Genomic DNA, 53,491 nt, shown 5'->3' with positions numbered 1-53,491 from the left:
AATAGACTGATTGACAAAATAAAAATTACTAATGATAAATTTTTAATGATATTATCCGTGATTTTATTGGTATATGTTTTTTTAATAAAATTAGTGTCTAAATTCTGACATGATAATCTATCGGTTTTATGTAAAATTCTGGTTGTGCTCGGATATTCATGTTGGGATATTACCATTAATGGGTAACAACATGTGCACCTACTCTAAGAAGTAGGGTTGTCATTATCAAAAGACTATAATGAAAGTTGCACCAACCATTTGACAAAAATAGTGCAACTCATATGCCATTCATGCATATAAATAGAGTCATTATTTGAGAGCAAAATGAGAGAGAGAAAGTGAGGACAAGAGAGAAGAAGAGAGAAGGGCTGCAATGGCTTGCTGCCATTGCAACAGCTGCAAGTATAGCAATGAGAGCTGGGAGTTGAGTTCAAGTGAAGTGATTCTTATTATGTCCCAAAATATGATTTATATTATTCTCTAACACACCCCCTCAAGTGAAATCCTTTTGGGCTTGAAACTTGCACAGGTTCACTTTACCTCGTGCTTGATTTTTATCAAATAAATGGGGATGGTGAGATTCGAACTCGTGACCGTTTGGTCATCAAGGCTCTGATACCATGTCAAAGAACCATCTCAACCCAATAGCTTAAGCTGTTAGATGAGGTCTCAAGATATAATTTATATTATTCTCTAACATACATCACCGGTCAGATTCCCTAACAGTTCACACCTTCAAGTTTCTGCTCAAGGTTTTGATAGATTCTCCCAACCAATGAAGATGTATCTAAATCTGGAATTCTGAGGATTATAGACTTGCATTCATTGTTTTCCTGTGATCGAGCATATGAACTTTTTGGATCTACTTATTTTTAAAGAAAATTTACCTAGCTCAGATTAGGGAAAAAAGCTTGACGTTATAGGTGACCTGCTAACTCAATATCGAACTGGTCTGTTGCATATGAGCTGATCTTATCAATGCTGGACATGGGTGGGGAAGCTCACTGGCGACTGCATTTTTTTTTATTTGTTTTATTTGGCATTCTATCTGTTTTTGCAAAATATATGACCTCGTTACTTTCATAAAAATTCTCCATGCTCAAGAACCAATAAGCTGATAGCAGGATCTTTGGACTTCTCTGAGACTGTATGATATTTCATAATGATGGATTGAAACATAGTCTCAACTCTCAAGTCTCTAACCCAGGTTGGAATCAAGCTGGGTAAGGTTTTGTGGCTTCAACGTTTACAATATAGCTTATAGCAGTTAATATAGCATATCTGTTACATGGGGCAGGACGTCCACCCCTTAAATCACAGGAGTAAAACTACAGAAACTTTTGCTGATCTAGTACTTGAAAGTTTTCCGGGAAATGTTCTTGTTAGTAAGTTGTTTTTTGAGTTTTCCCGCTTAATATTTTTTGTTTCGCTTCGATTCGGCTAACTGTTGCTCTGGCAACCCAGTACAAAGTCATTGCATGCAAGTAACACTACAGAACAGCTTTCTTTGCGAGTAATTGAACAAGCTTAATTCAAAGGTGCCAAATAACGAAGGCATTCCTTGGAAAAGTAGAGTCCAAGAAAAAATCTTGAGAACATGAATAAAGAATTGATACAATACCCGGAACTTCATTTGACAGTATTGTCCATGATCTTGAGAACCTATGAAGCTTTCATGTATTTTCCTGACTTGAAATTATAGAAACTTGCAAGAAGTGCAATCTTGTGCTACTTACAATTAACCTCATGTGCGTGCTTATGAAGTTTGCTGTGTTCATTATTTGCAATAGCAGCTGAGCATTCATAAGCTCCAGCTAAGCACGAACTTGCTGATACTAAGAGAGAGTTCTTCCATTGCCTTCCTGATGCTAGAATGGTCACTGCAGTCAATGCAAGAGAAATTGCAGAGAGGGATTTTTTCCAAGCCTAGAAACTTTTGACTACATTAGTGCATCCCTTGCGATGAATTACGTGTCTGAAATATCGGTTAGTCACATAGGGTGCATGCACTGTTCCAAGTTGTCCCACCTTTCGCCTGTGAAGAAGCTAGAGCTCCAGCAACAAGACCAGCTAGTGAATGTTCTACAACAGCAGGTACTTGGGGCAAAGAAATCATGCTGTGTCCGAAATGACAAGGCATTTGATGCAGGATGAAGCTCAAAGATAGTAAAACAATCACAGAAACTATAGATTTGGTGAGCGAAAAGGGATGCAAGCTTGCATCCTAAATTAGCAATTTATTGTTCTGAAATAAAGTCTAAGTGATGTCTCCTCTTAAAAAGGTTTATAATGTCTTTTATAGCCTAGAAAAACCAACCTCTAGGTAACAGTATCAGAATTCTAAAACATGAAGGATAATAATATAAAATCCAAAATAACATAAGAAATATAAAGAAATCAAGGAAATTTGACAAAACAAGATATTCAGAGTTTAATTTTGAGAAATCTGTATAGTGAATTAGCTGCTAAAAGGCTACTTTTTAGAACTGGATTTCAAAACTCTCCTATAAGAATTTAAATCAAATTTAATGATCAAATAAAAAAGTTATGATCTATATATCTTAAGAATACGAACACGAATACCAATATATGCACAGTTCTTGTTTACATTCTCCAGTACTCTCAGCCTTTAAGAGCAAGGCAAACCTCTTTTCAGTGGAATCCACAGAAAAGGAGAAAGCAGAGTACTGTCAAGTCAACAAACGAAGGAGTAGCGAAATCGGAGTGTGACCAGTAATATCTAGTAAGCTGGAAACAAATCAGAGAACATAGTATAATGGTTGCTGCTTTGAAACAACTTGTATATATGTATATATACCTCTTACAGAACTCCAAAGGGTATGCTAAATGGAATGCCAAGACTACCAAAAAAAATATTATTTTATGTCTTTCTTGCTTGTTTGCCGACTGGAATGCTAAATAAAATGTTAAAATATTTTTTCTCTTTCATAAAAATTATTCCTATATATCTTTTAAAAAGATAAAATCAATAAAATGAGGCCAACAAAAAAATAAATCAATTAAATACAGTTATATAAAAAAATAACATCAAACTCATTAAAAAAAATACTTATTTTTTTCACTCTAATACAATTGGCTTTTCAAATAGGTTTTTTTCCATTAAAATATATACATAATAATAATAATAATAATAATAATAATAATAATAATATTCAAAATATTATTTTATTGGTTTATAGTAATCACTGGGTCTGGCAGGCTGAAAATCAATTTGCTTTGTGACAGTTCAATGGGCACATTGTTACGTTGAGTTATGAGTTTTGTTTAAATTTAATGAAATGTTACGTAAATTATTGTGTTCAATTATAAATTATAAATAGTTAATTTTGATAAATTATGAAGTGTGTAGATTTTTTAATTGTGTTGGAGAGATCACCGTAAATCAAGGTTGTCAATTCCGTTCCGTTCCATCCGGAATGGCCGAAACATTCTATACCAATTCAAAAAACGGAACAAAACGGAACAAATTTCATCTCATTTTAAATCTCGGTCCGTTCCGGATTTTTCGGCTAAATTCCGCCCGAAACTTTCCGGTTCCATTCCACATGTTCCGTTCCGCTCTTGAAAAGCCATTGAATCAAATTGAACCTTATTCAATTTAATTAATTAAACCACCCAATTATAAAAAGCTCTTTTTTATTACTATTTTCTATAACAATGATATTAATTTTTTAAAATTAAATTTATCACTAATATATATGGTTTATATTCATGTTGTTTTTTTCATGTTTATACTTTGTAGGAATTTGAGCAAAACAAGGGATGCTTTAGATTTCATTAGCCTTAATAACATTGACCTAACTTTATATTTAAAATATTTGTGTTAAAACATTTTACTTTCATAATATTTTGATATTTTGTTTAAGTTGAATTACTTTAAGTTAAAGATCTATTTAATCTTAACTATTTAGAAATATTTTAAATTTTGAAATTATATTTGTTTGGCATTGTGTTTGTATTGCATAATTTATAATTAATTTATCTTGAATTTGAATTATGTTTGTTGAATATATATATATATATATATATATATATATATATATATATATATGAACAGTACAACCCCGAAACGGCACGCCGAAACACTCTGAAACTGAAACATTTCGTTTCAATTGAAAAAACAAAACACCTACCGAAACAGAATTGACAACCTTGCCGCAAATTATATTTGAATAGTGAAGTTGGGTTGCTTGAGGCTGAAAAAACTGCGCTCTAACGTGGATCATATATTTTGAGTCGACCAATTAAATTAAATTATTTTTTAAAATAATTTTTAATTTTTAGTTTTAAAAAAATTATGTGAATTTTAATATAGAAAGAGAAAGTTATTTGTTTACATCGATTTAAACTATTAAAAAATTAATTTTTATATCAATAAGTTTTATTTAATAAAAAAAGCTCTAAAAAGATATCATTTCACTTTTATATTACCTAAGAAAGTATATCTAATTTCAGAAAGTTTTTCGATTTTGAGTTGTCTTTTTATTTTTGAATTATTTTTTAAAATATTTGAAGGCGTGAATGTGTTTATTTAAATTTATATGATGTTTTTTTAAAGTAGTATTAGTTACTATTTGGGGAAAACAAAGATAAAAACAGAGGAAATAAGATTTTTTTAAAAAAAGAAATGAAAATAGAATTGTAATTAGTAATAGTATAAAAGACAAAATAACCTTTTCTGCTAAACCGCCGAGTATGACAGTAGTACTTTACCATCTGAGGTGATCTGACAAAACTTGCACGTAACCATTTGAATTAGCCATTTTTATCAAATAGCGCTGTTAAATAATTAAGAGCAGGATTGCTTTTGATCCCTGAATTTCTAAGTAATTTCCTTGGCATTGCCAAGCAGAAGCAAAACCGCGTGCTTATTTATTTTCATGTCACCAGGCTTTCTTACTCCCAGTTCAGTTGCTCCACGAAGCGGTTCTTTGGCTATAGAAATTTGGTTTTCTTTCTCTCTTAAACCCTGGACGGAGGCTGATTAATGAAGTGAAGATCACGGGTAACTATCATCTCCCTCCCTCTCTTTGCACTGCAGGACAGTCTCCACTCTCCAGGCTGCGCTAACATCGTCTCTCTCGAAGCACGCACCGATCGAGGTATCATCGTAATGCTCTATGATCCTTTTTTTCTTCTTATTTCTTGCATTTATATGGTGTTTTCTTCGTTTCCAGTCATCTATATGTGCCTTCTGCATTTTTCGGTGTCAGTTATTTTCTTTCGTGAACTGTTTATCTTTTCATGTATATCGTCTTCTTTCTTGTATGTCTCCCTTCAACGTTTTTCAGGCAGAACTTCATATATTTAATGGAGTTCTGTAATCATCAATAAAATTTGATTATTATATATAAAAAAATCATCTGGATTTGTTCTTCAAGCATTAAAGAGGGGGGTGGGGTGTTTTTCTGGGTTGAGTCGTCATTAGATGTTGCGAGATGAGTTAGTCTCGCCTGAATTATTTGAGGGAATATATATTTCTGCATGATGCCAATAATTTGTCTCTGTCAATCAATTCGTGGGGTATTGGACAAAGATTGTTTACGAGGTATTTCTGCATGTTTACGCATATAGTGTTTAGTCATTATCGCGCGAACCTCCACAAATAAGGGCGTATGTTTGCTTGCCGTCTTTGTTTCTTTTAAGTGTCTGAACCTTCACAAACAAGGGCATAATGTTTACTCATGTGTGTGTTTATTGTTTAATGTATGGCTTTCATTCTCCTTTCTACGGCTTAAGTGCTTGCTGCATCACCATGTTTTCTGTCAGTTTGACGTTCTGTTTCTATTACATATGGTTATGTGGTTTTCAAATAGGCCTAGCATTGGAGCTTGAGATATGGAATAAATGTTATTGCATGAGCACGTGACTTCTTGTCCACAGATTTTGGGCATTCAAATTTCAAGATGACTAAGACTTGATGCTGTAATATTTGCGTAGAAGTTTTAAACTGATATCAAATAGAAGAACAATTTCATGTTTTCCTAGCAGAACCCCTAGTTGAATGGTTTTTTCAAGCAGAAAACTCGTCGGATATTGCTAGAGATCTAAATATTCTATCCTCTAAATGTTCCTTTGTTACCATCTCTTTTTACGTTTTCAGTTCTTCCTCTGATTTCTAATTGTAAGCTGCATGCCTGATCTGGCAGCAACCCCTTATTTTTTCGGGCCATAGGCTGACAGATTTTAAACCTCAGATCCCGGACACAAGCTATCAGGTAGATATCCCGGTCACAAGCTAGAGGAATGGATAATCAGACAAAACCCAATAGTGGCGGAAGTATAATGATCTCCGCCTCCGAACTTCGCAGACGTGCAGTTCGGAGAAACGTATTGGTGAAGAGTTTGTTACCCCAAACTCCTCGTGTGCCACACGATGAAATTGCATTAGAGGACCAATCTGAAGTGAAAATTGAGCCAAAATCAGGGCGATATAAATATAATACGGTTAGACTCTACAACTCCCATTTACTCCTTGTTTCATCACCATCTCAGTTGTGTTTATGGATTAAATTTTTGCAATTCTAAGTTTCAAACAATATGTTGTTTTGGGTCCTTACAGAGGGGGACACCATCCAGGGACACCTCGGACCACAGGGCTCCTCATGTGCCATCTGATAAAATTTGCTTGGAGACTCAAAACCGATCTGAAGTGAAAGTTGAGCCAAAGTCGAGGCGATATAAATATAGTGATGTTGGATTCTACAACTCTCATTTACTCCTTGTTTCATCACCATCCTAATTATGTTTATGAATCAAATTTTTGCAATTTTAAGTTTAAAACAACATGTTGTTTTGGGTCCTTGCAGAGGGGGGCACCACCCAAGCTCACCGCGAACCACAAGGTTCCTCATGTGCTACCAAATGAAATTGGCTTGGAGGCTCAGAACCGATTTGAAGTGAAAGTTGAGCTAAAGTCGGGGCGATATCAACATTATGATGTTGGATTCTACAACTCTCATTTACTCCTTGTTTCATCACCATCTCATTTGTGTTTATGGATCAAATTTTTGCAATTCCAATTTTCAAACGTTGTTTTGGGTCCTTGCAGAGGGGGGCACCACCCGGGCTCGGCACGAACCACAAGTCTCCTTATGTGCCACCCGATAAAATTGGCTTGGAGGCTCAGAACCGAGTGAAAGTTCAACCAAAATCAGGACGATATAAATATAGTGTGGTTGGATTCTACAACTCCCATTTACTCCTTGTTTCATCATCATCTCAATTGTGTTTATGGATCAAATTTGTGCAATTTTAATTTTCAAACAACATGTTGTTTTGGGTCCTCCTTGCAGAGGGGGGCACCACCCAAGGACACCTTGGATCACAAGCCTCCTCATGTGTCACCCGATGAAATTGACTTGGAGGCTCAGAACCAATCTGAAGTAAAAGTTGAGCCACAAAGGAAAATTGCATTGCAGGTTCAAAACAAATCTGAAGTGAAGGTTGAGCCAAAGCCGAGACCATATAAATCTAGTGCGGTTGGATTCCACAACTCCCATCTACTCCTTGTTTCATCACCATCTCAATTGTATTTTTGGATCAAATTTTTGCAATTCTAATTTCCAAATAACATGTTTTGGGTCCTTGCAGAGCTGGCCACTCAGGCACACCTCGGACCATAAGACTCCTCATGTGCCACACAATGAAATTGCATTAGAGCCTCAAAACCGATCTCAAGTGAAGGTTGAGCCACCAAAGCAAGTTCAGAACCTATCTAAAGTGAAAGCTGTGTCAAAGTTGCGGTTATCTGCTCAAGATCAAATCAATGAGGTTGAATTCTACAACTCCCACTTACTCCTTGTTCCCTTCTTTAAAATGCAGAGCTAATGACCTTGGGTAATGTGATGCTACATTGCTCCATTCTTCTAATTTTAAAAAAAAATGCATCTAAAATTTTATAATTATATTGGTTTTAACTTTTTTGGTGCAGAAAACAACAGAGTGGGCTTTGTTAATCACCAGCGTACTTCTAGAGGCCATGTCTGCAGTTTTTGATCAGGTGGGGCAGGCGTTGACGGGTATGGTGATAGCATTCCTCGCTTTGTTTTTTTCCAGCCTTGATCTCATTTGCAAGGCTCGAAAGGAAGGAGTTAAGAGGACCCAACCCTTTGGTGGTCTCCTGGAGTATTTTGGACTAGCTGCTGCTGTCTGGCAATGCTTTTACTCCACCATGGAGTATCTTTATACTCGGAAGAATCAACAGAATCCAATAAAGATGTGTTTGTTACCTTTTATATTTGCGTTGTGCGTGCTGATTTTTAGGTTAATCAAGTGCCGCACATGAACCATTGTGTAGTAGAGTAATTGTACAAAGATTTTCTCTGTTTTTAAATGGATTGATTAACATTATTTGTGTGCTGACTGATATTGAGAAGTTACTGGACTGTGAAATGCGCCCTGCCTGCTGTTGCTGATGATAGCGATGCCTCTAAGCTGGGATCAAAGCAGATTTTTATTGTTAAGTTATTGTATGCCGATGTTCGTAAACCTATTATATTATGTAAAAGCCATCATGATTCTCTTGATTTCAGTCTGGATTTGTATTTCCTAAGCGAAACCGCTGGGTATGAAATCACTGATTGTGCCAATAACTGAAAGGCTTGTCGAGTGTTCTTTTGTTTAACATCCATCCCATCAATATCCCATCATTTGGTTTTTTCTGGTTTTCTTGTTTTAATCAGTTTTTCCTGACCACACATCTTCCTCTCACGTAGCTTTACATTTTATTTCACAGAGACTGTTCAGGTTAAGAGTCTTCTGGATGTTTTGGAGTTGAGAAATCTGATAGCAACTCTCATTTTGTTCTTCATTTTTGTTTCTTGTGAGAATTTATATGCACTGAATGTACTTGAGTTTTCGAAAAACAAGCAAAAAAGGTGAAAATACAGTAACTTAATGACCAGAAAACAGGGCGAAACACCTATAATTTACTTGATAGAACTATACAAGGTTGTAAATGTAGTTCTATAATCTTCCTGTGCTAAAACTACAGAAACATACTAGATGTTTACGGTTTGCTGGCTCAGAATCTCCTATGTGTTCTTATGAAGTTTGTTGTGCTCATTTGGATAAGAGTTGAGCATGCGTAAACTCCGGCCAAGCATAAGCTTGTTGAAACTAAGAGGGCAGCTTTCCACTGCCTTCCAGACACTAGAATAGCTAATGCAGTCAATGCAAGAGAAATGGCAGAAAGAGCTTTTTTCCAAGTATTGAAAGCTTTGAGAGCACCACTGCATCCTTTGCAATGAATTACATGGCGAAAGTATCGATTGGCCAAATTGGGAGCATGCATCGTCCCAGTGCCACCCTTAGCTGGGAAAGAAGCTGAAACTCCTGCAACAAGACCAGCTGGTGCATGTTCTACAACAGCTGGTAATCCAGGTAAAGAAATGGTGTTGTGCCCAAAATGGTAAGGCATTCCATGTCCAGTTTTGTCCATCCATTTCCTGTATTCCGCTACCCATGTATCTGAAGACCTTAAATTGAGATACAATTTCTTTGTTGGGACCTTTTCTTTCATTAAAACTTCATTCTGAGATGACAAAAATCCCATATCTTGTTCGAAGACTGTGCATCCCCTCTGATGAAAGAACCATTCGGGGATCCAATTTGCTATTTGAGGCATCGCTGTTCCTCCAAATCTCACAATAAGCATGGATTTTCCTTGTCCAGTAGGTCTGCATAGGAAGAGGCCAGAGAAGTACTGTTTCACCCCCTTCTCATCAATGAATTCTCGGTTATTGGATAGGACACAAGGGGCTTCAAACCGTAAGAAGTTTGGTAATGTTTGAGCATCTCCCCCACCCCACCAGCCTGCAAATCCCCGGTCAGTACGTTCAGTCACCTCAAAACGTAGTGGCTGGGCATTTTCCCTTTTTGCTGACAGGTCTGTCCTATCGTGTGAGATTGGAATATGTGCTGGATCCATCAGGTTTTCAAGAAGTATGGAGTGATCGTAGGGAAGCTCATGGACGGCGGAAGAATCTTTGAAACCTGGCCTGGCAAAGTTCTCGAACCAGGGTAGTTTATTTATGTTTGGTTGTGATCTCGAGGACATCCACACCCACACAACTCCTTGGGATTCCCTCACCTCATAGGTTTTGACACAAGCTGACTGAGGAATTTTAGCATTTGCAGGAAGCTGTAGCGAAGAAATTCACTGCCATCATTAGCTAGGACATGAGGAAAGACAAGGTGGGCATATCATGCAATTGAAACTCCGCACATTTAATGAAAACAGACCTGAGGTATCTTGACACAGTTGCCCTCCCCCTCAAATTGCCAACCATGATATAGGCATTCGAGTCTTCCATCTATCAACTGACCTTCTGATAGTTTAGCTAACCTAAATCAAGTAGAGCCAAGTTCAAGGTTTTGTCACTTATACAGTCCACATCTTAAGATCTCTATCATTTCGCCAGTGTTTCCCACAGAAATTTTGAGTACGACTAACGCCATAGAGCAGAGAAATCTTTGCCATCAAATGCAGATGATCCATCAAAGTTCAAGAATTTCTGTTCATTACCATTAGCAATACAGCATCCCCGTATATTCAATTTCAATAGACCATACACGCAACACTTAGTTCACGGTTTATACATATTCAAATGTGCAGCAGTTATTTAATTAATCAAAATTTTCTTTTAATCGTGCAAACAATCTAATCCCAAACCTAAACCACTGCTAATTTCACTATATATCCAGCAAAATCCTAAAACCAAACAAGAGAAATCACAACAAGAACATCAAAACAAGAGACTAAGAAAAGAACCCTAATGCCCTTTTCTTGGATGGGAAATCAAAGCAAGATCCAACTTCTAGTACTCAACACAAGACAAGAAAACTTGAAACATACATGTGATAAGATTTATTACCTGTGGGGACATCTATCTTCAAAACAGCGAAGTTCACCCTGTCCATCTTTATACAACACTACCTGCTTATCAAACACAGTTAGGCCTAAAGGAGCATCATCTGGTACATCCTTGGTAAGATAAAGTGGGTACCACTCTTCTGTCCAATCATAGTCTGCCACCTCTCTTTCTCCCCTCCTTTCCTCCTCACTAGAAGGACCCACAAGCACTAAGTGATCATCATTATCCTCTCCTTTACTCTGATCCTCAATTGATGAAGGTACAGTATTACTACTTGTAAGATCTGTAACTGCATGGCACTTAATAGACCCTTGCTGCTGCTGCTGCTTTACATGTATTGGCCTCGAGGTTTTTCTTGGTTTAGGAGTGAGGGAGAGGGGATAAAAGGCGAGAGGCTTCGAGAGGGAAGTAGTGTGAGAGAGAAATGGGAATTTAAGGATTGGTGAAGCCATGATGCATGCAGGTGGTTCTGTTACTCTAGGGGAAGAGACAGTGAGAGAGGTGTAGAACAGAGTAGAGAAAATGGAGTCATGCGGAGAAGGGAGAAGAAGAATTGATGAGTGTCAAACTGAAAGACAGGAAGTTGCTTGCGAGATGCTTGCACCAATCCTTACCACACAATGTTATCAGACAGTACTCAACGGTAGGCATCATAGCGACAGTTAAACTGAGCAGTTTCTTTGGAAAAACTATAACTCAGATTGAGTCTACAAAGAATTTTTTTTTATTTCAATTGGATCCTCCAAGTGTTTATAGAAATTCTCAATTGAATTCTCCATCTAAACTCCTCACAAATTTTTAATAGGAAACTATGGATTTCCTATGCACAAATTTAAAGCCTCTTATACCATGAACTTCCGTAAAGGGGAGCTCATTGAGAATTTTCTCACTTTTGTATCTTGAGGATTCAATTGAGATAAAAAAAAACATTATTTGGAGACTAGAGAAAACATTCTTGATATGATTAGAGGACTGTTAGAGGTTTTCCCTTTTGATGGGGTGCAAAATCTAAAAAGATTTATTTTTTAGGAATAGATTAAAGTGATACACCTGAGACCCTAATCAAGCCCACCAAGAAAGGTGCTGGGCAGACGCCAAGCATCCTGGCTCGAGCATCAGCCCAAGACCACCCTAATATCCAGACTCAGATGTTCTATCTAAGCTCATCAAACGTGTATGGAAATAGGCCCATAACTATTACATGTTTTGTGCTAAAAGCAATATATCTTGATCCGTCACCTTTTAAATTCAAGTGTCATGTAGATACAGGTCATGGGGCATATTTAAACAATATAATTTTTAAATAAGAAAAAAAATTCAATTATATATATATATATATAATCTCTTGAATTGAATGAAAATATTTTTTTAAAAAAAGAAGTAAATTAAAATATGTTATGCATATGTACTTTGATCCATCCTTGACATGTAGATTCCACCATAACAATGAGAGGGCTGGCATGAAGCTTGCCAGCAAAATCCTCCTTCTTCATCCATTCGTCATTGAACAAGATTGTCGAATTTCCCCTTCCTCACCTGTTTTTACTCCAATGCTGGTTAGCTTAAGAAATGACCGGCCCCAACTCTCAAAAAACCTTCCTTGATCATTTGCTAAATCTTCTACTAGATTCCTTGTCCTGTTGTCATCTAAAAGAACAGAATCTGATTGGAAAAGGCCTTTGTGGGCTACAAGGTTTCTGTAGTACTGGTTATCAAATGATGAGGATGTTTCAGGATCATTAACAACTGTTATTGAATCGCTTGCATCCACTGGACATCTTTGCGTTAGCTCATTCGCATAATTCTTGTCGAGAGATGAGTCGATGAGTGTCAGCTTCCCCTTGGAGTTCTCTTGGAACCTATCTCTGAACGCGCTGCAATGAGCTGATCCTATAGTGTGAGCTCCTGCAAAGCAAAAGCATTATGCTTGATAGATCAGCCATTTATTATAGTTTTTTTCATCAACAGGTCTTCTGGATGTGACAACAAACAGTCAATATCCATGGTTCATGAACTCGGTACAGCACGTTTTCAAACGCCTTCTCCGATCATCCTCTACTCAGTTAGTTGTTAGGTTGATGTCAGAAACTACCATTCTAGCAATGGAGTGTTCTAACAAAGTTTTGGACTCGTTGTCACATACCTGATAGCACAACAAGGTCTTCAAGGGATAATCCTTTAGATGTGAAGATGTTAATCATCTCATTCATTGTAAAAGTTGTGTCTATGATATTAGGTCTCACATTTGCAGCTGCAGATACCCTCCCATCCCTCCTACCAGTTGGAATCTGAAGCTGAGGTCCACCACTCTGTTTTCATATTCTTCATTAATCAGTAACCAATCACAAGAAGCATAGAAATGGACAAGGAATAATAGTTCCAATAAGGCAATAAGAGATATTACAATTGCAACAGCATCTCTAGCAGCTAAAGCAACAACATCAGCACAAGAAACAGTTCCTGGACAGAAGATTTCAAGATTTCTTTTAGCTGAATCAATAACTTGAAACCCTCCTAGAGACCTGTTCCCTGGATCGCTTCTCTCCGTCCCATTTCCTTGCAGCAGCACAGATGCATCACAACCCTGTAAACATAACAAAAACTAACTAGAATTGAGGAGTAGCCACCAATTACATGGTATAAGAATATGATTCCAGTTATTCTGGGGTGCTGATAAATCAATTAATACTATCAGATCGCAAAAGGAGAATCCTATGAAGGAGCCCTTGATGATTTAAAACAAGCAGCTAAAGCATACAAATCACAAAACACTCAACGAGTGCGGTGGTGAGACTATTAGGCCTCTTCACAGGAAGCTGATGTTCACATGACAGATGTATACTGCAATAGCTCAATCTCCATAACTACTCTAAAACAAGTTTTTTTTTTTTTTCTTTAAATCATCAAGCAGTGTCAGTTTTCAATCATATATTCTTTCCCATGCGGGGATATATTAGTGAAATGCCTTATCCAAAATGCTGTTTTCTGGCACACATGAAGCAAATTCAGATAACACACTAAGCACCCATCAGGTGAGAAAGACTCACCTCTACAAAGCAGTCATGGAAAACCAAACGAACTAGCTTCCCTGGTATAGTAGGGTCAGAAGAGGAAGCTGATCTCACTTTGTTTGAAACAATAAGTTCAGCAGCTGGGCATGAAGCTCCATAAAAGTTGAAAAAGAGACTAGCAGAACAAGGAGAAGAAACAACATATAAGAGAACAAGAGCCAGAAAGCTATAGAAATGAGGTCTTGCAGAAAAGGGCAAAGAGGTTGTCTCCATGAGGAGATTTTTTAGTGCTTTTTTAGGCAAACTGCACACACACACAGCCATCACTCATCGGTTATGCTTATGTTTTGCTCTTGATAATGATACTTCCATGAGAGATTGATATTGTATCCTGCATTTAATGCTGCATTTACTTTGTTGGGTGATGCCAGGAGGTAGATGGGACATTAGACTTTAAGGCACTCTTACAGCATTAGAGTAAGTGCAGTGGAAGATAACTTTCAACTTCCCTGTCTATTTAAGTTCTCACATGCCCTCATGCTTATTGGTGTCTGTGTCTATGCAGATCTTTAAGAGCAATCTCCCTATTACATTTTAGCTCACTTCCTACTCAAGAATTTATTGGAATCATCTACCCTATCACACAGCTATGGAAACCTTCCACGCCATACTTGCTAGTGACTGACCGGAGTCTTCTTGTTGGCGAACCTCGTGATAGTCCCCGACCTTTAAGAGCAATCTCCCAAAATTACAAAACCTGGCTTGTTTTGATAATATAGAATTTATTATCATATGTTAGAAGTTAGAAATATAATTGAGATCTCTTATAAGTTGGTTTTTTTTTTTTTTTTTTTGAGGTTTGCCCTTTTTTCTCTTCCGAACCAGGTCAATGAAAAAAATCCAATTTTTAAGAAAAAAGTTTGAGATAATCCATGATTAACCCGCTCAACAGTCAACCCTTGTGTTAGGTTTTATATCTATAATCCTAACCAGCAATTTTCCATGTTTGCTAGTTCGGTTAAATATGGGCTCTGTTTCTGCTCGTTTTTCCCTTTTAAGCACCTAATTGTGGTCCATAAACAATTATAAACCAGCATCGGTGAAGCAGGACAAAGCATAACTCACACTAGGGGCAGTTTTTTCATCTTTTATTAAACAAAGATCGAGATTCATTTAGAGTGCAAATAGCCATAACTAACAAGCATTGCACAAGTAGTATTGGTATTGCCCCTGACAAGGGCTGCGGGCTACTAGGCTACTTGTGTAATTCTCCTCTTCGCCCAGCCATAAACTCTGCGCTGGACATGGACCCTTGCTCGGGCGGCTCCTTCCATCATGACTAGCTTACAGTGGAAGGCTGGCTGTCTGTAAACCGCCACCCTCTTGCAAGGGGGACACGATGGGGGCTATCTATATTCTCCCTCTCCCCCATGCAGTATCGAATTACGAAACAACAAAACTATTGCCTTTGTCCTTTATGGATCAATTACAAGTTAACCTGATTCACTCTGGCAGTTGACTTCATGACTGACTTCTTGATAACAGCTGGCCATTGTTTCCAGTGATGGCTGACATGCCAACTCTCTGCGGCCAAAACTTGGGTTTACAGGCAATGGGAGGCCACATTTTTGCTCTCTGCACAATTCCAGTCCAAGCCTAGCCACCAAGAAGAGCGAAAGCCTTTTAGAAAAGGTTTAGCCACAGTTCTATAGATCATTTCATAGCATTTTCCATCATCATGAGGTAAAAGATTGAGTCACGTTCTTTGGATGCTTCATCAGTGAAGAACAATAGCTGTACCTACCTCATATTCATAAAAAGGGATCAATGAATGGACCGGAGTAAATCAAGTAGATGCATCACCGGAAAAAGCCACCATGGGCATGGATAAGGCATGATTCATCCAAGCAAATATATATCATAAAGCTTTGGTGAAGAAAAGATGAATGAATGGTAATACAAGACATTACCAATGTGTGACTTTCTGAATTACACTCATTTCCAGCATCCCATCATGAGCTTCTTCAAGTTCTTCTGATTCATCCACATCATCAATACGAATTTCTTCACTATTACCAACAAAAGAACCTGCAGATCTGAAACATTGGTGTCAGGATCAGGAGATATGAAACACCTTTCGGCTGCCAGACTACAGTGAATTGAACAGTATACATAAAAAGAAAAAAGAATGCAGTTCTGAAATTATATAGGCACGTAGAAGCCAGTATATCAGTTGATCAACGCAAATAAAGGCATATCAGTGAATCTTATTTTGCGTTTACGTCCTTTCTACTTTCATGTGGGATTTATTTACCATTAAGGTTATGTAATATGTATTTCCTAGACCTATATAACTTTCATCTTCATTTCTGTCTTATCTCTCAGTTGTTCTTATTGTTTCTGTTTTTTTTTTTTTTTTTTATCTCGAGATACTAGTCAAACAATATCTAAAAATCAACTTATTAACAAAAATAAATACGTGATTTAATCAAGCAATTAAATTAACTTATAAGTTAATTCACAAACCTATTTGAGTGACTTGTAGACTTAAATGAGGCTAAACTCAAGTTGAACTCGTTTGTAATTAAATTGAGTTTTGAGAAATAAGATTAGATTTGAATTAATTTGGTAATCTTCACAGTAAGCTTGAATAGAATTCATTTTTAATTAAAAAAAAACAAAAATGTAGTTTTTAAAATAAAATAGAGCATTCTTTTATATTTTATTAGCATGATTGATCATGCATATTTTTTATGATTCAAATCCTAATAAAATTAAAATCTTACTAAAATATTAGTAAAATTAATTTCCTATACTCTAAAAATTATGATATTTAGTAGCTCAATTTCAAGTTTGCAAGCATAAAAATAATTGAGTGAAAATAACATCTATGTTAGAAAATTCTTATCATATTTACACTGATATTTTTTCAAGAATTTAAAGAATTATATTCAAAATAAAAACAACAGTAAAAAAAATTATTTACCACCTGAGCCAAATACCTTAATTATCACTCCTATATTCCATAATATTTAAGAATCTCCATGATCAATTTAAGTAATTAAAAGATACCAAAACGACAAATATTTATGACCCAAAGGACTAAAACGACAGAATTGGTCAAGCTCAAGGTCGGTTTTGATACATTGCCTCCTCTCCCGCTTTCCCGCTCTCCTTCTCTTCCAATTCGGCCCAATCCATCTAGGCCCAATCACCAAAGCCCAACATAAATAAATCTCTAATGGCACATTCGTGATTCCACTCATTCATCACATCAAGCAAAAACCCTAAATTACAGACTGACTCGTATCTCACTCTTTTCCCCTTCTTCTCCAGCAAGCTGTGCAAACCTACCGTTTCTCTCCCTCCAAAACCTCCTCATTGTTTCTCTCTCTAGTTTCTAGAGAGAGAAAACTCGATAAACGATTTTTAGCTATGGGAGAAATATCATTGACTGAACTAGAAGAGAGAGCCGCTGCGGCTGGCATAGATCTCTCGCTAATCGATATTGATTCAATTAAACTTCCTCCTGGAGATGATTTTGGCGTTATTAGGTCAGTTTTTAAAGGATAAGTTATTTTACCTTTTTTTTGTGTCTTGTTAAGTTTTGTTTGGTTGCATAGAAAATATAGGGAAATTAGATTATTAATATTTTATGTAGCTTGTTTTTATATAATTTCTGAATTATTTGTGAGTGTTTTGTTTATTTATAATATTTTTTTGTTAAAATACAGTAATTATATGTATAATTGATCTTGTAAAATCTGTGTGCTGTGTTTTAATTTTTCTGGTTATATATTTGAAAGAGAAGGTTAAATTTATAATAAATTTATGGTTTAAGAGGCAAAACCAGAAAGAAATATTAATTATTAGTGAAATGAAACGCTGTTTGGGTAAATATTCAAAAATGCTTGCCACATTTGTTAGATTTATTAGAAATAATAATAAAGGAAAATAGATTATATATGTTTTTAAAGTAAATTACCGCTATGTACTTTTGCTTTGATTCTGACTCTTTAATTTACTTTTTTTTGGGCAGTGATGATGAGGATGTCTATCAAGAAGAACAGATGGATTTTGACTATGGGTTAGGAAACACTATTGTAGTTGATAATCTTCCGGTTGTTCCGAAAGAAAAGTTTGATAAGCTTGAAGGAGTTATCAACAAGATTTATAGTCAGATTGGTGTTATTAAGGAGGATGGCCTTTGGATGCCTGTTGATCCTGGGACTCAGAAAACTTTGGGTTACTGTTTCATCGAGTACAATACCCCTCAGGTAATCATTTTTCCTATGGTGTATATGTATTAATGCATACATTTGCTTTCATTTCTTTGAATTTTTGGATGATTTTTATAAACTCTACTTTTCTTGCATCCATATGGTTAAACGTGGCTTTGTGCATTGCCTTCCTTCCCCAAAATATCTAGTGATAATGTTGCAGTAGAAATGTGTAATATATAAGTAGTATAGGTGGCGAGTATTGTACCTGGCATATTATATAGAGCACACTTTGGGCATCTATGTTAATTGTAAGAGTTGGTTTTGGCCTGTGGCTGTTGAATGCTTGGATAGGTAGCAAGTAGTGTGCATGGCATACCATATAAAGCATACTTAGGGCATCTTTGTCAAGCAGTTGGCTTTTGCTTGGACTAATGAAAGGGCTGGCTAAGGTCATAATTAAAACTAGTTTTTTATTTTTTTTCTTAAAATGTTATTTGCTGACGAAACAGCCTTTAGGTTTGTGAGTAGCCAGTCTGAGGTCCGTGGTCATTTTTGTTTTGTTTTTTTACTCGTTACCAATTCATTTTGTTATGATTGCAGGAAGCTGAGCTAGCTAAGGAAAAGACAAATGGGTACAAGTTGGATAGAGCTCATATTTTTGCTGTCAACATGATTGAAGATTTCAATAGATTTATGAAAGTTCCTGATGAGTGGGCACCTCCAGAGATCAGGCCATATGTTCCCGGGGTAATTAGTTCAATCATTTTTCTCATCCTTACCCATCTTTTTTTCTGCTAGCTTCATTGTTGGAAGATCTGATTTCTATACTCTGCAAAGTTGATCAACTTATGTTCCCATCAAAATAAAAATAACAAGAGAGAGAAAAATGTAATAACTAAGGCCATAAAAACATTGTGCTTTTGAACTTTCTGGAATTTACTTTGTATAAAATATTCTGTAATTCGTGTCATAAACAGGAAAATCTTCAACATTGGCTCACTGATGAAAAAGCTCGAGATCAGTTTGTGATTCGTGCTGGCTCAGACACTGAGGTTTTCTGGAATGATGCAAGACATTTGAAGCCTGATCCTGTTTACAAGCGTGCTGTGAGTTTTTTTTTTTTTCCTTTCCAAAATGGCTAGTTTCTTTTTTCTCATCTCTTAGAAATTGCACTGACTATGGCAAATGACTTTACACATTTGCCTTTACAGTATTGGACTGAGAGTTTTGTGCAGTGGTCCCCGCTTGGGACTTACCTGGCAACAGTTCATAGGCAGGGTGCTGCAGTTTGGGGTGGTGACAGTACCTTTAATCGGCTAATGCGTTATGCTCATCCTCAGGTGTTTTTTTTGCCGTCTCCCCTTGCAATTTGACATGGAATTTTGATTTCCTGTTTAACAATCTCCAACCTTGATATCATCTGTAGGTTAAATTCATTGATTTTTCCCCCGGTGAGAAATATTTGGTAACTTACAGCAGCCATGAACCAAGTAACCCTCGTGATGCTAATGTGAGTTTTTTTTTCTATTTCTCTGCTCCTTGTGGTGTTGTCTGTTTACTTTTTTGTGGCGCTGGGATTAATGTGTTCTTGGTGTTTAGAGGGTTGTGATAAATATTTTTGATGTGAGAACTGGTAAAGTAATGAGAGACTTTAAGGGAAGTGCTGATGAATTTTCTATTGGAGGAGCTGGTGGTGTTGCAGGAGTCTCTTGGCCTGTTTTCAGGTGTGTTTTTTTTCCCATGATATCTGCAATCCTGATAAAACTTCTCCCCTTTTCTTTTTAATGATTAATTCGTCCATTTTCATCATTGATCACGAGGTCTGATTTAATATTTAATTTTTTCCAGGTGGGGTGGCGGGAAAGACGACAAATATTTTGCCAAAATTGGGAAGAACATGATCTCTGTGTATGAAACAGAGTCATTCAGCCTTGTAGACAAAAAGTCCTTGAAGGCTGAAAATGTGATGGACTTCATTTGGTCACCAACAGATCCTATTTTTGCTCTCTTTGTTCCTGAACTTGGTGGCGGGAATCAACCTGCCAGGGTGAGTAATTAGGTGTGAAATGGATGGGTCATTTTATTTTGCAAATAAAATAAAAAAAAATCTACTTATGTTCTGTATGAATTCATAGGTGAGCCTCATTCAAATTCCCGGTAAAGAGGAGTTGCGGCAAAAGAACCTTTTCAGTGTCAGTGACTGTAAGATGTACTGGCAGAGTAACGGTGACTACCTTGCTGTAAAGGTCGATAGGTATACAAAGACCAAGAAAAGCACGTACACAGGATTTGAGCTTTTCCGTATAAAAGAGCGGGACATACCAATTGAGGTGTTGGAGCTAGACAATAAGAATGATAAGATAATTGCCTTTGCTTGGGAGCCCAAGGGCCATAGGTTTGCTGTTGTTCATGGTGACAGCCCTAGGCCAGATGTAAGCTTTTACTCAATGAGGACTGCTCATAACACTGGCCGGGTTTCAAAGCTAACTACTCTTAAGGGCAAACAAGCAAATGCTCTTTTCTGGTCCCCATCTGGTCGTTACCTAATACTTGCAGGACTTAAAGGTTTCAACGGTCAGTTGGAATTCTACAATGTTGATGAGCTTGAGACAATGGCAACAGCTGAGCATTTTATGGCAACAGATATTGAATGGGATCCCACTGGAAGGTAAATTTTGAGAAATTGCTTGATAGCATCAATCATGTGGCTATTTGGGTACCATGATGTTGTTGTTTTTAAGCAAATGAAATTGGACTAATCCATTTTTGTAATGGTAGATATGTTTCCTTCTTGACAGCCTGAATCAAGTTGATCCATTGTTGGCTATGATATTTATCCTTGTTTGCAGGTATGTTGCAACTTCGGTGACTTCAGTTCATCATGATATGGAAAATGGCTTCAACATCTGGTCTTTCAATGGAAAGCTACTTTATCGGACACTGAAGGATCATTTCTTCCAGGTAAGATCAATCGTGGAAATATTGGCCTTAATCAACTTTAATTGGTTGGAGGTATTGACACGTAAAATACCACCACTATCTTAGTGTCACCTTGATGGTGTCTTTATTCAAATAACTAGTATCAATGATATGTAAGTGCCACCTGATTGATTGAGAATGTGAAACATTATGTTACAATGCCCTTGCTAAAATGGATAATCTTCGTTTGTCTTTTAATTTTGGACCATTCTTTTTGGCCACTGCTAATCTCTTGTTAGTAGCAACTTTGATTTGCATCATTCTTATTCGACCACTTGTTGATTTTCCATCACTTGTGACAGTTCTTGTGGCGCCCAAGGCCACCATGTCTCTTGAGTCCTGAAAAGGAGGAAGAGATTGCTAAGAACTTGAAGAAGTATAGCAAGAAGTACGAGGCAGAGGACCAGGATGTTTCTTTACAATTGAGTGAACAGGACCGTGAGAAGAGGAGGATGATGAAGGATGAATGGTACAAGTGGGTCAACGAGTGGAAGCTGTTGCATGAAGAGGAAAGATTGCAGAGGCAGGTTCTAAGGGATGGAGAAGCTAGTGATGAAGAGGAAGAGTACGAGGCAAAAGAAGTTGAAGTTGAAGAATTGCTAGATGTTTCTGAGGAAATTCTTTCTTTTGAATACGGACAGGAGTGATCAGTATTCATATATTCAAATCTCCGCCCCTATTCAGCCTGTTTTCTACTTCAAGCAACCTTGCAGATACTAAAAAAAAGCTTGGCTTCCAGGTCAACCTTTAAGTTCCGAGTTCCTTTAATCTTTCTGGTAGAGTTATTATCTGTATTTTTTTTTTCTTGAATCCTGTTAGTCCTGATAAGGGTATCCCTAATTTTTAAAATGCTTCTCATTATGGAACTAGCCTGTTGGGTATACTCAATTTTGTTAGTTATTAGTACTTCAGTTTCCCATTTCCATTCTGCTTCTATCTTATTTTGTTTATAAGAACATGCTTTTAGCAATATCATCATTTCAATCATTTCACTTAGCATTGTCAGAAGTAACCTGTACATGAAAAAACCTGACGGTTTATCCTGCAAGCTCTAGGTCAGTACCTAGTTAATTTGTAATGTTCACTTCTTAATTAGGCTAACCTTCAAAGTTTACCATTTTGATTCAGTGTCAGTGCTGGATAATTTCTTATGGTTCAAAGAAAGTTCTTGATAACTTCATTAGAGATATTCTTCTATCGCTGAAGCATACAGCTGAGACCTCCACACCGCAGGCTCAACATGTTAATGTGAAAAATCATCTTGGTCTTAATTTGAAAGAGTTGCTGGTGTTTTTTAACACGCTGGAAAATAACTAATAATGATAACCCTAATCGTAACGAATATGAACACAGAACTCGAGTGAGTAGTCAGAGCTACTCAACTTAGAGACCTAGTTCTGCCTGGTTGAGTTGCCGGCTTTAATGTTGTACCTGCCGTATATAAAGCCTCTTAAATCTAGAATCTTCTTCTCTTTTTCCTTTTTAGAAACTTCCTTTATCAGCCACTCCAGTTTGAGCAAGGAATCTACCTCTTGTGGTCGACTTACAGCTGCAAGAAATCCTCTTCACGCTAGGACTGTTCTGCCGACTTTGCTGCTGCATCTGCTTTCGCTAGGATTTCCGCTTCTACTTTTGCTGTTGATTTCTGGTCTCCTTGGTTCTCATCATAATCCAACAGCCGTGCCAAACACATTAGAGGAAAAAATATTTTGAGAAGGATAAACATGAAGATTTTAAAAATTTTAATAAAGAAAGTAGCTATCACCGAGTGTTCACGTTTAGAGAGGTTGCTGATGGTATGTTATTTGCATTAACCATAACTTTGCAGGGACATGCGACGCCCACGAGGGTGGCCAAGGGGCTTCTCTATCTGCGTCAAGCAGGGAGGGTAGCCAAGGGGCTTCTCTATCTGCGTCAAGCAGGGAGGGTGGCCAAGGGGCTTCTCTATCTGCGTCAAGCTGGCCTCGGAGTTGTGGATCGCAATGCTTATTACGCTTGGCATTGAGGCCTGAGGTTCATAGGTTTTCTTTTGAGATTATTTCAGCACTAATTATGCAATTCAACCATAAACTTCCTGAAACTTCTTGGATTTGCAAGTCTAGACTCCTCCACGAGTCGGTGAAAAAACACAGATATTAAGAAAAAAAACTGAAAGTCATCATACATTTTATGTGCATTGTGAGAGGAAACATCTTGGATTCGCGCGAAGTTTCTCTTCGTTTTCAGTTTTTTTTTTTGTCACAATTTCTTTTTTTAATCCTTTTGTATTAGATTAATTTGGAATATTTGAGATTTGTTTCTTTTTTTTTTGTTTGGCTTCGCATTGGCTACTCGTAGTGTCGAGAAACAAAACTGACTTTCGGTTGGTGCTTCATTTGAAAATATTAAATGAAATTGAATTAAATTAAAACAATTAAAGCTATAAGCCTATATAGACTGAATTTAAACACTAAACAACTATTAAGCTACTTTTCTTGCAAACATAAGGGATAGAATTGCACTTTCATGGAGAGATTCCACTCTGTTTCTTGATCCCCCAACTTTTTTACAAAAAAAATAATCTTTTTATATTGAGTTTTTTTTTTTGGACTTGATAGTTTTTATATTTGTTGCCTAGGGATTTTGTGATGTCAAGAAAAAACTATGACACGCATTTGATACTTGGTTTTGCAAAATAAATTTAATTTTATTGATTTAAAACAATTAAAGTTTAAGGGATTAAATTTAAAACAAAAAAAATTCAATGATTGAAAATGATGGATAAGACAACTTGGTTGGCTAGTGTGGGGTGAAGCCACCTCGCTCAAGCAGAGCATGTGGCTTCCTCCAATAACGTAGCATCATTATCACAATTGCATTGGAAGCGTCGCTATGAGCTATTGTCCATAGTGTGACGCGTGTCAATGGAAGAGCAACGGTAAGGCTTCGATAACCTTTTCTTTCTTTCATTTTTTTTTTCTTTCTCCTCTCCTCAAGATTCATGCAAGCATGCCAAAATTAAAAGGTATCTTGACATTTTTTTTTTTGTGTTAAATTTAGTTCTTATTATTTTAATTACTATTTTTGGTTTTGGGTCTTTTTTAAAAAAAAAAATTCTCAATTTGATCCTTCAATATAAGGTTGGTTAGGAATTAACTTCATTATTTTTTTTGATTGGGTGATCTTGTTATCATGACCTAGACCAAAGGTTTGAAAGGTTAAGTCGGGTTGATCCAATCTTTTTTTATATTTTTTTATATTAATTTTCTTTTTTAATTTTATTCTTCGACAATGAATTTGTTGAAAGTTGGGGTTCATTATTTTTTTATGGGGTGAACTCATTCTCAAGACTCACGTTATTGGTTTGAAATGTTAATCTGAGTTGACATCAGTTTTTTTTAGATCCATTTTTAGACTAATTTTCTTTTTCAAAATCATAATTTCATAGTGGTTTTGTTTGAAGTTGGGCTTGTGAGTTTCTATGCTTTTCTTTATAAGGGGTTATCCCAGTCTGATATCCTAGGTTACGGGTTTGGTGAGTTAGTCTAGGTTAACTCGAGTCTTTTTTTGAATTGAATATTTTTTAATTTTGTCTTTGAATATTAAGTTAGGTTGGAAATTAACCTTCATAATTTTTCTGATTTTCTTCTATTATGTTATCTTGTTTGTATAATTAAGATAATGAAGTTTAGTGGACCTACCTAATTTTGCTAGTGTTTCTTTTTTCTAGGATTTTTTTATTAATTTTTTTTTCAATTTCATCCTTTTATATTGGGTTTGTTGTGGATTAGACATCAATTTTTTTTTTTTTGAGTTACTTACTATGAGATTATCCTAATTTTACGAGCCATAACTTTGGTTTGATATGCTAACTTTGAATTGACTTTGGTTGTTTTTTTTTGCTTTTTTCTCATACATACATACATATATATATATATATATATATATATATATATATATACATACATATATATATATATATATTATCCTTCAACTTTGGGTTAGCTAAGGATTGAACTTCGTGATTTTTTTTTGGCATGCTTTTTTTTTTGTGCAGGTCGATGATTGCTTTTTTTTTTTAATTTAATCCATTTACTATTGTTGCATTTTATTATACATTTAAATAAAAATCACTTTATTAGACTAGTCGGATCTATAATAGTCATGAAAAAACACATTACCGTTGCCTAAACATTCTTTTTTAATGTTAGATAAAAACTTCGGTCGTCCCGACCTATAACATCTCATTCAACCAATATTCTAGCAGTTCCTGCGTGATCATTATGCCTCCATACATGTTTCTCAGAGTGCACACACTTTGGTTGAGAAGAAATTAATACAAGCTCTGTGCATGCAATGTAAGAATGAACCCTCCATGCACCCTCTCACAGCTCACTAGTTTTGACGGTGAACAGACATGTTTGCTGCTGTCGGTGAGGTCGGTCAAGAGAGAGAGGTACTGCGACGAGTGTCGACGAAGGGAATGGATCAGTTGTCACGTGGCAAAATCATTCAAGTATTCTCTTCTACATCTATCAAGGCCCTAATTTATTTCCACGTGATATGTCTCCCTCTCACAGCCCATTTTCCTTGATGCTATGGAGCTTTAAGAACCCTAACGGTAACCCTACTAGATTAGGGTATGCTAATTATGTTGCCATCTGGCAGGGTTCAATGAGTTTGTTGACATTTTGTGCTGACGAGTGGTGGTAGTAATTAATAGAGTTCATGCTGTAATTATAAAGATAAAATTCTACTTGTATATATAAGCTCATTGGAAAATCATTATACCGCGGGATCATAGCTTTATTTGTCTCTATCTCATGATTCATGAACAAGTTTGGTCTCAAGTTATTAATCAAATTATAGATAAATAAATAATTCGAAGTGGCAATGTACGTCAACATGGTTGTGTGAAGACCTTTTCTTTTGTTTTTTTATATATTTAAATGAATTTAATATGTTGATATTAAAAATTTAATAGGTTTGTCTAACTTGTTCGCACAAGTTGACCATAAATTTAATAAACATTCCGTAAAAGTCAAAGTAGCTTAGGATACCTTTCGAAATGAACTAAATCTTGTGCGACAACATCATTTTCAAGCAACTAGTAATACAATTATAGCTTAAATTTATTTAGAAAGAACATAATTAATCCCATCTAAATTGCTTAGTTTATAGATAACCTAATTAACCACACATTCAAATTCAAATATATATATATATATATATATATATATATATATATATATATATCACCTCTTCCAAGTCCATTATTATTAAGTAGATTCAATATGAACCATCTAGCAAGTGACCTAGTAATAAGAGCTTAAGATCAAGAGGTTTGCTTTCTCTGTGGTCTCACATTCGAGCTTTGTGGTTACTAATATGATGACCACTAGAGGTTTACATGATCATTAATTTCAGGACCCGTGAAATTAGTTAAGATGTGCGCAAGTTAGACCGAACACCCACGTTAAAAAAAAAAAGCTTCAATATGTCTTGAATGAGTTAAATCTTAGTAAACTAACCAGATACAATCTAAGATATCCGAGAACAAAAAAGATGATGATAGCAGATATTTTTTTATATTTTTTATTTTAAAAATATAGAAATTTATTTTAAAATATTAATCATTAAATAAAAAAATTCACTTCCAGACCATATTGAAAAAAAGTATATTTTATATATTTATCTTTTCACATCACGTTTTTATTTTTTATATATTTATCATTTTTATAGTTTATACTGAAAGGAAAAATAATCGATAGCATAATTGAAACATGATCCTCTCGAGCTAAATAATAGTTTTCTTTTGTCACCTGAAGGACTCATTTTCTCATCTCACAGTCATTAGATTATATCTACAACAAAGTCAGCTTTCATTAAAACACCCACCGGCCCTTTAAAAAATAAACAAGTATTGTATTAAAAAAAATAATAATAAGACTTTACCCACCCAAACAAAAAACAGAAGAAGAAGAATAAAAGTCAGGTGTAACGCAGCACCAGATAGAAAAACACACATCATCACATGCATGGATAACACGTGTCAAGTCAACAATAAAGTAGCTAACAGTAGCAAATATGGCATTGACCTAGTCTAATAACTTCGTCACGCAACGGCTACGCGCATGAATCCCTCTTTTTTCGTAAAACAAACAAAACGACCCTTCCTCTTTTCACGCTAACTAAATTATTTCCTTTTTTAATTTTCTTTTTCAAAATCCTGATCGATCTACTCTCTCTGTGGCGTCGTTTTGTGCTTTAACGCCTTTTAAGCGTTTCCGTTTCTCCTCATGGCATCTTGTGTCTCTTCTTTCTCTCAGGTTCTCTCTCTTCTTTCTCTCCAGTTTTATTTATAAAAAAAAAATTGTTGTTGTTTCTATTTTTTATCATGTAAATATTATCTTGCTCTTTTTTTCTTAGATTTAATTATTGATCAATGCAATTTTTGGAATGTAATTTGCGAGGATTTTGATTCTTTTTTTTTTAAGATTTAATGTCATTGATTAATTAAGTAGATGATTCTTTCTTAAGTTTCCATTTTTTAATATGTAATTCATGAGGATTTTTTTAGATTTTATTGAATTAATAAATGTAATTGTAAATGAAATTAGATTTTTTAAAAATTATATTTTTGAAAATGTAATTTGTGAGTTTAATCTATGAGATTGTAGTGTAAGGTTAACAAATGTAATTTAGGGTTTGATTTTGCTTGAGTTTTAAGTTTTGTAATTTAGGGTTTAATTTTTCTTGAGTTTTAAGATTTGTAATCTTTGTTATTTGGTTTGCTGTGCAGGTTAAGTTACTGAATTGGATATGATTCAGTAAATGAAAAGATTGGTGAGAGATCAAATTATAGCAAAGTGTAATATAAAGGAAAATTATTAATTTCTTCACTGTCATTGTTGTTGTTTGTGTAATTGTGAACAAAGAGAGAGCAAAAGAAGGAGAATTGTGTAGTAATTCTTATTTTAGGGATGGGGTATTTGAATTCCGTTTTATCATCTTCAAGCCAAGTTTATGCTGATGATGCACCTGTAAGCGGCGGTGGTCTCAGGTTTTTATTAATTAGCTCTTTAATGTCTTTGTTAGATCTCCTATGGTGTAAATATTTGGGTTAAGTGGTTTTTTATATGTCAATTGTTGGTTTGATGCAGTCATTGTTGTGTTTGGCCAGTATGTTGTTGTTTATGACATGGGTTTTTGATTTTGTTTACTTGTTGATTAATATTTGATTGTATATGGTGAGCATGTTGTATGTTCTGGCTATTAAGTGCTTGTTTATGATCATTGATTCATGTCCAATCATGAAGATTTTGTTAAATCATAATCTTTTTTGTTTGAACTTGTAATTTATAAATTTAAAGCTCCATGAATTCGGAAAGCTTTAACATATTTTCTGTCGATATTCTGTTCTTTTGTTAATTTCACAGCTGCTCGCTTATTACCTGTGATTCTTTTGCATGTTGTCTTATATGTCTTGATAACGTGCAAAATGAGAGAAATGTGACCTAAATCCCATTTTTGTCGCATTCAAGATTCCTTTTTGCGTTGAAAAAAGAATGCTAGAAAGTCTTGATTCCCTCTTTGATGGATCTGACGTATTATAGATTTGTCGTGTTGAGTATGCTAGTGTCTTTCTTTGTGGAATGAATTGTTATTTTCCCGCTCACTCTCAGACCTGACTCTTGAATCCAACAAGAAATGTTGTTATGAATCATCCAAAGTAATTATTGCGTCGCATGGACTAAAATTTGCATGGATTTGACTACTTGGTCTTAAACATGTGACTTAATACTGAGTGGATAAAAACATAATACTTAAAGTTTTGAAATGATTACCAAGAAATAGAAATTTTAACTCGAGTATTACTGAAATTCTGTAAGCAACATTTCTCGTTACTCTCCAATGTAGTTTCTATTTGACATTAACCAAGTAATGTGACATTCATGTAAGCTATTTGTGACATGCTGTGTAATTCTTAGATTGCCGGATTACATCTCTATCAAAGATCACTATTTCTTATTTTCTTCCTCTGCCTCCAATATTATTTAGTTCACAATATTTGTCTGGCTCTGAATTTGAAATATTTCCTGCAACAGTCAGAATGGGAAATTCAGTTATGGATATGCAAGCTCTCCAGGGAAAAGATCTTCCATGGAAGATTTTTACGAGACAAGAATCGATGGTGTTGATGGAGAGATAGTTGGTCTTTTTGGAGTTTTTGATGGTATCTCTTTCTCTCATTTTACTCTTTGTTTCTACTTGTAGATGTATATAGCAAGATTAATTTAGCAGGATAGTGAATGCAATAGAGATATGATGAGGGGGTACTTTCTATTAAATGCGTAATGCAGCAACATTAGTTTCATTAATTACTATATGTGCATCCCACATGTGCCCTTTGCAACTTCTTGGGTCATTTTCTCCTTTTTATGCCAGATATCGCATTATTTTCTGTCACCAGCATTGTATTCTCAACTGATGTAGTCCTTAGGGGAAATTAAACTATCATAGATTAGCCCGTGTGCTCAATCTGTGATTTATTCTTGTGGAGAAATGTGATTGAACTGATTGTATTCAGATTTGGATATTTTGGTTGACAATTGTTTGCTCCAGTGTGGTTGCAGTACTTGAAGCCATATGCCAATGCCATTGTTGGCTGGGAATGGCAGATCTAGCATGTTTAATCACAAATTTTATGTTGAGACGGCCTATACCAGTCTGTTGTACTGTTATTTATTTGGTTTAATAGATGATCACTTTTTTTTTTTTGTTTGTAGTGTTGCTAGCTAGTTGAAGAGAAATATAATCATATCATATCTCTTGCAATAATTTTCCTTTTCAATCTTATGAGCAGATAATGTAGCAAATTTTCCTGGCATGGTTTTTCAGGTCATGGAGGTGCACGAGCAGCTGAATATGTGAAACATAACCTTTTTAGCAATCTGATCAGGCACCCAAAGTTTATTTCCGACACCAAATCAGCTATATGTATCTCATTTCCTTAGTGCCAATGTTTCTTTTTTCTAATCTTCAAATTTCTCGTTGAAGGAACTTGATGTTTAATTTTGAATTGCTCCCTCTCTCTGCAGCTGATGCATACAATCACACAGACTCTGAATTTCTAAAATCAGAAAATAATCAGAACCGGGATGCTGGATCAACTGCCTCTACAGCTATTCTTGTTGGTGATCGTTTGCTTGTTGCTAATGTTGGAGATTCCAGAGCTGTCATATGCCGGGGTGGCAGTGGTGAGACTCAGAATGATTATAAAACCATTTGCAACTTCTAGAATCCTTTTCATTTTTCCAACATGTGATGCATTTTATGAAAACAGTACTGACAGTTTGTTTTAATTTTTTTTAAGTTCGCTGTTGCCTAGAATTCCAAACTAAAGATTCAATTCATAGTCATCCGGTACTGTTGAAGAAATCATATAGAATAAAGCAATGCTGCTGCTGTTAAGAATTATAAACAATAATACAATACAAGAGTGGAGACAGTGACTGAAATAAAATTTTAGTTATATGACTTGGTATCACTTCATTCATAAATTTGAAGCATTAAGAGAAATCAATGTGTAACTTCAATACATAATCGTCTTTCAAAATTTGTGGAGCCAAATCTGTGAGCTATAGTTAATGTCCTGGAGTGTTTCTTTTTCTTTTTCTAAAGTGGGAACAGTCGATGCAAAAGACTTGTCATTTTGATTTTGATTTCCAATAATAAAGTTCCAGTGCTTGTGTTAATTTTCTTGTGATTTTTCACTTAGGAAAGTGCATCTCATGGTAATATGTAATTTGGAAAGGTGAAGAAATCTAGTATTGGCCTGTTAAATCAGGATAATGACAATGGACCAGAATACAGAAAGAAAAGCAGATGCTCTAGGATAGAGTATGAGAGCATCTTTCTGAGTACTGTGGTTGTATCTGTTTAGTTTATCACATAATTAAGTCATTAGCTTGTCTTGCCATTTTCTTTAGCTATCGCTGTTTCCCGAGATCACAAGCCAGACCAGACTGATGAGCGGCAACGGATTGAAGATGCTGGAGGATTTGTCATGTGGGCTGGTAAGGACCTCACACGGGTCTTCTTTCTATTTTTGATTAAAACTTTCTGGGCCATATGTATCTTGTGATGACTGGAAATAATGACAGGTACTTGGAGGGTTGGTGGTGTCCTAGCTGTCTCTCGTGCATTTGGTGATAGGCTCTTGAAGCAGTATGTTGTTGCTGACCCAGAAATCCAGGTCTGATTCTTAATCTATTCAAGAAATGGTTGACATTTTTCAATTTAAGATACCTTAAAATGATAAATCTTCCAAAATTTATATGTCAATACTCATGAGCACATGCACACTTGCACTCACTCAGGTGCATTCAGGGATGCCTTTTGGACTGCTAAATGCATGAAAATTCATGAACATTGCTTTTCAATTACTTACAGTTGCCCTTAAAATAAAAATATCGCTCCAACGACTATGGGCCTTGTGATTTTGTGATTTTTTTCTTCCGTGTCTTTTCTTTTGAGCATGTTTTGGTGACCAATATTCTCATGGAAATTGTAGGAGGAAAAGGTTGACAGCTCCCTTGAGTTTCTTATCCTTGCAAGTGATGGGTTATGGGATGTTGTCACAAACGAGGTTTGTCCTTTTAGCTTCTTTTATGCTTTCATGTTATGGAGGTTGATGATTCATTTTCCACTTTCTGTATTTTCTGTATTCTTCCTTGCAAATGATCTGGTGGAAATTGGCATACTGGTGCTTTTTAGTGAAGTTTTTTCCTCGTCAGAATAAAAACAGTTGATGGTCTTCTTTTTTTTTGTCACCACCATCTGATGCTCCATCCATTCCTTAGGAAGCTGTTGAAATGATCCAGCCAATTCTGGACCCCGAGCAGGCAGCAAAGAGGTTGATGCAGGAAGCATATCAGCGAGGCAGTGCAGATAACATCACCTGTGTAGTCGTCCGTTTCTTGGGAAATCAAGGTGGTGCATCTGGTGGTGGCCCTGTGTGAGCATGCTGAACAGGTACTGTGCTAGGTTTTTATTCTTACCCAAGGATAAAAAAAGGACCAGCATTAAATCCTGTGGTGCAAAGCTGATCAGGGAAACATGATAATAGCATCATATGTTTTGTAAGGATAGAAAGACGAAGGAAGTCGAGGCTGCCAACAATGTGTATTTTACATGTTTCAGCTTCTAGAATAGAACTATCCAAGTTTAGCTTACGTGCTTGGGTCTCGAGGTAGCTGGAACTGTGAGCTTGTGAATCTGTAAAGAGTCTGGAGACTGTTTTATCCATTTCTCATCCGTCTGTTGTAAATGTGGTTTTCCGTACTTCGGTTTCTTTCTTGCTAATTTCATCTCCTTTACCTGAGCTCTTTGTAGTGTTTCAGTTTTGTTCGGCTGCCTGTCTGAAGCCTCTTGATTTTTCTCGGTTAGATCACCATTCAGAGTTTCTGCTGCTGAAAAGCTCTTGGCAAGAAGATGCTTCTTCCCCCATGCCCCAAGAAGAAGTCCGTGTAATCAGGCAATGAAAGCCCTTCAGAGGAGAAAATAGATTGGATCTCCTCTGATGTGGATGGGAATAAACTTTGGCTTGGTTACCATCTATCTATGCCACGACCAAATAAGGCAGTGGCAGTGAACTTTCTGAGTACTGTGGTTGTATCTGAATTTCAATCACGCCGCTGCCTCTATTGCCTCCACCCATACTTAGCCTCTACCCTTCACCATGTTTGGATCTCAACTGGAAAGGAGAATGAAAAATGACTTGTTAATGTACTTAATTAGGGATGCATAGTTAAGCAACTTCTCGATCCCTATTTTGGGGACAAAACACATGGTGGCATGAATCCCAACGCTTTACGGGAAGAAAATTAAGAAATGCTGCTTTTTTTATACTTAGTTGTTAAACTTGGTCAACCTTGATCCTTGATGTCAGGAATATATGTGTGATTTAAAGTATTTTTTATTTAAAAATATATTAAAATAATTTTTTTATTTTAAAATAATTATTTTTGAAATTAGCACTTGAAAACCATTTGAAAACATTAAAAAAATAATTTTTAATAAAAAAATTAAAATTTTAAAAAACACGGTCTCAACTATATTCTCAAAATTGATGGATGATAAATTAACTTGATCACCTAGCAATTTCTGGATTGGATTTGACAACCAATCTAAGTAAGTCAATTTACGGGGTCAATTTATGAATATATAGCAAGAGGACTCGTAATACGAATAAAAGCAAGCTCGACAAGCTTGCAAGGATTTGGCATTATGATCGGCGAGCGAATATTATCATCGTCTTCTCTTAAATACTAACAACTATAAATGTAAAAGGGAGGGCAACAGAAAGGAAATTGGTTGACAGAAAGTTGAAGCAGAAAGTTTACAAGCACTCAAGTGCTTCTGAATAATTTGAAAATATATTATAGAAGAAGAAGAAGAAGCAGCAGCTTTTACCTATTAGTTGTTGTTCACCATTTTATTCCCTTTTTTTTCAATGATTAGAGTGTTCTTGGGTCATCTTTTCATGCATTAAAACTATTTTTTATTTAATTTTTAACATGCTATTTCTTAATGTCACATGGTGTAATTATGAGAAATTCTCTTTCTTGCAATCTTCATTGAAATTCAAACAAAAAATAATAACGCGAGATTTAAATATTTTGTTTGATTAATGTTTTAAAATAAGAGATAGATAATATAGAAGGAACAAAATCATGTTTAATTGGAGATACAGGATAGGATAAATGTATAAAATAAATTTATTTTTAAAAAAAAATTGAAATGATGTTTTATTCTTTCAAAACATTAACAATATATTTTCTCTGTTTACACTATTTTTATTTCTTTTATTTTAAAAAATCAAGGAAAACATTTGCTTTTAAATATTTTTGTTGAATCAAAGAAGGATGTGTCATGATGCATAATATATCATCCTACATGTAGAGAGATCTGTTGGGTTGCTATACAGAAAAAGTGTGTATAGTATTGTGATAGTGATTATTTTTTAAAGTATGTTTTTGTTTGAAAATACATCAAAATAATATATTTTTTTATTTTTTAAAAAATTATTTTTATCATCAACACATCAAAATAATTTTAAAATATTAAAAATAATTTAAACAAAAATAAATTTAATTTTTTCAAAAATAATAGCCTTCCCTATTAAAAGTCAAGTTGACACTGTAAGGGCACTGACTTGACTCTGATTTTGCTTTTTTTTTTTTGTGGGGTTGAAATGGGAATGGGCTCTTATGTCTGTTAATGGGCCTTGATTAGTTTCTCGGTAGTATTAGGTTTTTGCAGTTGCAAGCCCAGAGTTTGGAGCCCAATAGTGATGAGAGAGTTAGCTTAAATATTTAGCAAAATATAGCAGCGTTGCTAGAGCTGACACGAGATCTGCTTGGAAAAGGGCTTATATCACTGGATTGATGATTTAATTTAGGTCGATTATTATTTTTAAGAAAATAACTTTGTTTTTTCTTTAAAAAAAACCTTTGGTGTTGATATTATTGGGTTTGATCAGGTCATAAATCAATCTGCCAAGTTAATTAAATATGAACAGGTCTATCTTTTCAAGTTCAAATTAAAATTTAATTTAAATTAGGTTTTGAATAGTCAACTCAGATAATAATTGAAACAAACAAAAACAACACAAGCAACACAATATTTTATCCAATAGAGTCATCATTCAAAAATATATAATTTAAAATTTTATTATTAAATATTTATCTTTAAATAGTATGTCTCTTTAATAAATTTACAACTTTTTAAACAAACTCAAAAACCAAACTAAGCAAATTATAAAACCTAAATATAAAAAAATAACTAAAACCATAAACCAATTAGAATAAATAAAATTACTAAACATTATTTAATTTTTTAAATCCTCCTCAGGAATCGTTGCATGCACAATCTCAACTTTATTACGAGGCCACCACAGATATTACACCATAATTTAGAATTTACTTGTTTTTGTATTTGGAAAATATTTTAAAAAATTAAAAAATATATATTTTAAATTAATTTTTATATATTTTTATATCATTTTGATACAATAATATTAAAAAAAATTCAAAAAAATATTATTTAAATATATTTAAAAAATAAATTATAAAACAACGCTGCTAAAACAACTGTACCAGCTCATGGAACAGGCCATGCCAGGAGCCGGTGGTAAATTGTGGGCATGGCATGATGCAATCATTCATCCACAGGAGCATTATTTGAAATTCGAGTTACCAGTGAAGACAAACCGATAAAAATAATAAAAAAAAAAAAAAAAAAAAGAGAAGGGGATTGATACAATGTCCTAATCAAGTACAGAAGGAATCTACCCATTGACTGACTGATCTTATCACAAAGACAGTCCCCAGTCATTGTATCTCCTTTTCTTAAATAAATAAAAAGTTAATAAATATAATAATCTTTCTTCTTCCCCGTGATGTGATTTCTTACCAATAAAATAATTGACGCCCACCTATGATCTCGGTGATTTTGATCCTCGTCTTCTATGAAAGGAACAAAAAACCTGTACTTCCCCATAATTACTTTTTAAGCACATAAAGCTGCTCAATCCTCCAATGGCATCACTGATTTTGATCTTTGTTTTAGATAATAATATAATATCTTAAAGTATAATTACGAGTTAATATCTTATCATTCTCCACACTTTGCCTACGCCTAAAAACGAGCTAGCTCCCTGTTCCTCCCAGGATTGAAATACCAGAACAGTGAAGCTGATTCTTGTCACAAAACAAAACTCATTACTGCATAAAAACGTGTACAAATTCAAGGGTTCCACGTTAATTATATACAACAACATTGAACTGCAAGAAGGATTACAGCAAAAATACAACAATCTCCTCTGCGAGAGGAGAGGGATAACTTGGGGTTTTTCGTTTCAGCAGAGAGGGAGTTATTACCACTGAGAGCCTGTAACTCATCAGGAGTGAAGAGTCGTCGACGAATGAGGAAACAAGTTGGCATTCCAACATTGTCAATCCAACATCAATATCAGGGAAAGACAGGTGAACTTAGAATGATGGAACAACGCCGAACCCATAAATACTACTCCGATCAACCTCGACTCCGGAATCGGTACGTTTAGCGAACCTTCCTTTGATTCGAGGCCTTGTTTCGGCATAGGCTTTTCGTGATGCATATCTAATTGTCTTCTCGAATTTTCGATTCTTTCTCTTCTCTCTATACCTTAACACCCTTGCTTCGCGGTCAACTGCTGATAGTTGCAGTGTCTGGTTTGCCGACTCCATTCCATTGCTCACTGATCTACTGTAAGGGTTCGATATGTCTGTCAAGGTACTGCCATCTGGTACGACTCCAACATCAAGAGATGAAGAAGAAACCTGCAGTAAAAGCTCACAAGATCAGGACTTTGGAACTACAGATAAATCCCTTGTAACAACAGATAGACTAAAACGATGATAGATTCATGAAATCACAAATGCTACTTAGAAATCTGTAACAAGCTAGGATGACAATTTTCAAAAATGAGAAAACAGATTACAAACACTTTTAAACTTGAACTCAACATTCATTGGTTGACTAGTTTTGGAGATTGAAATTTTGTTGAGATTGGATTCATTTTTAAACGAGTGTTTGAAAGTGTAGTAGTTTTTATTTTTTATTTTTTAAAAAAAATATATATTTTATAAAAGCATCAAACTAATAATTTTGATATATTTTGTAAGTGTGTTTTTCAATAATTTTAACATGTTGATATTATAAAAATAAAAATAAAATTATTTAGATATATTTTCAAGAAAAAACAAACTTTAAATGAGAATATTTTCACAACAAAACCAAATACACTTTAAATTTAAAATCCCCATCAATTGAACACAGAGCTATTTGCTATCTAAATCTTTAAATTAATTAAACGACTTAAATTTGACAAAATTATACACTATTAAACTGAAAATATCTACTATAGGTAACTTGAATCTAGCAAAATCATAGTCTCTACTAACATAAACAAAGTTTTAGTAAGAACTTGAAAACCCTAGCAGCTTAATTAACTCTCAGAACTTCTAGCACCACCCACAACTTCACTATACGTGCCTAATAGCACTAAACATTTTCATTTCATAACCTTTTTTTTAGGTTTTATTATCTCAGGCCAACTTTCAGGCACCGAAACTAGGTCGGTCCACTTCTCCGTCCGTTCAAAGTCAAGCTATCCAATCGAAGACTAGAGATTTATTACAATTTTTACGAACAAAAGATCCAATTTAGAGAACTTACACTGTGGCTCAAGGAGTTATAGCCATAGCCACCAGCAAAAGTTTTAGATCCAGCAGAGAAATCCAACTCAAAGCAGCAATTGTCATTCACCAAAGCAGGAGCTTGAAACCCTAATTTGTTACTTTGCACAGGCACCACCCCATCAGTAGTACCTGAACTGTTCTGCTCTTGCACTTCCACTTTCTGATCCACATACCGATCCAAATCCAAATACGGGTGCATTTCCGCCCCAAACACATACTGACCCGTATTCAGATCCAAACTGTCCACCTCTTTAGTATTCCCCCCACCAGGGTTCGGTAACAGCCACGACTCCGCCTCTGCCTCCTCCCTACTAACATCATCCCCACCATTCACGTCATCAAGGTAACGATACTCCAAGAAGTTAACGGCAGCTCCACCGCCGTGCGCAGCGGAGGAAGAGTCAAAGAAGGGAGTAACAGGGACACGTTCGTGGCGTTGGGCAAGAGGGTTTGCCGAGTGGATGTCACGGTCACAGGTGACACATAGAGCGGCAGCGTCAGCCTTGCAGGTGACATGAGCTGGGGCTTGTTCACAGACTTCACAGACCCAGACACGCGCGTGGCGAGAAGCAAGCTTGTTGGCCGCGTGGATTTTGGAGTCGCAACTGACGCAGAGGAAAGCTGAGTCAGCTCGACAAAACAACGTTGCTGTTGCTGATTTGCATGAGTCACAAAGCTTTGATGCCATTAAGGAAGATGAAGGCGAAGAGGTTCAAGACTTGAAGCTTCTGTTGAGCTGTTTTCTGTCTCGATGGGGTTCTTTAGGTTGAAGCGTAGTTTTATGGGGTTGGTTGAGTGGTTTACTGTTGTTTAAGTGTTCGGTGTTGCTGTATGGATCTATCTAGGGGGACCACGGAGATCTAAGTGTTGTCCAATGGGAGGTTGACACGTGGATGGTGTCCTAGCCAGATATAAAGGGTTTTGGTTTTTTATTTTGTTTTAACAATGTTATTAAGGGGTGTGTTTGATTTGGTCGTGTTTAAATTTGCATTTTTTAAATAGTTCTTTGAAAATAATATTTTTTTATGGTTATAATATGTTAATATAAAAAAAATATTAAATATTATTTTTAATTACATCGCGTAACCGTGTACAACTTGTGTTTCATCCAATTAATTTCTCAGAATTGTTACCTGAGATTTCATCGAACAAAGAGAAATTAAATGGGAAAATTTTATTTTTATATTCTTTTTAGAAAATTAAGTATTTTTATATTGATTTTTTTATTATTAAAGTGAGTATTCAGGTTAATTTATATGTATATTGATTAATTTACGGGCTCTGAAAAAAATATTAATTTAAATATTAATTTGATATTGATTTTGATGTTTGAGTAAAGGGGTCAATTTTGTGTATAGTTGGAGGGAGGGGCCACCAAGAGAAAGGTGGTGTTTTCAGCTTTTTGTAGGTGAGTATGAAAGGGAGAGAGAGGGAAATGGGCGAGGAAGGTTTGAATAATGCGAGCGTGGAGGACCCAGAGGGGGCATGCCGGCATGGGCAAGTTACTGTTCGAGAGGGATATGTAGAGAATGACCCTAGGGTTAGCTGCCTTCCTTTCCTATCTTGAGATATGGGCTCAAAGGGAATTCTCAAGTGGAATCGATATATATATATATATATATATTAAGGAAATAACATTGTTTCATGTTAAAGAAAAAAAAAGATAGAAACGTTTTTTTTAAAAAAAACCATTAAAAATCGCACGACATCAATTTTTTATCCGACCCCGAGCAGGTGTTTTCCTGTGATGTAAACCACCTCAAATTCTTGAAATGACACTTAACGCTTCTGCATACACTTAAGGAGACTTTCGCAACACTTGCATTGAAATCGAAGCTTAAGAGAATCCAAGCTGATGAATTTGCGGGGCGTAGAGTTAATACATACAGCTTGCAACCACAGTATCCTACAGCCCATCGGGCATCGAGTGTCAATTTGCTTGCTCATAGGGGATTCAGATGGCACAAGGAAAACAACGAGTACAGAATCTAGACAAGCACTGTCCTGGTGTACTGTTTAGTACCACAACCTGCCTGTTTGCGAAACTCAGTAAGTACCAACTTTACATTATCTTTCTACTGCCAAATTTTGCCCTGCAGTAGACTTCATTGGCAGGTTCCTCTGCTCTGATACAGGTATCTATCAAAGAAGAAAAAATACGAGCCAAAGAGGTGGGGAAAGCTGCTGTTCGGCATTGGCAGTGAAAAGCCCATCACAGCCTCTTGGAGGCTATTATTAGATTTGATGCTTAAACTTCAGCCTCATTAATTCTCAATCAACTTTGAGCTCACGGGCTTGACTCATTTCTTCTGAAAATTAAATCAGGGTGCAGTCTGTGTTTTGTCAGGTTGGCTAGCCCTGGTCGACAGCTTGGGTCACAACTCACAAGCTTCTGAGGAAATAGGCCTGGCTCATTTGTTTGGAGCATCCTCTTCACAGGCAGCTAAAGCCAGTGTATTGCTAATGAAGAATCAAAGTAAGGAGCCATGGTAGTAAAGATGAAAATATGAATTTGACACCCTAATTTGAGGGAACAAAAAAAAGGGCAGCAGCTAATTATGTATTGTGTTAAAGCAGTATTACAAGAAATATGTATTTTTGCTTCAGTTTTGCCCAAAATAATCCTGCAAGTCAGTATTTTAATCTCAGCATATGGAAATAAGAAATTGCGAAATCACCTCCTGAGATTATGCCAAGCTTGAATCGAGGATAATAACAATTATCGCTCCAGCATTCGTGTGCATGAGATTATGCTCGTTCAGGAACTTGCTTGAACAAAGTTAGCCACCTCCTGATTTGAGAGTGTTACTCAACCTGCAAAAGTTGATTTCCCACTTAGGCATTTATGTCAAGTAATTGCGGGGCACCAAACTTCAGTACCATAGCGAAAGCAACTGCGAACGGCTACCGTGTGAAGACGAGTAAATTGGTACTTGCGACCCCATGAAGCCAGAAGAGAGAAAATTGTGAATCAACACTAGCATTTTTTATTGAAACGAAAATCTGAAAGATTTCGAGAAGTCAAGGACAATGAATGATGTTGGTCCCACTTATGCAGGTCCCAGGGAGGATAAACTGGCTATGGTCCTAAATTTCACTCAAGATAAAATATACTCCTACCAAATGAAATTCCCATGTGATTCACAATGCACAAGTGACAGAATATGTGACAAAAAAATTGCTATCTACCGTAAGTGAAAACTCTAGGTACCAAATCAATCTTTTGTTTTCTTTCTTCAAAACCAATCACTGCACAGTCAATCAAAATATGAAGAATCTATTAGACTTGGAGTAGGTTGAAAAGGAAATATAACCTCGGCAAAATGGAGTTTTCTTTTAAGGATCAGAAACAAAAATGTTTGCCACTTAATCTTTGCAACACCAGGTATAAACCACGGTTACACTTTTTTCCCACGGCATCTAGGTGATACCATATATGACAAACCGATTCATAATACTTTGAATTTAAGGATACATGCATGTCTAGTATTTTGCGATGAAGAATGCTTACCAGTCCAAGCCCTCAAAGAGGCCTTCACCCTTCATAGCACAAGCTTTGAAGATGGCCCATTGGCGACTTTTTATTTTGTGCAACTCCAATGCCTCAGTCACAGCAGCAGCATCAAGTGCACCAGGGAGATCCTGCTCATATAAAGCAATAGTTGCAACATGTTATAAGAAACTCCAGTGGTTGGTGACAGATTTTTTCTTTTCCCCAATTTTGGCTTGTGTTTTATACACAATGTCGAGAGTACAAGGAAGCCCATTTTCAGACGATCAAACTAATCAATTATCGGCCCCTATGTAACTGTAGGAACTGACAAATTTTATCCAAATTGTGGATGTTAGAGAAAATAGTCTTCACCTGCTTGTTTGCAAAAATGAGGACAACTGCACCTTTCAATTCTTCCTCCTGCACAAAGGTCCAATATCATATCAGAGTTCTTAGATGCCATTAGAGCTAATGAAAATTGGTCTGTTTTCCAATAGATGTAAGCATGAAAAACGTGTTCCTATCTACATAAGAAAAACAAGATTGCAGTTCAGAATATAGCAGAGCTGACAATTAACAAAGGATAATATTTTAGACAGTCAACAAAAGATAATTTTTTTCCTTTTGATTCTCTTGCTTTAATTTTGTGAAGAAATTACTAAACCTGATTGATAGCTACATTTTTTATGGTAAAATATCAGAGGAAAAAAATGATTACATAGCTTAGCAACAATGATCCCAACAACTCACAATCCCATAAAATGCAGACCCCTGTCACACTGCAGACAATATGAAACTGGAAGTTTTTTATTGTCCAGATATGTTGCAAATTATAAAAAATGTAACCCATTTAACTCCATGACCTCGTACTAATAATTCTTGCTTTTGGTATATTACAATGACAATCACCAATTTTAAGAAATAAATATAAGTCACAAATTAAGAGACTAAATCTGCTGTGTTTTGCTGTTATCCTTTTCCATTTCCCCAAGCAATCAAAGTCAATAAATATGTTGAGATTGAAGAGGACAACCTAGACCAACGACTTTATCTGATAGAATGTGAACAAACATTACCCACTAAGCAGCATCCTGGTACTCTACAAACTGATAATAAAACAGGTACTCCTGAAGTACCTCCAAAATTGAATGAAATTCTTCTTTGGCTATTCCAATTCTCTCCGTGTCACTTGAATCTACCACATAAATTACAGCTTGAGTATTCGGGAAATAACACCTCCAATATGGCCTGAAAGAAACATACAAATTTATTCACAGGGAAGGCATGAAGAATAACAGACAATTGCATGCCAAATATCTACTACCAAGGAATCAGCATAGACACAAACAAACAACTCGAGGGAGGACTGAGCATAAATCCACGCAGGATTTTAAGAGCATCAAAATTTAATTGATTTCATTGCTGTAACTGTACTTCTCAACAACACATATAACATTTTCGACGCAATATGGACACCAAATGCACATATGTTCCTACTAAGAACACCGATCAACAGCAACAATGGCAAACAATTTCTACAGAATGTAAACTACATTTTCTTCAGAGAAGAAGGAAGAAAAGTTACCTGATACTTGTTTGTCCACCTGTAGCACCAAACCATAAACCAGATTAATTTACAAAATGAATTGCTACATGAACTTAAACGGCATAACAAATTTACTAGAAGATCACTGTTAACCTCCTTTGGTTCCATTAACCCCAAGGCAACTAAACTAGAACACCAAACAGTGAATTCGCACACCCTTACAGTTCAGAATCCACACATTAAGAAACTAAAAATAAACCCTAAATATCTCATGTGCTTAACAAGTACATCAAAATCAAGCCCACTTGACTGGACCCCTTGATCACTCTACTGCATACTAGCTCTCAGTATCCTCTTCATTACATAATAAAATCAATCTAACAGACTAAAACTCCATTACTTCATAGATTAAAACCAATTACTTACCTAAATCCCAGACTTGAAACTTAATGTTGTTGTACTGTACAGTTTCTACATTGAATCCAATCGCTACACCACGTAAAAAAAAGCATCAGATTAGCAAAAATTCGGAAAAAAATCATACGGTAACATAAATTCCCACCTCAATTTTTCTTCCTTTTTAAAAAACAGAAACTCACTTGGGATCGTGGAGACTACCTCTCCCATTTGAAGCCGATCTAAATCACAAGAAAACACACCAAAACATCACAAATATGTAAAACTAGAAAAACCCAGAAAATAAATAACAGAAAGAAGGTGGGGGAGTTACAGAGAATGGTGGTTTTGCCAGCATTGTCGAGGCCGAGGACAAGTATTCGAGCTTCTTTATTACCAAATAAAGAAGAGAACATTCTACTAAACAAAAGACCCATTTTTATATTTTTGTTTCTGTTTTTCACACTTCGAAAATTTCTAAGTGCATGTCACGAACTCGATCAGTTTCGCAGGTTTTTGTTCAAGCCAGTGAAGCTCTCTTTCTTTACTTTAAAGTTTAAACAAGCAAGCAATTTCCAAGAATCTTATGTTCAAGCCAGTGAAGTGTCGAGACTCGAGAGTGTTGTGGGCTATGAAGATGTGGTTCCAAGCAGGGCAGATGGGCTTGTGAACAAGTATTGTTTCGTGAGTGTCAGCCCTAATACGAATACATACATGGATTTTTTTAATAAAAAAAAATTCTTGGTTTAACTTCGATGCACAAAAACTATATTTGTCACAATATCTGTCGGTTAATATGTCAACTATTGCTTTTTATTTTTATCCAAAATAATATTGTTTTAGTTTTTTAAAAAACTTTTCTATGTATTTTATTGATTTGATTGTGTATGAATTGAGTTTGGCTAGATTAACCGGTTTTTATTGAGTTGATATCAAAATTGGTTCAGCTTGAATCTAGCCCGATTCAGATTCTAGGTCATGGAATTTTTAGATTAACTAGCTTGATCGACTCGGGTTTAATAACTGTGATCAAAATTAAAAAAAAAAAATTAATCTTAAGGGTTGGTTTAGTGATTAAGAAGATTTTACTTTTAATTTTCTGATTTCAATTCATGAGGCCAAAACTTACTTCCATTTATTAAATTTCTCTAAATATGTTATGCTAACATGAAGGATATGTCTTGATATAGTTTAAAACCAGTTAGGTGGTCAGCGCTACGCCGCGAATCAACCTTTTATTTTCATAAAAAATATCAAAAAAATCTAAGATCTAGGAGCATTAGGTCTGACTGTAACGCCGAACCCAAGAGAATTGAGACCGAACACGGGACCTAATAGCTTTAGGTTTTAACACCAAACCCATTAGCCTTGGATCCTGACGTCGGACCCAAAAGAACTGTGTCCGGACGCATGACCCATTATCCTTGGATCTTGACGCGAGACCTAATAGGATTGGATCCTAAAGCAGGATCCATTAGCCTTGGGTCCTAAGGTAGGACTCAAGTGAATTGAGTCATGATGTAAAATTCATTACCCTTGGGTCCTGATGCAAGACCTAAGAGAATTAGGACCGGACATTGAACCTATTAGCCTTGAGTCCTAACATTGAACCCATTAGCCTTGGGTTTGGATGTAGACCCAAGAGAATTGGATCCTGGCGCCAAATCCATTAGCCTTAGTCCGGACACGAACGCATTACCTGTAGGTCTAGACGTCGGACTCAACAATCTTGGGTTCGGACGCCGGACCCTAAAACATTGGGTCAGGTGGGGCTGTAAGACCCAAGTGATTTTGGTATGCGCTCGTGACACACTCAAGCAACTTGGGTTAGATGCTCATTCCCAGCCTTAATTTTCTTAGGTCTTAAAGGAGATACTTGACCAAAGTTAATAATAATAATAATAATTGATTTTACTCTTAAAATAAAATCTATGTTTTTTCGATAGTAATAATATTTATTTTAATTTGAATAATATTAATGAATTTAATAATATTTATAATATTACTAATAATATTTAACCATCCAAATTCTTATATTTTTTAATCTTTTAAAAAAATATGGTTTTTCTTCCATGGTAATAATAACTTTTTTTAAAAATTTACTAATGATAATAACAATAACAATAACAATAATAGTAATAATAATTCTTAATTTTACCTTTTAAATCAAATCTATTATTGGTTTTCAATTTTAATAATATTTTTTATAAATTTATTAATTATTATATTAATTATAATAAAAATCATAATATTCATAACACAAATAATAATATTTTTAATTATAATAAAAATAATATTATTTAGAATACAAATAATAATATTTATCATATTAATAATATTATTAACTTGTATGGCCCAAGTTTTTGTAGTAATAATTTTTTTAAAAAAAATTATTAACGATAACAATAACAATAATAATTTTTATCATATATATTTTTTTATTTTTCTTCTCTGCAAGGTCCGCAAACCCAGCCGCACGGGTCTGCAACCTCTCAAGGTGTCTGTAGAGCCTAAGAACAAGTCAGAAGAGACCCAGACGCGCAAGTTTGCAGCCAAGCGCGCTGATCTAGCCCTAGCGCTCAAGGCACGGCAGCCCCACTAGGTGTCTACAGCCTTCCCATGCCCCCACCAAAATTTGCACTGACTACTTTCTCACAGACCATTCATTCAATGCCAAATGCATTCCAATAAAAAAACAACCCTACCCTCCTCCTACAGTCTTTGCAACTCTTTGTGGCAAGGACAACTCTGTCATTATACTATTTCAATGCACAATATTTTGTATCTAGGTAAACAATAACATGACACTTCACCATGCCCCATGAAAAATTGCACTGATTGTTTTTTTCTAAACCATCTCTTTAATACTAAATGTATCATAATAAAAAGACAACATCATCCTTCTTCTGTCGTCTTTGCAACTCTTTGTGGTAAAGACAACTTTGTTATTACACTGCTATAATCCACGGTGTTTTATATCTAGATAAACGGTATTAGAGATATTGTGCTCTTTTAGTATATTGTATGATAATAGTATGAGCCGGTCCAAAAATACTATGAGTATATCATGTCTAAATACCTTTTTTTTCTTAAACCATGTATAAGCTATATATAGTAGTTTGATTCGATATAGCTATATTTAACACTATATGTTCAGAGCTGCATCGGGTGGCCTTATTTGTCGGAAAAGTAAGATTGTTTGGTCCAATAACATGACAGAAACCATGCTGCAAGGGCAAAGTACGTCCTTTCTAATTAATTAATCAAAATATCTATCGAATCACGAGTTGCTATCAGCAGATATAGTGAAATATTTATAGCATGAGATGGGACTCATAATTAATAATAATTATTAGGCTTAAATTCAATTTTTATATCATGAGTTAGGGTATGTGATAGTTTGTAGAGGAAGCATTTCGTTCTCTAAACCAACTTTGATGTGAGGCTAAAATGGATTTAGAATCTTGAGTTTCCCTCTTGCTTTTCTTCAATGCCAAATGATCGCTTAAAATAAAATAAAACAAAGATGGATATCGAAGTGATTATTTGTTTAAATTGTAATGATTCTCTTCTATATATATATATAAGACTTGGTTTGTATAGGTGAAAAACAATAATTTAATGCCTTTTATTATATGAAATGGAGTTTTAACCACGAACTCAAATGTATTTTTTTAGCGTTTATTTGTTAATGTAGCGCAAAGTTTTTTTTAGTTGAAAATATATTAAAATTATATATTTTTGTATATTTTTTAATAGTAACATATTAAAATCATTAAAAAAAAAAACTTAAAAAGCATTGATTTAATATCTTTTAAAGTTAAAAATAAATAAAATAAAAATCTAACATGAACTTAGTAGATGCTCTCATTCCTAGTATGCATATTATACAAACTATAATTACCCATGCTTGCCTTCTTTATCAATACACAACAATGTGGTCTTTACCATTGAATTTGCATCTAGTAAGTTTTATTTAGTATTTATTAGGGGTGATCATTTTCGGTTCAATTTGGTTTTTATAAAAAAAAAATAACCAAACCAAATTTTTTTTGAAAAAAACCCAAAACCGAACCGAAACCAGTTCAAATCGATCGGTTTTGATTCGGTTCGGGTTTTTAAACAAAAACCTGTTCAAACCGATTGGGTTCGGTTTTTTCCAGTTTTGGTTAGGTTTTTTCAATTTTAGGTTTATAAAACCGAAACCGAACCGAACCGATCAGTTTTTTCAAAATTTTAATTATTTTTTTTATTTTTTTTTTAATTTTCTCGAATTAACCGATCTTTTTGTTCACCCCTATTATTTATAAAGATACTTTTTTAGTATATAATTGCGATGGGATTTTTTTTTCAAATATGTAATAATGACCATATGATACAAAGAATGAAAATAGCTTGGACATTGCTCATATTTGAGTTGGCGCAATCCTTATATATTATAAATATTATATTTAGTTAATGTTTCATTACTGAAAAGATAGATATAGATAGAAAAGATAAATATAGAAGACATAAAATATATTTAACCACAGAAATAGATACGAAAACACGTTTCAATAAATATTTTTCTAAAATAATTATAGAATGATTTTTTTATCATTTTAAAATAGAAAAAATAATATATAAAATACTTGATCTCCAAGAGATGGCTTGACCTTGGCTTGTATAGAGATTAGCAAGATTCTCTGCTGTTCACAGGGGATTATTATTATTATTATTATTAAGGGGAAAACAGCTGTCCGTTAAAAAAATCAAGGCTGTTAATTAATCATTTATTTATCAACAAACGCGTCTTCGCATCGCCGCGCGCAGACAACCCAGCTGCTAAAGCTAGCACGTTGCTTTCCATTGCTCACAGTCCAACGAGAGATCACCACGTGTCTCCTATTTGCATCCCAAGAAAGTAGTCCGGGGCAAAAGCCTGCTTTCACGTGTACTCATCGGCTGTCTTCACCTTTTGCATTTAAAAACGCGTTTTTTAAATTTATTCATTTTTTTAATTTTAATTTATTTTTTATATAATTTTGAATATATTGATATTAAAAATAAATTTTTAAAATAAAAAAATTATTTTAATATATTAAAAAAAACTCTTTAAAAAACAACCATAACACAATTTTAAAAATACTATTTTAGGGGTTTGTTTGAGATTGTGATAACGGTAACGTTTTAAAGTGTTTTGCACTTAGAAATATATTAAAATAAAATTTTTTATTTTTTAAAAATTATTTTGATATTAGCACATCAAAACGACATAAAAATATAAAACAAATTTACTTTAAATAAAAAAAATTAAAATTTAAAAAAATATAATTTTAACTATGTTCCTAAATAACAGACGCTAAAAATCACTCTCCTTCCAACTCAATGCCACCTATAAAGCCTCCCAAAGGAAAATCAATGATTCACCTGAACAAACCAAAACCAATGGATCATTTCTTAATTTGTTGTCCAAATGGGAAATGTTTCTAAAATTATTTCTTAATTTGAGATGAAAAAACCTAAATGTGAAATAAATTCTATATAAATTCATCAGACGTGTTGGATTAATAGTACCCATGAATGATAAAGATTTAGTAGGTGTTTAGTAATGCATTATATAATATTTTTTTAATTAAAATAATATTTTTAAAATTCTTGATATTAGCATATCAAATTCATAAAAAATATCAGCCTTTTCATACAAAAGCATTAAAATAGTATATAAATGTGCTGTATCAACTAATCAATTACAACATAAAAAAAACAGATTGAAAGCTAAATTATAAAATTAATTTCTTCACGTAAAAAATATCAACTAAATCATAAAAAATACGGAGATTATTTATCATAATTACTTCTTTATCACCCATCTCCTCTTGCACCGACATTCAGGCAGCAGAAATTTCATGCACAGTCGACGGATTTATTACGTTGGACTACTTGAGTTCTTGTCACTGTGCTTTACGGGTAATTTGTTCCTTGGAATTTTCCGGCAGCCAAATTAAGAGAAGATACATTTAAAGAGTACATGACCCTTCGACTCCATTTTTTACACTTTATTCTCCATTAGTTTTTCTTTTCTTTTTTTACAACTGAATTAACAAGTAATTTGTTCCTTGGAATCTTCCGGCAGCCAAATTAGGAGAAAATACATTTAAAGAGTATATGACCCTTCGACTCCATTTTTTTCACTTTATTCTCCATTAATTTTACAACTGAATTAACAATCCCTTCTACAAAAGATGATTCTTGAAGTATCATATTCATTATATATATATAAAATTCATTAACTTTTAAAAATTTTAAAGCACCAAAACCCACTTCAAACCATTAAAAAATCTTTAATTTCAAGCTCAATTAATATTAAACAATATCCCATATATGTTTGATTTTTAAAAAATTAACTCGAGATTGATTTAATTTAACTCGTTTAATCAGTAAAATCACTTAGTTAAAATTTAATATAATTTTTTAAAAATAAATTAAAATAATATTATTTTGATTTTTTTATATGAAATTGAAATAACTTTTTTTGTTTTGACTGAACTAGATTAATAACTCAAGTCATTGCCTGGGTTGGGTTAATAACTTTGGCTGTAATTTGTTGTCATCAATGAAGGCTGGTAATTGCTGGCTGTAAAAACGGATCAAAGATATTGGGAAAAGTAATTATGAAGAAAAATATGATTAATCACTAAGCAAAATTTGGCTGTAATTTGCTGTAAAGAAGAAAACCTTTTCTTCTACTTCAAGAATTGCCTCATCTCTGCAAATTTTTACACCTCCCGAAGTACTACAAGAACAGCACCCAAAACACCAAAAAACCAGGAAAAGAACCAGAAAAAAACGAAAAAAACGAAAAAAATTAAACACTCTCCTTTCATCTTCAAAATTGATTTATTTCCTGCTCATTGCAGCTTAATTTTGTTCTTCTTGGACTTCTTGTTGATTCTCTTGTGTCTCTATGTTTTCTTCAGCTGTTGTTCTTGCTTGATCATGGCTGTCCCCCATCATTTCTTCATTTTTCAGCTTGTAATGATCACCGGTGCTCTCTGTCTTCTTTTCTTCTTGGTTATCAATCTGGGCTACAGAGGAAGAAACTTTACTACAAGCAGGAGTGGCTAAAAATGTTGGCTTCTGATTCCCAGCCATAATAACCAAGAACTTCTCTTCATAAACCCTTTTCTCTGCCTTCCCAGGGTTACTTCCTTCCTTTTCATTTCCACTTTCAAGATCTCTTTGATCGTTACCTTCATTTTCACTGTCTAAACGACTAGACAATCTCCAATAAGAGCAAGCCAAGATTAATAAAGCAAAAGCAATCAAGCCCAGCATAGCTGCTAGACCTCCAAAGAGATATGGCACTGGAGAGTGCCATGTTGAGCGAGGTTGGGCTATTGCTGGTGGAGTGGCTGCTGTCTTTGATGTGCTCATGGTGGTGTGAAGGTGGCTTATCGGTCTCATTTTTTTTTAATTTTTTTTTATGTTTTTATAATCTTTCAGAGGTTCTGGTAAGAAGGTTGAGGAGAAAGTGTGTGAGGTTTGAGAAACGGAGAAGTAGGGCGGTGGAATTTATAAGGGGGGAGTTAGGGGGTTGTGCTTTGGGTAAACTACATTTTAATCCCTGTATATATACAAACATTTCATTTTGGTTTATATAATTTAAATTCTTTTGATACTAATCTTGTATTTATTGAACAAGTTTTAATATAGAAGAAAACTACAATTATTTAATGGAAGAGGACTACTCTCTACGATAAAATTGAGAGTCTATCAAACTTCTTATTTAATAAATTAATTTTTTTAAATACAGTTCGTAAAATTATACAGTAAATGAAAATTAATGGCAATATATTTGATGGGATATATACCACTACCCATATTATATAGTTCAAAGTCTCCCGAATCTCCTATTGAATTAAAAAAAAAAGAGAGTTCTAATATGGTTCTTGAAAATTAGATAGTTACTGAAAATTAATGGTGAAAACCCATTTTTTGAATTTTATAGAAATTTTGTGGGATAGTATCAATATTTTCTCACACATGAATTTAAAAGAAAAAGATAGAGAAAAACATTAAGAAATTAAAGAAAATGGAAATTCTACCAGGTTTTGTTGGATATTTAACAGCTAGGAAGCTAATTAATAATAGGAAAAATTACCTTTAGTCATTTTCATACTTACCATCCGTATTTTTACTGCTTGCATAATAATTTACATTCTAAAACCATTTTATAATTTAGCTTAATTTATACTGATTAAATATATGCACTGTGGTTTTGAAAACGCGAAAAATAAATATAAAAATAATTAAATTATAGAATGATCAGAGTAATTTTCTCAGTATAGTAAAAGCTTTACTCAAAAGACTAAGATAGAACATTTCTACATTTACAGGGCCTAAAATATGTTTGGTGGCTCTTATGCTTTTTTATTTGGGCGTCACGGATTTGGCACGCTATGGCGACACTTTTTCATGTGTGTATGTGATGTATGTTATGCATGAAGAGAGTCCCTTGACTCATGATCCTGGATGGTGTTTGTTTCTGATGGGTGCTTTGGTGGGGCCCTGTGTATTTTAGAGTGGACCCTACAGATCCAACTGGAAATGACAGGAGAGGGCAGTGCTGCTGCCTACATGATCATCTTTGATTTGATTAGCAACGTAGTGATTTATTACTTAATGAGGGTGATGTTTGTTTCCTGAATTTATTTTTTAGAAAATTATTTTTTAAATTTTTCTATATTTGTTTGCTATTAAAAAAATTAGTCAATGAAAAACATTTTTCAGTCAACAGAAAATACTTTCTGATCAACAGAAATACTTTTCATTAAATGAAAAACACTTTCCAGTTAAAGAAAAATTTGGTTTGGTTTTTAGGAAAGTGTTTTCCCTTTTGGCTGTGTTTATTTTCCGGAAAGTGGTTTTCGGGACACTTTCCAAACTTTCATGTGTTTGTTTGCCATTGAAAAAGTTGGTCAACGGAAAACACTTTCCAGTCAAAGGAAAATTTGGCTTCGTTTTCAGGAAAGTGTTTTCCTGAAAAATTTAGGCGGAAAACACTTTCCGGAAGTTGTGAAAAATTTAGAAATGTCATTATTTGTTGATTATATCAAATTTGATCCTCAAAATTTTGATTGCTATATATAATTTGTTTTGAATATTTATTTTTCAATTTCATCTCTTAAAATTTAATTTTTATATTAATTTTGGTCCTTATTTTTATAATTGCTATTTGCTTTTTCCTTATCATTTTTTTATTGAAATTTTTTATCTATCAAATTTGGTCCTCATTCTTTTGATTTTTTACTCATTTTATTTGAAATAATTTATGAAATGTTAATTATTATTATTTTAATTTCTTCATCTTTCATTTTTTTTAATTTTTTAAATTTGATCTCTATTATTTTGATTATTATTTATTTTATTTGAGATAATTTATGAAATTATATTTTTTTTCAATTTCATTCTCATTCAACTTTTTAATTTGTAAGATTTGTTTCTCATTATTTTAATAAACTTGAAAAAATAAAACATTAATAAATTATTTTCCAGCTTATTTTCCATAACATAACTAAACACTGGAAAATATTTTTCAACTTATTTTCCATTACACTACCAAACATCGGAAAATACTTTTCTAGAATTCACTTTCCAAAAAAAAATTACTTTACTGCAAACAAACGGGGCTTAGATTCCTTTCTTTATAGTAAAATGAAGGTACCAAAACCCATGTCTAGTCATCATATAAGATAAACATTGTACTCGAATCCTCAAGGTTTAGACACATCTTAATCATTCTAGTTCTTTGAACCCTACTTTTTCGTCATTAGAGATTTAATTTAAAATGTGCATTGAGATCAATACAAGCAAAGCTTGATTTGAATTCAATACTTAAATATTAGAACTTTAACTCGCAAATATAATGGTTTAACGGAGTTTATTTTTTTTAATTATTTACATTGTTATTTAATCTTACTTAAAGGTTGACTTAATACAAGGTTCGTGTTACGAGTTAAATAAATTAAATTGATTTATTTTAAATAAAACAACATCATTTTGATGGAAAATAAATTAAAAAAATAATATGATTTGTCTCTATTGATACTTGAGATACTAGATTAAACTTGATATATAAAAATGATTATTAAAGAGTTTATTAAATTTTGAGATGTCATCCTTTAAATTATAAAATAAGTGATGGTTACAGAAAATGATAAGAAAATTATAATTTGTTTTTTTAAATAAAAAATAAAATTATTTGTTCGACTCTTATAAAATAAAAGATCTATGATTAGTAATGAAAAATATTTTCCCCTCTAAATTAAATAATAAATTATAATTTTATTTCCTATCTTGCAATATAATGGCCACTTGATTAGAAATGGAGCAGTAATTTTTCTTTTAAATCCTTCATGTTTAATTAATATTTGAAATTAATTTATATTCAAATCATGATTCTTTTTACCAACTAAACTCTAGAATCTACAATTCATCTTCTTCGAACAATATTTTTGTGTCAACGAATGTAACTTCAAATCAAAATCCAACTACCATTGACATCTATAGCTAGGATCAAACAGAGAATCCAGCATTGTCATTCCATAGGTTTTCACTAAGAAAATAATTGATTTGACATTAATATTCCATCGTGGATTTCACACATTTCCTGTTCCA

General features: G+C 34.4%; 8 protein-coding genes and 2 long non-coding RNA genes across 11 annotated transcripts; 4 read left to right on the top strand and 6 right to left on the bottom strand.

Moving 5' to 3' along the window:
- Positions 1-4,936: 4,936 nt before the first annotated feature.
- LOC133687968 (uncharacterized) lies at positions 4,937-8,383 on the top strand. 2 transcript variants are annotated; one of them, XM_062107324.1, is made up of 8 exons: positions 4,937-5,123; positions 6,219-6,468; positions 6,584-6,715; positions 6,831-6,962; positions 7,073-7,198; positions 7,317-7,502; positions 7,615-7,794; positions 7,955-8,383. In XM_062107324.1, exons 2-8 carry the CDS (start codon positions 6,268-6,270, stop codon positions 8,306-8,308), a joined length of 1,311 nt encoding a protein of 436 aa, XP_061963308.1. In that variant the 5' UTR covers positions 4,937-5,123; positions 6,219-6,267; the 3' UTR covers positions 8,309-8,383. The 2 variants fall into 2 exon arrangements, with proteins under 2 accessions (XP_061963308.1, XP_061963307.1); XM_062107323.1 differs by having other exon boundaries at positions 6,171-6,468.
- A 550-nt stretch (positions 8,384-8,933) lies between these two features.
- Positions 8,934-11,540, bottom strand: LOC133687967 (protein TIC 55, chloroplastic-like). The gene is made up of 3 exons (XM_062107322.1): positions 10,899-11,540; positions 10,267-10,369; positions 8,934-10,165 (listed from the first exon to the last, which is right to left on the bottom strand). The coding sequence occupies exons 1-3, from the start codon at positions 11,348-11,350 to the stop codon at positions 9,047-9,049; spliced, it is 1,674 nt and encodes a 557-aa protein (XP_061963306.1). The 5' UTR covers positions 11,351-11,540; the 3' UTR covers positions 8,934-9,046.
- A 708-nt stretch (positions 11,541-12,248) lies between these two features.
- Positions 12,249-14,239, bottom strand: LOC133687993 (peroxidase 18-like). The gene is made up of 4 exons (XM_062107355.1): positions 13,946-14,239; positions 13,303-13,482; positions 13,042-13,207; positions 12,249-12,803 (listed from the first exon to the last, which is right to left on the bottom strand). The coding sequence occupies exons 1-4, from the start codon at positions 14,231-14,233 to the stop codon at positions 12,388-12,390; spliced, it is 1,050 nt and encodes a 349-aa protein (XP_061963339.1). The 5' UTR covers positions 14,234-14,239; the 3' UTR covers positions 12,249-12,387.
- A 2,943-nt stretch (positions 14,240-17,182) lies between these two features.
- Positions 17,183-22,036, top strand: LOC133689393 (eukaryotic translation initiation factor 3 subunit B-like). Its single transcript, XM_062109250.1, has 11 exons — positions 17,183-17,463; positions 17,949-18,186; positions 18,733-18,879; positions 19,110-19,238; positions 19,344-19,472; positions 19,559-19,642; positions 19,732-19,856; positions 19,981-20,179; positions 20,268-20,800; positions 20,982-21,093; positions 21,414-22,036. Exons 1-11 carry the CDS (start codon positions 17,345-17,347, stop codon positions 21,756-21,758), a joined length of 2,160 nt encoding a protein of 719 aa, XP_061965234.1. The 5' UTR covers positions 17,183-17,344; the 3' UTR covers positions 21,759-22,036.
- A 5,193-nt stretch (positions 22,037-27,229) lies between these two features.
- Positions 27,230-32,476, top strand: LOC133690343 (probable protein phosphatase 2C 59). Its single transcript, XM_062110602.1, has 9 exons — positions 27,230-27,419; positions 27,893-28,153; positions 29,199-29,326; positions 29,992-30,090; positions 30,192-30,350; positions 31,083-31,169; positions 31,257-31,348; positions 31,667-31,741; positions 31,956-32,476. Exons 2-9 carry the CDS (start codon positions 28,074-28,076, stop codon positions 32,112-32,114), a joined length of 879 nt encoding a protein of 292 aa, XP_061966586.1. The 5' UTR covers positions 27,230-27,419; positions 27,893-28,073; the 3' UTR covers positions 32,115-32,476.
- A 3,377-nt stretch (positions 32,477-35,853) lies between these two features.
- LOC133689632 (zinc finger protein CONSTANS-LIKE 4-like) lies at positions 35,854-38,186 on the bottom strand. Its single transcript, XM_062109578.1, has 2 exons — positions 37,375-38,186; positions 35,854-36,476 (listed from the first exon to the last, which is right to left on the bottom strand). The coding sequence occupies exons 1-2, from the start codon at positions 38,083-38,085 to the stop codon at positions 36,147-36,149; spliced, it is 1,041 nt and encodes a 346-aa protein (XP_061965562.1). The 5' UTR covers positions 38,086-38,186; the 3' UTR covers positions 35,854-36,146.
- A 928-nt stretch (positions 38,187-39,114) lies between these two features.
- On the top strand, positions 39,115-40,093 carry LOC133688677 (uncharacterized). The gene is made up of 2 exons (XR_009841188.1): positions 39,115-39,446; positions 39,533-40,093. It is a non-coding gene; the product is annotated as an uncharacterized LOC133688677 (long non-coding RNA).
- Positions 39,387-40,111, bottom strand: LOC133688676 (uncharacterized). Its single transcript, XR_009841187.1, has 2 exons — positions 40,076-40,111; positions 39,387-39,857 (listed from the first exon to the last, which is right to left on the bottom strand). It is a non-coding gene; the product is annotated as an uncharacterized LOC133688676 (long non-coding RNA).
- A 17-nt stretch (positions 40,112-40,128) lies between these two features.
- Positions 40,129-43,456, bottom strand: LOC133688675 (ADP-ribosylation factor 1). The gene is made up of 8 exons (XM_062108253.1): positions 43,167-43,456; positions 43,036-43,074; positions 42,863-42,925; positions 42,476-42,494; positions 42,027-42,138; positions 41,263-41,310; positions 40,909-41,039; positions 40,129-40,211 (listed from the first exon to the last, which is right to left on the bottom strand). Exons 1-8 carry the CDS (start codon positions 43,267-43,269, stop codon positions 40,178-40,180), a joined length of 549 nt encoding a protein of 182 aa, XP_061964237.1. The 5' UTR covers positions 43,270-43,456; the 3' UTR covers positions 40,129-40,177.
- A 6,027-nt stretch (positions 43,457-49,483) lies between these two features.
- Positions 49,484-50,344, bottom strand: LOC133690210 (protein GLUTAMINE DUMPER 5-like). Its single transcript, XM_062110435.1, has one exon. It carries the CDS (start codon positions 50,276-50,278, stop codon positions 49,733-49,735), a length of 546 nt encoding a protein of 181 aa, XP_061966419.1. The 5' UTR covers positions 50,279-50,344; the 3' UTR covers positions 49,484-49,732.
- Positions 50,345-53,491: the final 3,147 nt, after the last annotated feature.

The sequence above is a fragment of the Populus nigra genome, chromosome 3, assembly GCF_951802175.1.
Source record: "Populus nigra chromosome 3, ddPopNigr1.1, whole genome shotgun sequence".
Classification (NCBI taxonomy): domain Eukaryota; kingdom Viridiplantae; phylum Streptophyta; class Magnoliopsida; order Malpighiales; family Salicaceae; genus Populus; species Populus nigra.
Note: the sequence above shows the minus strand (reverse complement) of the source record. Positions and strands in the feature narration are given on the sequence as shown.

Excerpts from the sequence above, each read along its gene's own strand:
- LOC133689632 (XM_062109578.1), bottom strand. The coding sequence starts at position 38,085 with ATGGCATCAAAGCTTTGTGACTCATGCAAATCAGCAACAGCAACGTTG. Across the intron at positions 36,477-37,374 it reads ATAACTCCTTGAGCCACAGT|GTTTCTTCTTCATCTCTTGA; the intron begins GTAAGTTCTCTA and ends CTTTTACTGCAG.
- LOC133687968 (XM_062107324.1), top strand. The coding sequence starts at position 6,268 with ATGGATAATCAGACAAAACCCAATAGTGGCGGAAGTATAATGATCTCC. Across the intron at positions 7,199-7,316 it reads GACGATATAAATATAGTGTG|AGGGGGGCACCACCCAAGGA; the intron begins GTTGGATTCTAC and ends TCCTCCTTGCAG. Across the intron at positions 7,795-7,954 it reads CTCAAGATCAAATCAATGAG|AAAACAACAGAGTGGGCTTT; the intron begins GTTGAATTCTAC and ends TTTTTGGTGCAG.
- LOC133687967 (XM_062107322.1), bottom strand. The coding sequence starts at position 11,350 with ATGGCTTCACCAATCCTTAAATTCCCATTTCTCTCTCACACTACTTCC. Across the intron at positions 10,370-10,898 it reads GAAGATAGATGTCCCCACAG|GTTAGCTAAACTATCAGAAG; the intron begins GTAATAAATCTT and ends TACTTGATTTAG. Across the intron at positions 10,166-10,266 it reads ACTGTGTCAAGATACCTCAG|CTTCCTGCAAATGCTAAAAT; the intron begins GTCTGTTTTCAT and ends TCTTCGCTACAG.
- LOC133690210 (XM_062110435.1), bottom strand. The coding sequence starts at position 50,278 with ATGAGACCGATAAGCCACCTTCACACCACCATGAGCACATCAAAGACA.
- LOC133690343 (XM_062110602.1), top strand. The coding sequence starts at position 28,074 with ATGGGGTATTTGAATTCCGTTTTATCATCTTCAAGCCAAGTTTATGCT. Across the intron at positions 30,091-30,191 it reads CGACACCAAATCAGCTATAT|CTGATGCATACAATCACACA; the intron begins GTATCTCATTTC and ends CTCTCTCTGCAG. Across the intron at positions 31,742-31,955 it reads GGGATGTTGTCACAAACGAG|GAAGCTGTTGAAATGATCCA; the intron begins GTTTGTCCTTTT and ends TCCATTCCTTAG.
- LOC133687993 (XM_062107355.1), bottom strand. The coding sequence starts at position 14,233 with ATGGCTGTGTGTGTGTGCAGTTTGCCTAAAAAAGCACTAAAAAATCTC. Across the intron at positions 13,483-13,945 it reads TCCATGACTGCTTTGTAGAG|GGTTGTGATGCATCTGTGCT; the intron begins GTGAGTCTTTCT and ends TTATGTTTACAG. Across the intron at positions 13,208-13,302 it reads CTAGAGATGCTGTTGCAATT|AGTGGTGGACCTCAGCTTCA; the intron begins GTAATATCTCTT and ends ATATGAAAACAG.
- LOC133688675 (XM_062108253.1), bottom strand. The coding sequence starts at position 43,269 with ATGGGTCTTTTGTTTAGTAGAATGTTCTCTTCTTTATTTGGTAATAAA. Across the intron at positions 43,075-43,166 it reads TGGCAAAACCACCATTCTCT|ATCGGCTTCAAATGGGAGAG; the intron begins GTAACTCCCCCA and ends CTTGTGATTTAG. Across the intron at positions 41,311-42,026 it reads AATTTCATTCAATTTTGGAG|GAGGAAGAATTGAAAGGTGC; the intron begins GTACTTCAGGAG and ends ACCTTTGTGCAG.
- LOC133689393 (XM_062109250.1), top strand. The coding sequence starts at position 17,345 with ATGGGAGAAATATCATTGACTGAACTAGAAGAGAGAGCCGCTGCGGCT. Across the intron at positions 18,187-18,732 it reads TCGAGTACAATACCCCTCAG|GAAGCTGAGCTAGCTAAGGA; the intron begins GTAATCATTTTT and ends TTATGATTGCAG. Across the intron at positions 20,801-20,981 it reads GAATGGGATCCCACTGGAAG|GTATGTTGCAACTTCGGTGA; the intron begins GTAAATTTTGAG and ends CCTTGTTTGCAG.